This window comes from Magnolia sinica, chromosome 2 (assembly GCF_029962835.1).
Source record: "Magnolia sinica isolate HGM2019 chromosome 2, MsV1, whole genome shotgun sequence".
Classification (NCBI taxonomy): Eukaryota; Viridiplantae; Streptophyta; class Magnoliopsida; order Magnoliales; family Magnoliaceae; genus Magnolia; species Magnolia sinica.
In genome coordinates, this window is record NC_080574.1 from 69678883 (window position 1) to 69750971 (window position 72089).

Below are 72089 nucleotides of genomic sequence, written 5' to 3' on the forward strand. Positions count from 1 at the left end.
ATGGGCACCCGATTGGGCGGTACCCCTGCCAGGACCTAGCTAGAGATGGATGGTCATATCAGGGGGTTCCACTGGGCAACCGGGATTTATACGTTTTATCCATTGCCTTCTATATATTTTGATAGATTATTTTAGAGGGTGATCTTAAAACAGAGGCAGATGGAAAGCTCAAGTGGACCACACTACATAAAGCGGTGGTGATTAAACTATTATGGTTGAAAACTTCCCAAGGCCCACCGTAACTTTTACTTGCCATCCAACCCATTCATAAGGTCATGTAGACTGTATGGAGGGAAAACATAAATAAAAGCTTGATCCAAAACTTCTGTGGCCCACGGCAGGCTTTATATCTCCACTGATTCATGTGGTGTAGTCTACTTGAGCCTTCGGCCTGACTTTGTTTTTGGTTTGTGCCCTAAAATGATCTTTCAAACTAGATGGACGACGTGCATAAAATATATAGATCACGGTGGGCCCCACAAAAACCCTGTCCATCCCTAGCTACGTCCCAGTGGACCAGACCGGTCTGGTTCTCAGGACGCCACCCGATGACCACGGTGCAGCTCGCACACGAGCATTGAGTTGGAACGTGTGGCCACGGGTCCAGTTTTGCTTCTCCTCAGTCCATCCGCACTCCCTTTTCAACCGCCCCACCCCTTCAAAACCTCATATAAACCTCTCCCCCATTCTTTTCCACTGAAATCCCTAATTTCTCTCTCCCTCTCAATCTCCCTCCCCCTCTCTCTCTCTCACCAATGGCGGCGATGCTGGTACTCGTGCTCTCTTTTCCTTTCTCTCACATTTCTTGCAATCAACGGTTGTTTTTTATTTTTACCATAACGGAGTATGTTGTGGGATGATTTTAGAAATTTTGGTGATGGGTTTTGCAGCAACCTCAGATCATACTGTTGAAGGAAGGGACGGATACATCCCAAGGGAAGGCCCAGCTGGTATCCAACATCAACGCCTGCACAATCGTGGCCGATGCTGTCCGCACCACCCTCGGACCCCGCGGCATGGACAAGCTCATCCATGACGACAAGGGAAATACCACCATCTCCAACGACGGTGCTACCATCATGAAGCTCCTTGACATTGTCCACCCTGCTGCCAAGATCCTTGTTGACATCGCCAAGTCACAGGACTCTGAGGTATAAATGCCCTCTCCTCATACTTACGTTAATGCCACTGCATCATGTAAACCTGATATCAATTGGATATGTGAATTGTTGAATCTGGGCCATCCATTCTACCTCATGGTCTTCTTGCATTCCTATGATTAGTAAATTGCAAATAACAGATTAACCAATAAAATTACTTCTATTGTTTAGAACAGAAAGTGTACTAATCACTATTAGGTGAATTGTGTGATGCAACTAGATGGTTTTCAGTCAATATATGCAGGGCCCATGGTTCAGTGATTCGTTGGGCCACATTGTGGTAGCTTGAAAATATCACAGATCGGGTATTTCTTTTCAGTTGTGGATCATTGCTGTACATCTCTACTTGGCCGTCTATTTGCAGGCAACACATTGAAAGGGAAGTATTGTCCTAGTCAGGAGGTTTTCGGTGACTTGTTAATCCATGATGAGGCCTAAACAGTCAATGACACGGATCAACAAACCCTGGGCCCCATTTTGTACGAATTGTACTGATGGAAGCCTTGGGTAAAGGATCATGTTATTCCGCTTACTAGTGGCAATTCCTATTTCGAGTTGGAGCTAGCAAATCTTTTTTGTTTTTTCATCCTTTTTAAATTTTTTTTTTTCCGAGGGGTGTTGAAATTTTATTGAAGAAACAGTCTAAGACATAACATTAAGGAAGATAGAACTGATTCCTGACACAAAAGACCTTTTCTACCTGCACCTCCAGAGCACTCTTTACATGCTTGGACTAGGTCATGTGTTGACGTCCTTCAGGGTCACACCTCTAACAGTAAGTCATCTCCAAAACTGCTGGAAGTTTAAAAATGTCCAAATATCACCAATATTTTCAGTGACATCGGCTATATTTGGTGATATTATTAATCTCAGCCATATTTTGAGAAGAATCCCTTATAAAACTTTCCCTAATCAGGAAAAAATTGGAAAGTTTTTTGAAACCCAAAAAATCTCCATTTTTTCAGGATCTTATTTTTTGGATTTTTTTTCCTTGGGTGACTTCTATTACTCATGTCTATGCATGATTCTCGTGCGTTGACATGGATTTGTGGCGAAAATTAACATTTAAGTGAAAGATGGAGGAATTTGGTGAAATTCTACTTTTTCCATTTTTAGATAATGCTAGAAAATGGAAAATATGTTTTCCCCTGTTAATTAGTGTGGAAATTCTGTATATTAATGAGTGTTGGCTGATCTATTAATTGACTACAAATTTTATGTATTTATTTGATACAATTTTTTTTTTAATTTTATTTTTTATAACACATGGTTAGGCCCTTAGAAAATGGATATTTATTATGTGTGTGTGTGTGTGTGTGTGTGTGTGTGTGTGTGTGTGTGTGTGTATTTCTATATTTTGATTTCTATATATGTAAACATGCGTCATTTACCATCTCTTGAAGTTTTGCTGAAAATTCCACCGTCTTCCTAAGGTTTCCCTCAAACAACAATACTTTTTTTGAGTATTGGCAATACCAATACATGTTTCTGTATCCCCAATCATTTGTACATGTAACAATACTGATACTTTGAAAATTGGGTTAGACAGGGGGATGCTAGATATATGTGGCCAAGAAATATTAATTTCCAACATTAGGGGTGTCATATGAAGTTGGCATTTGGACGGGTTTTTGGGTAGAGCTGTACATGAGTCGAGCTTGGCCCAGCTCGACTCAGCTTGGCTAGTAGCTAACCCCAGCTCGAACTTGGCTCGGTCCTCGAGCCTGATTGGCTAGCTTGGCTTGGTTTGGTTTGGTCAGCAGCTCGGGCCAGTTCGAGCCTATGCGACATTTTCTCAAACATGTAGAGTGCATCTTCAAATTTTTACAGAATGCAAAACAATAACATCTCACAGGTATTTCATCAAACATTGGGCGGGCAACATCAAAATCATGATTTGAGTGTAGTTTTATATTGTGAGATATATATATATATATATATATATTTGTTTTTTTTTTTTTTGTTTTTTTACTGTGATTTATTTCGTATCCATTCCTTCTTCGCCACTAGCTGATCCCGTGGAGAATGTATTACCCCGAAACAGCACTTCATTGAGTCATTTCATCAAACACTTGACGAGCAACATCAATATGAACATAACCGAGTCATCGAGCCGATTCGATCCGAGTCAAGTCGAGCTCGGGCAAGCTCGAACTTGGCTCGAAATTTTTTCGAGCTAAAAAAATCAGCCCGACTCGGCTCGAACTCAGTTTTGAATCGAGTTGAATTGAGCTTTTTTGAGTCGAGTCTAGCGAGTTAACCGAACTAACTCGGTTCGTGTATAGCTCTATTTTTGGGAGAAACATGGTTGGTTGAGATTCATGAGCACCATAAACAACCGTTTGCTAACCTTAATCCAAAAGGGTTTGTATTAGAGAACTCCGTCCCACTGTCTTTTTGTAAGGAAACACTTGGGGTCTACTCTCTTGCATCTTCCTGTGTGAAAAAATCAAAGGTGGCAGTGCTCTTTATGTATCCATCCATAGACTATCAATTTTGAGGGGTGAAGTTTTCTTTTCCACGTGCTTGGATGTTGAGAAGTCCCAAATTTCCACTTGGGTCTGTTTGTATAGAATGCAAACCAGCCAGGGGAAGCATTCAATTTACATTGATAGGATGTTTGCACTTGCTTGGAATGCGGAGGATGTTGCAGCAAACAATTTGCCTTTGCACTTCCCTCGAGAATGTAGGACAACCTTTTTGTTTCTTCAAAAAGTCAAATAGATGAAAAAGAGTTTGCCCGTGATGTGTAAATGGCAGTGTTTTAAATAGCTACGCTATGTAGCATGTAGCTTATGCTACGTAGCGTCGCTTAGCCTTAAAGCTACATAGCGTCGCTTAGCCTTAATGCTATGTAGCGTCGCTTAGCCTTAACAGTACGTAGTTCATGAAAATAGCTTAAGTCACATGTAACCTACGCTACATGATAATTTACATACGCTACACGCTATGTAGCTCTCATTATGAGTTATTTTTCACTGCATTAAAATCAATTAATGTTTTTAATGGTTGTTGTATTTTTCTATTTTCAATAAAAATCAGTTAATCTTTTCAATGCTTTTAGTAAAAATGATATAAGTAACAATATTAAATCAGTTTCGTTGTCTTTTTTTTTAAATTTATACTTAATGATTACCTTTTCCCTTTAGGTTGTGTTTAGTTGCACCAAATATTATGAAATTTTGTTAAACTTCATTATCAAGGAGTCTAATTTGGCGAATATGATGAAATTGGTGCAATCAAGCGCAACCTTGATTAAAAATCTAGAAGTAGCATGTAGCTTGCGCCCCTCACTTTAGAGGGGTGAACACTACGCTACACGCTATTCACTATTTAAAACACCAGTAAATGGCAAATGTGGAGAGAAAAAAGGTTTCCCTTTGTGGCATTGCAATCCAAACAATTTCAAATGCGTAGCATTCTAAGACTTCTCTTTTGCAAAACAAATGGGTGCAAAAGAATTTGTTTCCCCTGGCGTTGATGTCAATTTACTTTCTGCTTATGTCACATACTTGCTTTGCTTTGCTGTCCCCTAGTTTGCACTCTATACAAACAGTCTCTTAATTTTTTAAAAACTTTTTAGTGGTTCAAGGCAAAGAAAATTAATAATGATTGTTTTTAATCCAAATTTGAGGATAGATCATGGATGGCCTTTGCAGAAGTTTACCAGTGCTTACATACATTTTTTTTCTTCCCCTTTGGTCAATTAAGCTGGCCTGATGTTGATCTGTACTTCTTGATTCATCAAGGAGGCCTTATGAAGGTTTAAGGAAAGGGTGTCACTGGCTACCACCACCATGAGTTGCCTATACCATAAGTGGTTAATATTTACTGGATTGTCATCATCGTCTGGGATTTTTGCACCCTTGTTGCTGGTCCAAAGCCTGGATAAAGAGGAGGTTTGCATTGGGTTGGCAGCTGGCATCAAACTTTGACCACTACCTTTTCTCATTGGCCTTCTCCAGTTAGTTGGGATAAGGCTTCGATGATGATGATGATGTTACCATCATCATTATTTCAGTGTTTCCCACAGCATATTGGGGTTTGCTTTTAAACAGTATGTTGGCATAAGACATAACTGGCTGCTCACCAAACATCTACCTTCCTCTTTTATCTAGGATCTTGGTACCGACCATAGTAAAGGTTCACATAGATACCATTCACATGTCAATATGCTCCCAGTCAATATTAGCCCCAGCTCAACTATTACATGCATGCCCCAAATGACAAGCAAGTAGGGTCATGGAGGGCTATTTGTCTGACAGACCACCAAGCAGCAAGCAGTCCACACACTGGAAAGGTCATGCTCCAGTAGTCGTCTGCTCAGAATAGCAGGGAACCACCATGCATTTAATTTCTTTTCCCAACATTATACGCATGCCAACACACTCATGCAATGCCTGATGAGCCTGAAAACCAGCATGATAGGACCAAAATCCAGTGATGTTATCGCATACCAAGACATCGACCCAGCATGTCTTGATTGGTATTTATTTGTACCGGCTGTGTAATCGGTTTGCCTAAAGACTGGGTTGAAGAGATGGGCAACTTAGCTCTTACATGCATGGTCAGAAAACTGTGTTTCTTAGACCTCCCACTAAAAATGTTGTTTTGTGCTTGTGGATGATACCCCTTTTATAAGTTCCCTTAATTCTCTATTTTTAAATTAAAAAAAAAATTATTTTGGATTTTTGCTTAAAAAGGTACTGTGTATCTTGGTAAGTCAACTCAGTGCCAGTTGTGACCAAGTAGCCCAATGTAATGGAAATGTAAAATTTACACCCTCATTGTTCCTACAATGCATCTTGACTGAGTCATAGCCCTTGAATTTTGATGGCCAGTGCATTCGCTTTATCCGCACGGGTGAACAGTTTTTTCTTTTGGAAAATATGAAGTAGCAAGTAACCATTCATTTTTATTTTCTAAGCGTAACAGTAAGTTGGGAAAGCATAATCGCTTTCATATGTCAAAAGATTTGCTTAAGAAGTCAATTTACGTTGAATATCTGTGGGACCAGGCAGTCTGGCTTTCCCAATCTCTTAGATGTTTTTGTTTGTCACTGCATTCTGAAGAGCAATATGTTAATATGTTTTGGAAGTTTGACGATTTGTTCTGTTTGTGTTCAGGTTGGTGATGGAACCACAACTGTGGTGCTCCTTGCAGGGGAGTTTTTGAAGGAGGCAAAGCCCTTTATTGAGGATGGGGTCCATCCTCAGAATCTTATCCGCAGTTACCGGACTGCATGTTATTTGGTATATATATATCTCTCTCTCATAGTTCATTCTTTTGTGTTATTAGGGATTCAATTCTGGGTTCTCTGAGTCAGGAGCCTTGTGACATCTACTGTAGGCAATTAACAAAATCAAAGAGCTCGCTGTAAGCATAGAAGGGAAAAGTCTTGAAGAAAAGAAAAGCTTACTGGCTAAATGTGCTGCTACAACACTCTCCTCGAAGCTCATTGGTGGTGAAAAGGAGTTTTTTGCATCTATGGTTGTGGAGGCTGTCATTGCAATCGGCGATGATGATAGATTAAATTTAATTGGCATAAAGAAGGTATGCCTTTTCTTCCTGAAGTGATTGTTATATACCACTGATTTCCATTTGCTATTGACTACTGATTTCCGCTTGTTTGAAAACCATGGAAAAGAAAAAAGGCTTTCAGGAAATCTAATTCTGTGCTGTTTAAGAAAATAAGAAAAAAAAGTAGCTGTCGAAATCATTTTCCATTTCCACACTCTTCCCTTAGAAAACATGGACACCAATTTCGTCTAAAAAATAAAAATAAAAATAAAAACTATGTTAAATGTTGGTTTCCATGGAAAACAACCTTGCTAAAAAAAGGTGTAAACTGGGTTGCTGATTAAAGAAAAAGTGTAAACTGGATTGATTTCCATGGTTTTCCTTATCCTTGGCATTCTACTGTGGTTTTCCATGTCCACTTTTTGACTTCTCTATATCCTTGGCATTCTACTGTGGTTTTCCCTATCCTTGGCATTCTACTGTGGTTTTCCCTATCCTTGGCATTCTACTGTGGTTTTCCATATCCACTTTTCCATGGTTTTCCATATCCAAACAGGTAGTTTATTTGTATTAAGACTAAGGGCCTGTTTGGTAGAACTTATTTTCAGTACTTATCACTGAAGTGAACCATTGTCAATGATTTTCCTTGATTCAGATTGTTTGACAAATCCCTCCAAATTAAGTGCTTAATTTGGATTTTAACTGAAAAAAAGGTTTTTTTTTTTTTTTTTTTAAAGCTTCCCTCCCTTGACTCGACACTTAACCTGGAATGCGGATGGGAAGTGATTTGCGTTAAAATCTTTTTTGACTAAAATATCCTTATAACTTATTTTAAGTCTGACAACTATGCCCTTTTTCAAGTGACTCCGGTGAAATCTTAGTACTTTTATGTGGCAAAGTTCTATGGGCCCCACCATGATGTATGTGTTATATCCACACCGTTCATTCATTTTTTTAAAAAAAGCTTCCCTCCCTTGACTTAACACGTGAAATGAGGTCGGTAAGTGATTTGCATTAAAATCTTTTGCCAATTTTGACTAGAATATCCTTAAAACTTATTCTAAGTGACAACTTTGCCCTTTTTCAAGTGACTCCAGTGAGATCTTAGTACTTTTATGTGGCAAAGTTCTATGGGCCCCACCATGATGTATGTGTTATATCCACAGCGTTCATTCATTTTACCAGATCATTTTAGGGCATGAGCCAAAAAAATGGGGCAGATACAAAGCTCAAGTGGTCCACACCATGGGAAGCAATGGGGCAATGACGCCCACCGTTGAAACCTTCCTAGGGCCCATCATGATGTTTATTTGCCATCCAACCTGTTCATGAGGTCACACAAAACTGGATGAAGGGAAAGCAAAAGTATCAGCTTGATCCAAAACTTCTATGACCCTTAAGAAGTTTTCAATGGTAGGGGTTCAATCACCACTGTTTTATGTGGTGTGGTCCACTTGAGCTTTGGACCTACCTCATTTTTTGGGCTCATGTACTAAAATGATTTGACAAAATGGATGGGCGGTGTGGATATAACGATATATCATGGTGGGGCTCACAGAACTTTGCCTTGTCAACATGGGAGCAACCTACGTGCATTTCTCTATGCTACGGAATTGGAGTCCATCAAAACCGGATCACGAAGGGGAGGAGATTACGTGATACCCTGGTAATATGTTAGTGGGTGTTGCCCTGACCGTGGGACCTACCTTGAAGCATGTGTTGTATCTATGCCGTCCATTGGTTCTTCATCTTACTTTAGGCCATGGTTCCAAAAATGAAGCAAATTCAATTCTCATGTGGACCACACCACCAGAAACAATGGTCATTGAATGCCCACCATTAAAACATAAGGCTCACCGTAATATTTATTTGTCATCCAATCTATTGATGGTGTCACACAGACCTGGATGAAGGCAAACAACAAATATCAACTTGATCCAAAACTTTTGTAGCCCATGAACAGTTTTTAATGGCGGGCATTCAATCCCTACTGTTTGGTCAACTTGAGATTTGGATCTGCTTTAGTTGGAAGCATGGCCTAAAATGAGCAGTAAAAACTGATGGATGGCGTGGAGATGCAAGCATACATCAAATTGGGCCCCACGGTCAGGGGAACTTACACTAAGGGCCTATTTTTTTTTTTTCAATTCCCTGGGTAAATGGGTAATTATTATTTACCCTTGTATTTATGCTGGGAAGACGCCTTTGACATTGACTTGATGTTGACAGTGCATTGAAACTGAGGAAAAGTGGATTTTTTCCACTAAAACATGTGGGGCCCACTATTATGTATGTGCTTGATCCTACCATCCATTTGTTTTTCCCTTTAATTTTAGACCATGAGCCCAAAAATGAGGCAGATCCAAAGCTCAGCTGGACCACGCCACATAAAACAGCAGGAAAATGAATGCTTACCATTTATTTCTTTTTTGGGGCCACGAAAGTTTTGGATCAAGCTTATTTTTGTGATTTCCCTTCATCTATGTCTGTGTGACGCTATGAACAGGTTGGATGGTAGATACTCATTCCTGTGGGCCCTACGCTTGTTTTAACTTTCAATGGTAGGTGTTAAATTCCTCTTATTTCCTGTGGTGTGGTCCACTTGAGCCTTGTATCTGCCTCGTTTTTTGGCTCATGCCATAAAATGAACACGTAGAACATGTGAAGGGAGTGGATCAAACACATGCATAATGATGGGCCCCACAAATGCTACCACTATAATTTTCGTCCGATAACAACGCCTTTGCGCCACAGTTTTCGAGGCCAAATTACATCCAAAATTATTCTTTTCCAAACAACTGTAAAAGTAATAATTGCTCACTTACAACTCATTTACAGTGGATTTTGAAAAACAAATAGGCCCTAAGGGTAACACCTAATCCGCTCCCAAGACGAACGCGGATTAGCCATGACCCCCATCCAGCCAGGTGGGTGTGACCTTGACAGTGGGCCCACCTTGATGTATGCATTATATATCCACGTCGTCCAGCCATTTTTCCGGCTTCTTTTAGTGCATGGTCCTAAAAATGAATCAGATGCAAATCTTAGGTGGATCACATCACAGGAAACAGTGGTCATTAAATGCCCACCATTAAAAACTTCCTAAGGTCCACCCTATTGTTTATTTGCCATCCAACCTGTTGATAAGGTCACACAGACCTGGATGAAGGGAACAAACAAATATCAGCTTGATCCAAAACTTTTGTGGCCCTTAAAAGGCTTTTATGGTCAATCACCACTGTTTCTTGTGGTGTGGGTCACCCATAGATATGAATATTGGTATTGTATTGGCCAATACGGTTGTATTGTATTTGTATCAGCACGAGATGATACGCAATATGGGGTCGTATCAGCCCGATATGGAAAAATTGATGTATATCAGCCTGTATCGGCCGATACGGGGTGGATCAACATCGCTGCAGGGCTGATATGGTCGATACAGGCTGATATGCCCATAAAAGTCCAATTTTGATTTTTTTTTCCTCAAAATTTTACTCATGTCTCCTCTCTCTCTCTCTCCCCTTTTCATTTAAACCACGAAAGAAACTTAAAAACTCATTTTAGGCTAGATCCTGACCTATTTTGGGATCAAAACAAATGATTTGAATGAGAATTGACAAATCGAAGCGAAGTGGACGATTATGGGAGAAATCGGATAGAAGGGTAAACCTTCGCTTCTTTTTGATATATTTCATCATCTTTTTGTTTTATTTCAATGTAATGGGCCCTAGTTCACCAATCATGTTTGATTTGTGTACAATTAGGGCCTATTTATTTTACCTTCAACAAGTCAAATTGATAGATAATATTCTCATCAAAGAATGGTTTGATACACCATCATATGTATGTCCAAAATACAAAAAAAAGGGATTGATTCTTGAATATCTTATTATTCTCTTGTTTTCCTGATATTTTCCTTAATTCTTTGGCTTAAAAAAAATTTGACCGATACGGGCTGATATGGCCCTGATACCAATACGCGATGTTGTATTGTATTATTTTCCCACCAGGTTGATATGCCAACCAATGCCGACATTCAGAACCATGGTCCACTTAGAGATTTGAATCTGCTTCATTTTTGGGCCCATGCCCTAAAATGAGCTGGCAAAAGGATGGGCGGTGTGGATATACAACACATGCATCGAGGTGGGCCCCATGATCAGGGTCGCACCCACTTGGTTGGGTCGTAGCTTGATCCATGTTCGTTGAAGGCTACTTTGGTAGCTTGCCACGATATTTAAAATGGTGGTGACTCGTGTATCATACACGTTGCGTTGCATAGATGTATGTCCGTCCAGACCATCCAAGCTGTGGGTCCCGTTGTAAATGGATCATAGCCTCAAAATCAAGGTCATCTAGAGTCTAACAATTCAATTTGTGGCTGTCAAATGGATGGCTAAAACTAAATTGGCCGGGGTATAATGTCAATGGGCTAATTTGGATGGGCAATATTATGTTTCGTCGTTTACTTTATAAAAGATAGAAATTGAGCGATAGGGGCAAATATGACAAATTGGTAATTTTCAGACACTTGTGATTTGTGTTTACCAAACAAGTCTTTGAAAAAAAGTGCTTATTTTTAGATATTAACATCTTTTTCAGACAAATTACCAAACAAAATTTCCAGTACTTAATAAATACTAAAATTCAGCACTTTTAAGCTCTCAGTACTTGATTTAATTTTCAGAGCTTATTTTTCAGTTTATCAGATGGCACCCAAGCAAGGTGTCCTGTATCCGTTATGATACGGCCGTATCGGCCGATACGTAACGGTAATGGCCGACACCGTTATGCGATACGGGTTTGAAACGGCCGTTATCTGTGACTGTAACGGCCGTTACGGACCCGTAACGGCTGTTATGGGCCTTGAAAAAAAAAAGAAAAAAACTTTCCTTTTTTCCTTTCTTTTCTTCTTCTTCTTCTCGGGCAGCTGCGGCTGCGGCTATGGCCTTCTTTTTCTTTTTCTTTTTCTTTTTCTTCTTCTTCTTCTTCTCTCTCTCTCTCTCTCTCTCTGTTCTTTCCCTCTTTCCCTCTTTTTTTCTTCTCTTCTTTCCCTCTTTTTTCTTTTCGGTTTCCCTCTCTCCCTTTAAAATTTTTTTTTTTTTTAATTTGCAGGCGTACCACACACTAGCTAGTTGCTGTAGGTACGTGTCACGCTAAGACGAGCGCTGACACTCCTCGAGCTCCGATTTGTACGAACAGTTCAAAGGAGATCAAAGTTATATGGGCTCCATAGTGATGTATTTATTATATCTATACCATTCATCTATTTTTAAATATCATTTCAGAGCATTACCCAAAAAATGAATCGTATCCAAAGATCATCTGGACCACACCAAAAATAGTAGCGGAGATAATGATTTTCACCGTTAAACAATTCGTAGGCCCACCATAACATTTATTTTCCATCCAATCTGTTCATAAGGTCAAAAAGACCTGAATGAAGAGGAAAAACAAATTTCATATTGATCCAAAAGTTCTGTGATCCCAAAAAGGGTTTCAATGGTAGACGTTCAATCCCCCACTACTTTTTGCAGTGTGGTCCACTTGATAATTAGATCTGTATTATTTTTCGTGTCAAGCCTTAAGACGATCTCATCAAATGAATGGACGGTTTAGATATAACACATACCTCATGATCAGACCCACAGGACTTACTGACGTTAATACACACAGGTACACTAGGCGGACTCTCTGGAGTTATGCAGCACGTTTTGTACACGTGCCGCGTGGCCCCACCATAACGTATATATTGCCGTCCATCCATTTTGCCATATCATATTAGGTCATGATCTAAAAAATTAGTAAGATCCAAATCTCAGGTGGACCACACTATAGGAAATAGTGGTTATAGAATGCTCACCATTAAAAATTTCTTAGGGTCCACTGTAATGTTTATTTTTCATCTAACCTGTTAATTGGGTCATATTGACGTGGATGAAGGGAAAACACACAAGTCAGCTTGATTTAAAACTTTTGTAGCCCCTAATAAATTTTTAATGGTGGACGTTTAATTATTGTTGTTTCTTATGGTGCAGTCCACGTGAGCTTTGGATGTGTCTTATTTTTGTGCTCATGCCCTAAAATTATTTGGCAAAATGGATGAACGGTGTGGATATAACACATTCATCATGGGTGGGGCCCAAAAAACTTTGACACGTGTGCTACACTTCACAATCTGAGTCCCGCCTAATTCGGGCCTTTAAAAAAAATTGTACACGAGACATATATTAACTTAAATTTACCAATTAAATTATGGACTGCAATTGCTAACTCACATTGCCAAAATCAAATTGTTTGAATAGTTTTAATTGTTAATTTGTGGACTTTTATTTTTTAAAATAAGGCCTTTTGATTTTTTTCATGATTCACTATCCAATAAATGTCCACCAATTCATAAGTGGGATAATGGCAATAAATTGCATGAATTTGAGGCTGATTTGGAGCATAGATTGGTCCTCCAAGTCAGCCGCAAATTGGCAACGCCATCTGCCTGAATTTAATTTCATTTTTTTAAAGAACTATTAGGAGAAATGATATCAAGTTGTTAAGTATATAAATTAGATATTTAAAAAATTAAATATATGAATTTTGTAGTCAAATTCAGGTTACCTGGTTCAAAAATTAATCAGACAGTCCGATACAACTTCTCACCAAAGAGTGGACCGTTACACCACCATAAACATGTTCCAATTTATAAATGAATGCACATTTGGAATGCTTAGAATATTTCGGATTTAATCTATATTTTTTCATATTTTTTTGGCAAAAAAAAAAATTGCACCGTTACGGGCCGTTACGCTCCCATATCGCCGTTACAACCCCGTATTCGTATCAGTATCGGAGGGCACCGTTAGCCCAACCGATACCGATACAGGGGATACCTTGCACCCAAGTACTCAATTGGATGAGCAGCTTGTCAAGTTATCAGAATGATTTCACTGAACTTGTTCTTGAAACAATCATCTGTCATGTCTGGTAGAGTAGGTTTGTTGTGGTGGCTGGTTTTTGGGAACTGAAAAGGTTCTACTGGGATTATTGAAATTTATGCTTTTGGTAGAAATTTCAGAAGGGCAAAAAATTTATTGTGAAAAGTGGACAGATTCATGCCAGGAACTGTTGGCACCAATCCAAGTGCTTTTGGATTTCCCAAAAGATAAGTTAGCCTGTTTGGATTGGATGAGACCAAAACGTGGAAATGGAAACCCCCCTTGGAATCTGCAAATCAGGGAGATGTAGGGGAAAAGGAAATTCATTTCCATCTCCAATGTTTTTTTTAGCAACTTGATATTCTATGGAAATGTATTTCCTTTTCCGTTCCCATTGTTGGTTATCTACCTAAACTAAGGAAAAGTGCTATAATGAATTAGGGAGCCGTAGCATTTTCCCACCAACTGAGGAAATTAATTAAATAGTTTTTTTTTTTTTTTTTTTGGGCCACTTGTTTCCTCACTTTTTGAGGATTACTTTGGAAAGGAAACACTTTTTACTGTTTCCTCTACTTTCTTTCCCACAGATTTCTGAGGTTTTCCCCCAATCCAAACAAAACCGTGATTTTGCTTCTGCCTCAACAGGAACCCATATGTCCGGCAGTTTCTCTCCTTTCAAATTATTTAGCTGCGTAAACTGAAAACCTTTGCTACAAAGAAACACCTTTTCTGGGTCTAGATGTTTCCCTTATTTATTTCTACTTGATAGAGGTCATTGATATAAATTGATGTTTTATGATTTCGCTTCTCGAACTTGCGCACTGACTACAACATTCTTTGAACTTGTGCACTGACTACAACATTCTTTCTTCCGTCAACAGCTTTTGGGCACGCCAATTTCTAGCAACTTCTTTGCTTTAAAACCTACTTTTAAGAACATGAAGAAATTTGTTGATTCAGACATGACATTCTGGGAAAACACAAAATGCGAACACTTATGTTACTTATATATTGATTTATTATATTATAGACTTAATAGTTATACATGTATAAAAAAGTCCCTTGAAATAGTTGGGATAAAGCTATGGCGATGATGTATAGAAATCTCTGTCCATGTATTCATGTCTCTCTATAGTATTCATATCTATATGTTTTTTTTTTTTTTGTGTGTGTGTGTGTGTGTGTGTGTGTGTACACATGCGTATGTGATATGTATGTCTGTATAGTGCTTACCCCAATTAATTGGGATAAGGTGTGGATGAGGATGGTATATGTGTATGTGTAGTGATTTATGTTTACATAGGCCTCTTTGCCTAACTCTAAACCCCTCAAATTGTCTACAACTGAAGCCTTCTGAAGATATAGTGGTTTTTGTCACAAGAGTGAAGTGGAGAAAAGGGCATTGTGCTGCCCAATGTCATGTAGACCTCCATCAATCAAAACTTTAGTCCTTCCAAGGTTGTGGCTGACTTTCCTTGCTGATATCCCTTTCGACCTGTCTTTTTTCAAATGCCCTTCCAAGGTCACAAACAAGCTTGAATCAATTCAAAGCAGTTCATTTGGAATAACACTGAAGCTGGTCACGAGTTTCATCTCGTGCATTGGGATGCAATTTGCATGCCAATCAAGACAGCCCTTGGCATAAGAAACACTGCTTTGCTTGTAAAATGGTGGAGGATTATAAATCACAACATACCTTTTTTGAAAACATCCTAGCAGTTAAGTATGGCATGCCAACCAATGGACGGGATGTTAATATGGCTTCTGGCAGGAAGGGTTCTGTAATTTGGAAGGCATATCTTCAGTTCATGGCTTGTTCTCGAAGCTCACCAGATTTAGGGCCAGCGAGGGGTTCAAGTCGAGATTCTGGGAGGGTTGCTGGTGGTCAGAGGTGCCTCTTTGCCTCCTGTGCGAATCTTGTATGTGATGGCGCTTCATCGAGGTGGTAAAGTTTCCCATTTTTCCGGCAGGTGGCAAGGCAAATGGTTTGGTCACCGAGATTCAGGTGTAATCCCAAAAGTAAATAGATCATCTTGTTGTCTCAATTATTGTTTAAAGTTAGAAGCAACTCTCCTTTGCATGGGTGGCACTGGTAGGAGAGTCTAGGAGCTTGAGGCTGTTGGAGATTTCTCAGTCTTGTCACTTTCCCAATCCCTGCAGGCTAAACCTGGTCTTGAATTGGGTTGGATCTTAGATCCTCAGCAGTTTGGTCAGGTGGTGCTCCAGTGAAGGTAGAGGCTTTCTGTTTGATGGTGTTTGGATAATGTTTTGATGCTGAACCACCTTAAGAATAGGGGCTTCGCGCTGCCCAATTGTTGCTCCATGTGCTGCAAAGTGTAAGAAAATGTCCCACATTTATTCCGTCATTGTCGTTTTGCTGGTTGTGTTTGACCGTCGATTCTCAGTAAGTTTAGTATTCGGTAAGTCATTTCATTTTCTGTCAGGGGCATCTTTCTAGTTGGAGGTCCAGCATGGGCCCCAATCAGTAAATTGCTATGGAATTATGTAGTTAAAGCTTCTCTATGATGCATCTGGTCAGAAGGGACCGGGAGGATTTTCAGGCTCTGAGGGAACTTAGTTAAGAGCTTTGGTCTTGTGGCCTGTAATCAATCATATGTTGGAGAAGAAAGAAGAAAAGGAAGAAGGGAATTTTAGACAAATGGTTGTTTAGAGAACTCTCTCTCCTCTCACACCTTAATGATATTTTATTAAACCTAACGAACATAAATGATAGTATCCTGAGGGAGTACCAATTGTAGGGCAAGATGTTACACAGGTCCAGCTTGCCCATAATAGCTTGAAGATGAGAAGGATGAATAGTTTTTGTGAGAAAATTTGTGAGCTGATCATTTGTTCGAACATGTGTATGAAGAAAGCCAGAAGGAAATCTTCTTGTGAACAAAATGTCAATTGACCTCTATGTGCTTTGTTCTTTCATGAAAGACCGGATTGGACAATGTGAATAGCTACCTGATTGTCTCTATACAATAGAATTGGAGTAGAAATGGATATATGCACATGCCGAGAAGAAGCTATTGGAGCCGAATGCCTCACAAGCATCATGAGCCATAGATTGATACTTTGCTTCTCAAACCATGCCCGAGGTGATTGTTTGAGACCATACAAAATCTTCTTCAACTTGCAGACTTTTCCTCTCGTGTTCAATAATCGAAAGCTAGGTGGGGACATGTAAACTTCCTTGTGAAGATCGCCATGAAGAAGGGAATTATTCATGTCAAGTTGATGAAGAGACCAGCATCTGTGAGCTGTCGCAGATGGCAGGACACGCGTTGTAGTGTAGACATGTGATTGGTGGCACTTGAGTTGATCACCCAGGGACTACCAGTAGAAGTAATGTGAAGGTCAGAATACATGTCTGCATGAGGTTGGAGGACTCAGATGCAAAATTACCTTGGAGGCTAGCCATCTTATGGAGCATAGAGTTATATTTGGTCCGAGAGATTTGAACCATATAGAGGGATTGCAGTCAGTTGTACGATCAGAAATGGAAGGTTCCCTTGTTTCAATAGACATATAATGAGGCAGCTTACCATAAAGCTTCCAATAACTCTCGACAAAATGATTCTTCTGCTTATAATGAGTACAAAAACGTACTCCTTTACTACGACCGATATCACACTCTCCTGTGACATGGCTAAACTTATTATCTCGACCCAAGGGGCCTTTGAAGATAAGTGCTGATTTTCCTATGGCGGGAAGTGGTGTTTCCATCAGCCTCTTATGCCGCTCATCTTTGAGGAGAAGGGCGTATGTGCTGTTGAGACTGGACAGGGTTTGATGCCCGAAGATATGAGCATGAATGGGTTCAAAATCATTATTGAACCCCTGCTAATAAATGGGTTCAAAATCATTATTGAACCCCTGCTAATAACTAAATTATCCTTCAATTTTTTGTTATTTGTTTTCTATGCTTTGGTATCTTTCAAACAAAAGAACTTGGCATCCTCAGAATATTTCAATTTCTACCAGAGACTACAAAGTTTTGTGTAATATGCTGCAACTGATTTATCCCCTTGGCGAAGAGAAGCTATCTCTGGATGTAGTTGGTAGAACTAGGCAATGTTATATTGATCTGAATATAACTCATGCACTGTCCCATTCTTATTTAGCAGAGGAAAGTAAACACAAGCCCTTGCTAATATCTTCACTCATAAAATTCAACAGCCATGACATCACAAATAAATTGGTTTAACTAAGGTCCCATCAATATATCCAAGTTTTTGCTTGCCTCTAATAAACATTTTCACTGCTCATGACCATTGCAGGGAATTATTTTCGGTTAGCTTAGTATTTGTTATTTGGGGACTTGGATTTTCAGAATGATGCATTTTAGAGGTCTATTCAGATATCCCAGATGTAATTTTGGGAAAAGACAGCCATCGAGGCAAAATTACCATAAAAAGGGCCTAGATGTAATAATGCAAATGGGACAGCTGTAAATGCAGCAATAGCAATGCTAGTAATGGAGTATCCAAAAAAAAAGAAAAGATTAAAGCCCAGTAATGCAGGGGCATTTTCACACCAGGCTTGAGTGAGGTGGCTTGTGAGATGTAGGGTCACACTCGGGGTTGGCGGCCTATGTGAGGCAGGCCCCACCCGTGTGAGGCGGGTGGCTTGTGTGAGGTGGACCCTATGTGATGCAGGGCCCACAAGGGGGGTTTGGCCGATGACCTAACCCATGGGATGTGGGACCTGGGCTATGAGATAAAGGGATTGATTCGCCATGCTCTATCAGTTTGAGCTATTAGAGCAAGTGATTAGTTGTCCTGTATCAAAGTGGTATCAGAGCGGGAGGTTTTGTGTTCGAGACTCCTCACTGGGGGTAATTAATGCGGGGGCACACTCGGTGTGAGCGGCCCGTGTGAGGCGGGCCTCAACCATGTGAGGCGGAACCCATGTGATGTGGGGCCCACAAGGGGGGTTTCAGCCGAGGACCTAACCCATGGGATGTGGGGCCTGGGCTATGGGATAATGAGATTGATTCACCATGTTCTATCAGTTTGAGCTTTTAGAGCAAGTGGTTAGTTGTCCTGCATCATCCATTGAGTTCAAGCATGTAAATAAGAGAAAAAAAGGAATGATGAAACTCAACAAGGGAATGAAGATCAAGTCCAGGTCTGATCATACCTTCAAGATCAACCAGGTAGACAGATGTATTCCACCCAACAACCCGTAATGAACAACCAAACAGTACGAATAAAGAGCAATATGAAAAGAAGTATAAACAGTCCAAAGTTGCTTGATAGGAAATGAACGATTGAACAAAAAACCCAAAGAAACTATTTTTTATTTTGCCGTCAAACATTAGTAATCATGGATAGATTCTACACAAGAAACCGACTAGATGGGTAAAGTTTAAGGTCCATTCTCCAAGGAATCTGACAAATCAATGGTCGAGATTGATTCCAGACAGTTTTTTTTTTTTTTTTTTTTTTTTTTTAAATTTCTTCCTGAAAATAGAAGAAAAATGAAAAAAAAAGTAGTAAAAAATGCCTTAAAAATGGAGTAAATCACAATAAATTCACATCTAGTCAAATGTGCCCCTGATCTTCTTCATCTTTGATCAGTGGAAGTGGGCCTACTTGATTTAGGCGATCATATATCTTCAAGAAGTAGATGGTTTAAAATCGATGGATATGGGAGTAATCTCTAGCTCTAATACCATGTAGTGAGATCTAAATCTCACAGAGAAACAGAGAAAAAGAAGAAGAAGAGAGGATGCTTGAATGATGAAGAAGATTCTTATATTCCACTTCATTTCTTGGGAAGGATACAACTTCTAGGGAGAGAATATTCTAACTTCAGAAAATACAGGGTAAGACGTAATTGATACATGATAAGAATGACTTAAATACAATATATTACAAGAATGGTACATTTGAGGAGTATATAAGAAAGGATGCCCAAATCTGTATACTACTTCGGAGGAGTATGCATAATGTGAACTCCTTCAACACAACCAACATTTGATAAACCTAGGCATTCAGGATATAGGTATGGATGATCTTGGCTTTTTTTTTTTTTTTTGTTGTGAAGGATAATGGAGATTTTATTAAAGGCCCACAAGCAACAGCTAGTGGGAAAAGAATACAAGAGAGGGGGAACCCCCTAAGAACAAGATGATCTTGGTTTTTTTTTTTTTTTTTTGAAGGATAATGGAGATTTTATTAAAGGCCCACAAGCAACAGCTAGTGGGAAAAGAATACAAGAGAGGGGGAAACCCCTACGAACAAAAAAAAATAAAAAATAAAAATCTACTAGGAATCAAAATTCTTCAAGAGGGAGGCCCATTCGGAAACGAAAACTGTGACGTTAGCCATCACTGCCTCAACGGAGCTAGAGCTGTTGCAAAAACAACGCCTATTTCTCTTAGCCCACATTGCCCACCAAACAACATCTAGGATGACCAAATGCCATATGGCCCCTTCCTTTCTTCCCAAACATCTCCTGTGCCAGGCCCAAAGGACATCCCCAATGTTGCTTGGTGTTGCCTATGGCGTCTTGACATGAGAGAGGAAGTGAGACCACACCTTGGATGTTAAGGGGCAGAAAATGAAGAGATCATCGACTGACTTCACAACTTGCTTACATAGGGAACACATGTTTGGGATGGTCATGGAATGTCAATTGTCAATACTTTCTTCTTACCCACCAACTACATGAACGTCGAGATTCTTTCATTTTGACAGTTTTCTTTCGATTCTTTCAACCACCTTATCCCATAGATACGTGGTAGGCTTCCCAATGAACAGCAGGAGCCCCAAATATAATGAGGGAAGGGATCTAGCCTTGCATCTGAAAATTGAAGCCAAATAGGACACCTTGTCTTTACATAGATGGATACCCAAGATCTTGCTTTTGCCCAAATTAACCTTAAAGCCTGAAACTACCTCAAAGCACACGACTATCTTTCGCAAATTGTCCATCATATATGGATTAGCATCGCAGAATATAATGGTGCCGTCAGCGATTTGGAGATGAGAAATGGGCTCTCCCAACTTGGACACCTTGAATTTGCTAATGAGATTGGTCTCTTGACCTCTTGATAACATCCGGCTGAAAGCTTCTGCAACGATAAAGAATAGAAAGGGAGATAGTGGGTGCCCTTGCCGAAGGCCCCTAAATGGCTTGAAAAAGCCTTTTTGGACAATCATTAACAAGCAACGAAAAAAATGAGGAGCCGACACGCTTGAATTCATCTTCTCCACTTGGCATTGCATCCCATCATCTCCAACAAATAATCAAGGAAGTTCCATTCGACATGGTCATGTGCCTTCTCGATATCAAGTTTGCAAGTAATCCCTGACTTTTTCTTTGAATCTGGAGTCTATGCACGCACTCATGAACTATGAGAGCATTGTCCATAATTTGACGTCCTCCCACAAAGGCCCCTTGGCTATCTGAGATGACATTAGCAATCACCTCATGAAAGCGTGAAGCAAGAATCTTAGCTAGGATCTTGTAAGGACTCCTGATGAGACCGATTGTGTGAAAGTTTTTCAGACAATCTTCTACTACTTTAGAGATAGTAGCAATGGAGTAGTTTTATGTTTTTGAGTCTTTAGCTATCGTTAGAAGAACACATGCATTGCTTCTTTAGACTTTCTAATCTCTCTAAACTGCTTCTTACTATATAATCTCTCCAAGAACTAATTGATCTCCAAAAATTAGTGTTTTAATGCCAAAAGTGTAGGTCCACCTTTATGTTGCGTAAAAAAAGACAGCATGTGCACGTGATAGTATCCAAGTAATACAAGAATTATGTTTATTGGCACGCAACGTTTAAAATATTGGCGAGATGTTGACATTATCAGTATCGCCAACCCAGCGGCGATACCGATAGTCCCTTTAGTCGTTTCTCTTACGGAAATTGATGAGATATCGCTGAAATTTTCGAAGAATTCAATATTCTAACTTTGTCAAAATTTTCGGACTATTTCACCAAGATTTCCAAAAACTTCAAAACTCAAAAGATATTTCGCAGCTTGTGTAAATACTGAAAATTCAAAAAAAAAAAGAAAGAAAGAACTAAAACGAAGGATTTAAAAAATCTCTCTACAAATCTAAGTTGTAAAGACAAATTCGGCAACTGCTTTACAAAATCAATGGATTCGAGCACAAAGTGGGGCTGAAATTGAGGATTGAAGCTTAGTTCGGTCGGAATTGGAAAATATGAAAAAAATCCCCCCAAAAATCATATTTTTCTTAGATCAAAGGAATTTTCCCCAAAAATACCCCGCAATTGTCAGATTTCCAAAACATACCTTCAGCTTTCACTGGAAGGCCGATTTTTTTTTCCCCCCTTCATATTTGTCTTTATTTTGAGATAAGAGAGAGAAATCGGGAGACATATCTTCCCTTATTTGATCGCGACTTGGATGCAGTGTTCGAAATATCAGTATCGCATTAGGTACCGCACCCTTGGGATACGGATACGCATCGATTATTGCATGGGATATATCGGTTGTATCGCGTAATGTATCGTTGTTGTTGGAAACATGGGGAAATTGGTCGAATTTTTCAGTGAAACTTCAGTGATTGTTAAAAAAGACATCAACACATTTATAAATCAAAACATTACAAAAATAAATAAGTGCACATAATATGTTTTCTTTGTATGGGGTCCTAATCTGTGTTGTCTAACTGAATTGATGCAAGTGTTTTCAAAATCTATTAATATAATTTATAAATGTAAGAAGACATGTGGAAACATAAACAATACATTCAAAAGCAAAAGAAGAATCACTAGATCATGTTATATACATGTTTGATTTTATGTTTGGACACAAGGATTGCAATCATGTTGTTCGAAAACGGTTACATTTCGGCCATAACGGCCGATATGAAACGGTAACAGCCGTGACCATTACGCGTTACGGGGTCGTAACAGCCACCCCCTCTTTTTTGTGCACGTAACGGCCGTTACGGCCCATAACGGCCGTTATGGTACTGTAGCAACTGTTACAGGCCTAAAGAAAATAGGAAAAAAAGAAAAAAAGCATACTTTTTATTTTATTTATTTATTTTACTTCTTCTTCTTCTTCTTCTTCTTCTCGGGCTGCGGCTGCCCCTCTCGTTTTCTCCTCCTCCTTCTCGGGCTGCGGTTGTGGCCCTGCTGTAGTTGCCCCTCTCGTTTTCTCCTTCTCTCTTGTTTTCCCTCTCTTTCCCTCTCGTTTTCTTCTTCTCTCTCATTTTCCCTTTCTTTCCCTCTCATTTTTTCTTTTTCCCTCTCATTTCCCTCTCTCTCTCTCGGTCTGAAAAAAAAATGAATGGGTGCGTGGCTATAAAACAGCCACAGACCTTATTTGTTTAAGTGGTCTGCGGCGCACGCTGTTTAGTGCACTTGCACTATTTTAGTGCATGCGGCCCACCTTGATTTATGTATTTTATTATATATCCATGCCACCCATCAGTTTTTCCTGATCATTTCAAGGTATGGTCCCTAAAATGAAGCAGATCTAGATCTCAAGTGGACCACATAGTAGGATTGAATGCCCACTGTGCACTTGCATTGTTTTAGTGCATGTGGCCCACCTTGCTTTATGTGTTGTATTATATATCCATGCCACCCATCAATTTTTCCTGATCATTTCAAGGCATGGTCCCTAAAATGAAGCAGATCCAGATCTCAAGTGGACCGCACAATAGGATTGAATGCCCATTGTGCACTTGCATTGTTTTAGTGCATGCGACCCACCTTGATTTATGTGTTGTATTATTTATCCATGCTGCCCATCAGTTTTTCCTGATCATTTCAAGGCATGGTCCTTAAAATGATGTAGATCCATGTCTCAAGTGGACCGCACAGTAGGATTGAATGCCCATTGTTAAAAACTTATTATGGCCCACTGTAATGTTTATTTACCATCGAAACTACTGATAAGGTTGCGTGGACCTGGATCAAGGAAAACAAAAGTTGCAACTTTAAAATAATAAATAAATAATAATAATAATAATAAAAGTTTTAATTGTGGGAATTCAATCCCTACTGTGTGGTCCTCCAAAGATTTGGATTTGCCTCATTTATGGACCATCCCCTAAAATGAGTTGGCAAAAAGGATGGACAACATGGATATACAACAAATGCATCAAGGATTCAAGGTTGGTCCTATGTTTAGGGCGTCATTCACTAGAGGTCCACCTAAGGTTTAAATCTGCCTGATTTTTTGGATCATGCTTTAAAGTGAGTTGGCAAAATAGATTGACGACACAAATATACAAATACATTAAGGTGGACCCCAGTTTCAAGGCCTCACCCACTAGTGGTCCACCTTAGATTTGAATCTACCTCATTTTTGGACCATGCCTTAAAATGATTTGATGAAACGGATGGGCGTCATTGATATAGAATACATACATCGTGGTGGGCCCTATGTACGTGGCTGTAAAAATTGTCCATGAGGCATACATTAACTCAAAATTAATAAATTAAATTATGGCACTATTGTTGCCACGTCACAATTCCAAAATTAAATTATTTAAATAATTTTCACCGTTAATTTGCAAACACTTGTTTTTCTGAACTAGGATCATTTGATATTTTTCATTCTTCACCGTTCAATAAATATACACCAATCCATTAGTGAGATAAGTGTCAATAGATTGCATGAATTTAACGTTGACTTGGGGCATCAAATGGTCCACCAAATCAGCTCTAAATCGACAACACTATTTACTTGAATATAATTTCAATTTTTTTCTTAAGATTTATTGGGAAAAATTATATTAATTTGTTAGATATATGAATTATATAATTGGACATAAAAGTCCCTAGATTGTATGTTGAAATAAAATATACACTAGTCACAAGGTATTAATACACCAATACCTACGAATATGAGATATTTTGGTATTAGATTCATTCTAATTAATTCATATTGATATTATATAGTTAGATAATTAAATATAAAAGATCTATAGCCAATACTAGGTTGTCAGGTTCATAAATTCATTAGGCGGTCCGATATAACTTCTCACCAAAGAGTGGACCGTTACACCACCATAAACATGTTCCAAATTATAAATGAATGTATATTTGAAATATTTAGAATATTCCAGATTTAATGGACATTTCTTCATAATTTTTTGACGAAAAAAATTGCACCGTTACGGGACTTGTATCGGCCGATACGGGGTGTATCCGTATAGGTAACGGTGGGCACCGTTACGCCCTCCGATACCGATACAGAATACCTTGATTGCAATCGATTTGCAAGAAAGTGGGAAATTTTTATTTATTTTTTTATAAAAATTTTCCACAACTCGGCCCATCTCTTCCAAATCACGAAATTGAAGCTCCCAATATATGATTTTCCATGTAAAACATAAAAAACCATGGATTTGTAACAATTTGATACGGATTTATAAAATGCTCACCGGATCAAACATGTGAGATATATCGAATTACTTGTGAGTTTCGTATCGCATAGGTGGGATACAAGATATATCGTGGGATATATCGGCTGATATTGTCGATAATTAAAAACTGCTTGGATGTGACCTCGGAACCGGCGATGTGGGTGGGACCTTGACCATAGGGCCCACCTTGATGCATGCATTGTATATCCACGCCGTCCATCTGTTTTACCAACTTATTTTAGAGTGTGGTCCCAAAAATGAAGAAACAAATTTTAGGTGGACCACACCACAGGAAATAGTGGTCATTGAACGCTTACCATTAAAAACTTTACAGGGTCCGCTGTAATGTTTATTGACCACCCAACTCGTTGATTAGGTCACACAGACCTGGATGAAATTAAAAAAAAACAAATATCATCTTGATAAAAAACTTTTGTAGCCCACAAAAGGTTTTTAATGTGCAGTAACCATTGTTTCCTGTTGTGTGGTCCACTTGAAATTCGTATTTGCTTCAGATTTGGGACCATGCCTAAAAATAAGTTGGCAAAACAGATGGATGGCGTGGTTATACAATGCACACATCAAGATGGGCCATATGGTCAAGGTCCCACCCACATCATTGGTTCCCATGTGGCAGCCAAGTTGCGGTAGGCAAGGACGCGGATTGGGTATTCCCTCACTAGGACCTAGCTAGAGACGGACAATCCTGTCATGGGATCTATGGGGCCCACCATGATGTATATGTTCGATCCATGTCGTCTATCCATTTTGACATATCATTTACTAAAAAGGAGGTAGATCTAAGGCTCAAGTGGACCATACTACTGGAAGTAGTGGGGATTGAAGCCTACCCTTGAAAACTTCTTGAGGGCCACAAAAGTTTTAGATCAAGCTGATATTTATTATATTTTCCCTTCATCCAGGTCTATGTGACCTTATGAACATCACGATGGATTGTGGAAAGGTTTTGAACGGTAAGAGTTCAATCCCGCACTGCTTCTTGTGTTTATTATTGGTCTTTAATTTGACCATGTATGCTTTTTTTTTTTTTTTTTCTTCCTTTTTCTTTTTATTTTGTTAATGGCACCGACCCTTTACATGTGGAATCCTAGAATACCTATGAGATCTGAGCCACTCACTAGATTGGACCCATTGTGTAGATGTCTTATGTCAAATGATAGGCTTTTCTCATCACGTAGGACAAGTATATTAATGCCCACAAATTTGATGTCTCAAGTGGACCGCACCACATGAAATAATGGCCATTAAATGCCCACCATTAAAAACTTCTTTAAAGCCACAAAAGTTTTTGATGGATGCATGGATGGGATGGGATGGGATGGATGGTTGTATGGATGGTTATAGGGATGGATGGGTTGGGATGGCTGGATGAATGGATGAAACTTATTATGTATGCATTCTTTTTGCAATTTTTTGATTCCTAAATATGCAAATATATGTATTTAGACATCTCCTGACGTTTCACTGAAAAATTCCACAAGTTTCCCCCCTTTTCTCCGTATTTTTGGTTATTGGCGATATTATTGGTGATAACAATATTTTATCTTTATTCCCGGCCAGTGAAACTTGTAGCGATATCAACAACTTGAACAATGTTGTCACGTGACATGTGGACTATGTAATTGTATATACATATATATTATGAAGTAGTGTGTTTATTTGCCTTATATTTTATAGCTAGTAAGTTGGACACATTTTAATTTTTTTTTTTTTTTTTTTTTTTTTTTTTTCTATTTACTAAAATGACTTGAAAAAAGGAAGAAAAGAAAGCAACGAGGAATGTAAGCGGACTAGGAAAGTAGTGGGATTCCAAGTTCCAACAAGTTGACTCTCTCTCTCTCTCTCTCTCTAGAGGATGCCATCTAAGTGGGAAGAAGTATGCCAATCATTGCTAATAATGAAGGCAGGCTCCAAGGCCATGGATTCAAAAGTGACATCCATTACAAGGCATTATGGGGATCCCCTGGCATCATTAAGGGTGCAAAGAATTTAGAGGCCTTCGCTAAGAGTCTGGTTTCACACTGATTTAGTCCTAGGGTCCAATGTTATCCAAATCGTACGATTCACAATTCATATCGTAAAATGGCATCGTATGGGTGTACGATTTGAATTGTGAACCCAAATTGTAAATCCTAAATAATCATATCTGAATCGTACAAATCGTAAGATAATTGTAGACTGCGTAAATGGGTAAAAAATACTTTTAAAAAAATCAATTTATTATATTTTTTGTTCAATTTTTTTCTTTTCTTTGTACCCCTTTGCTCATAAAATATGAAAAAGGCTCTCCCCTATGAAAAATGTCCCTTTTTTTTTTCCGAGAGAGAGAGAGAGAGAGAGAGAGAGAGAGAGAGACTCAAAACAAAGAAATCAAGATATCCTTTTATTCACAATGGAATTGAATGCCATTGTTCCTAACATGATTCTACACTTAAGAAAGGTACAAAACATTTTTTTCAAGGACTCTTGTATGTTTTTAAAGGTAATTTTTTTGAAAGACAACAACAGAAGACAAAGGAAAAAGACAAGAAGCCTTTACCATCACAATATGTATACCATATACATTTTCTCAATTGATAATATCATGATATATGTTACTTTTTTGGTACATGTTGATGGTAAATGGATGATTGATGAGTTTTTAATCTTTATGATTTACTTATATATTTTCATATGCCTTAAATATATATTGTAAATCAGAAAACAAGCTTATGATTTACGATACAATTTGCGATTCGATATGATTCAACCCCTCTTATGATTTGTGATATGATAACGATTTTGACAACATTGCTAGGGTCATATGCCATATGTTTTTGTGCACGGGGTCTGTTGTAAACACTGGTTGATGTTTACTTTCCAAGAAAAATGTTGACTGTGACATGCATTAATGCAACTTTTGGTTCAACATGGTTCTCAGAGCCCAATTTTACAACTATTATCATGGATTCAAGAAGGAAGCGTTCATGATGTCCCTTCACATGCAAACAAAATTATGGAAGATCAGTTTACATACAAATTTTGTCAATAACAATTTTCCTCCTTTTGCTTACATCTTTTCCAACAAAACTCTAATTGTAAGAACTTTACCATGTTGTATGAAATTGGGTGGTTGATCTTGGTTTCTTAAGCTTCCTTTTGTATTCTTCCGGTAGGGGGGCAACTCAGACGGGTTTGGTCAGGTTGAGTGTTTACCCAAGCCCAACCCAACTTCAAGAGGATTCAAGCCCAGGGCCTAACCCAATCCTAACCCAAGCTACCAAACCCAAGCTCAAACGGAGGTATTAAGACTTGACCTAATAAATTTTGGGTTGGTTTGGGTTAGATTGGGTTGGGTCAAGTTGGGTAGGGTTGGATTGAGTTGACACTTGTAACTGGTAAACTAGCACAAAATGAAATATCCGACCATCGAATAGCACTATTAAAGTAACACGTTACTAGTGAAATAACACTAGCAAGATGAAGTCTACAAGCACCACTTATAAGCTAATGAAAGTATAGAGTAGGATAAAACAACTCACTAATGGTCCAAAGTCAATGTACATGTGTACTTCCTTGATGAGTGTACTGCCCTGATTTTTTGGTACATGGCTTGTTTACATGCACAATACCTGATGAATGTCCTGGATCTTTGACAAGTGTGCCATCCTCAAGGATCCTTGATACGTGTTCTGCCCTCTAACATGAGGTCCTTCATTGGATAGTGACTCTTCCTCACTGTATGGGCTTGGTTTTGCCTCTGGACATGCCTCAAGATCCACTGATCCAGCATGTGTCTACCCAATGGGGCCTAAGGCAAGGTGGTCCCACGATTTGATCTATCTTCTCATTAGTTTGGGCTACTAGAGAATTTCATTGTCTTTTATTTTTAATTTGGACAGTTCCATTCATCAGACCACTCGTGGGCCCATGTCAGTTCATGTTATGAATGCCATTTTCCTTGCATGGACAGTTCCTTTCATTAACCCTATATGTCAGAGTCCATTGCATGGATGGGTCCAGTCATGGACTCTATTACCATGTTGGTCATGATTTACATTTATATCATGCATGTTAGTCATAATTCATATGTCAGTACTGCATATATGGTTGAGTTTGGGTTGGGTTGCCGGAGGCCTCAAACTGAGCCCAACAGCCCCAGCCCAATATGGGTCAGGTTGGAGTCAGGTTAATGATTTTCAGCCTAAGCCCAACTTAACCTCAACCCAACCTGACTAAAGTTCAGGTTGGGCCAATCCGGATTAGGGTTGACCCTGCACAAGTTGCAGCAGCACTTCCCAGGAATGTTTCAGGCCTTCTTCTGTTCCTATTAGAAGTATATAATTCAGAGCAATGAGCACCCTTCTTTTTCTTTCTGAAGGTTTTAGTCTGAGTTCTTTCCCACACCCCCTAAGTCTGGATTTTCAAAAGTGGCTATTTGTACTTATATTCGAGGAAGTGTTTCGATTTCTGATGCTGCATTGTTGCTTTTGTGTACTTTGCACACTTAAGCAACTGAGTGGAATCAAAATTTTCCAATTCAGAAGTATATGTGAAGAAGGAAGCTCATATACACGTGTCAATGTGGCACATGGGTGTGAATTTGAGCCACCTGTTATTTGCGTCTCACCATGTTGCTGCTCTGGCCGAAGATCAGGCTAGTTCACTCATCACAGGTGCTGCATTGTTAGAAACAAATGGATGGCTTAAATTACTCTCTAAGTTTTTCTCAGCTGTCTCAAGTTCCCACAGGCCCCTGATGTACCGTTGCCATCCAACAGAAACAGTTCTCTGGCGTCTGTGTCTCATAAATTGTAGCCCATCTGATCAGTGGACTGGCCTGATAGGGAAAGAGCATCTACATGTTGGGACTCACCTGATGGATGGATTGAACATGGCACTTGCAAGCCATTATTCTGCACGTGATGTCATGTAAATGAGCCACCTTCTATGCACATGTTGGGTTAGAAACCTCTTGGAAGTCAATTAGACAGAGCTGTACGTGAGCTGAGTCGAACCGAGTTTGACTCAAGTTTGGTTTGGCTTGTTTATGTGACACCCCCTGTTTGAGCTTTACATGAGCCGAGCTTCGAGCCTATCCTTATTGTGTGAGCTTGGTTTGGTCCAGATTATACGAGCTTGAGCTTGGTTTGGTTTGGTCCAAATATCCGAGCTGAGCCGAGTTGAACCGAGCCAAGTTCGAATAGGGGTCAGCTCGGTTTTTTTTTTTTTTGTTAAATAAACAATATATATATATATATATAAAATACAAAAGTAACAACACTAAAAAATAACCTAAAGTTTTGATGGATGGCTGGATAAAACACAGATATCATGGTGGGGCCTACAGAGCTTTGACACCAGCTACGTGGCAGGTGTTGAGGTCCATCCGTTTTTACATATAATTTTAGGACATGATCCAAAATTGAATCATATCCAAAGCTCAAGTGGACCAAACCCAGAAAACTGTGTGCATTCATGTATCTGTATTATTTATTATCCACGTCGTCATGTATATGTATTATCCACGCCATCCGTCCAACGTCCGTTTTTGCATATAATTTTAGGACATGATCCCAAAATTGAATCATATCCAAAGCTCAAGTGGATCACACCACAGGAAACAATGTGTATACAATCTTTGAGCTGAATTAAGCCAAATCAAACCGAGTTGAATCAAGCCGAGCCGAGCCGATACTGCCCTGGTTTGAGCTTGGTTTGTTTGTTTTTTTAATTTTTTAAATTTTTTTTTTTAAAACGAGCTTGACTCTGAGGCTTGGTTTGGTTTGAACTTTTATTTGAACCAATCCAAGCTGAGCTTTTTCAAACCAATTCGAGCTGAGAGCTTTCGAGCTGGCTTGGTTTGTGTCCAACTCTAAAATTTAGACAGCGAGACTTGATGAAACTCTTGACATGCTTTCATTAGTGCAGAAGGTAAATAAACTCATATTTCTTTCTGTAGGTTCCAGGAGGTACCATGCGCGATTCTTTCCTTGTCAATGGTGTTGCTTTTAAGAAGACATTTTCCTATGCTGGTTTTGAGCAGCAACCGAAGAAGTTTCTGAGTCCAAAGATTCTTCTCTTGAACGTCGAATTAGAGCTGAAGTCAGAGAAAGAAAATGCAGAAATTAGGTAGGTCTTGATCTGTTCTTTTGTTCTGCACACCATCTAATAAGGTGATTCTTTGTAACATAGTTGTATGGTTTCTTGTCTGCTTGCAGACTATCTGATCCTTTACAGTATCAATCAATTGTTGATGCCGAGTGGAACATCATCTATGATAAGTTGGATAAATGTGTGCAAAGTGGAGCCAAAATTGTCCTCTCTCGGCTGGCAATTGGTGATCTTGCAACACAGGTAATTTTTCTTGTTGGGAAATGTTAACAGGGCTTGTGCATCTGGACTTGCCACAAATGTGCTAATGTGTGCAGAAGGCATCAGGAGGACCAAGCATTACTATGGCCCTAAAAACTTGGCCATTCATTACTGTCCCTCAACGAGAATGTGAATAAGGTCATCCCCCAAAACTTGGCCGTTCCGTCCATCACGTGGACTACATGTGTGCATCGTGGACCATTGATCAGTTCCTTAAGTGGCATCTACATGTGTGGCCCCCTTGATAGGCGAACTAGCTACATGATTGAATGTTCTGCATCTTGCACATGTCACATGTTGACATGTGTAGGGCAAGTCCCTCCGGTAGACTCTTCCTTGACATATTCATCAATGTAAGCTGTCATCTGATTCCACCATCTGGGTTTTTGCAGTACTTTGCAGATCGGGATATTTTCTGTGCTGGTCGTGTAACAGAAGAGGACTTGCAGCGTGTTGCTAAAGCGACTGGTGGAACTGTGCAGACATCTGTCAACAACATTATTGATGAGGTTCTTATATGTCAACCTTTTTACCGTAACATTGCATTGTTGTGGTAACAATACTATTTAGTTTATTGCTAGAAAAAAAACACCTTTTGGTTTCCTTTGTCAGCAAATCTAGCATTGTAGGTGTTATTTTGACATTTTTAAAGCATTAGTAGGATGATTTTGGCAGTTGTTAGCACTAATTGGTTTCTTCTTTTTTTTCTTTCCTTTCATAAAATTCAATAAGCTCAACTGGTGATTATAGTGGGTGTGTTTTGCATGAACAAGGTTCTTGGCTCATGTGAAGTTTTTGAGGAAAAGCAAGTAGGAAATGAACGTTTCAACATATTCAGCGGATGCCCTTCCGGTCTGACAGCAACCATTGTTCTCCGTGGTGGAGCAGATCAGGTAGGCCATCAGTACGTAGTCCACTGAACTTAGCTGCTTGATAGCCAAGGTATTCAATAACAGTAACGGTGGCTGTAATGACCAGCCTTATGCCTGTTAGCCGTCTTTTTTTTTTAAAAAAAAAAAATGAAGAAAATGTTTAGGGTCCATATCGGGCCGTTACGGGCCCATAATGGGACGGCGTTACAGCTCTGTATCATGTAATGGCTCCCACTGTCACGGGTATGTAAAGGCCATTACGTATCTGTTTTTGATACCATGTTGATAGCTCTAATTTTGAGGTTATGGCTCAAGAAATTCATTTTAATATTCTCAGTTCATCGAGGAGGCGGAGCGGAGTCTGCATGATGCTATAATGATAGTCAGAAGGGCTCTTAAGAACTCGACTGTTGTTGCTGGTGGTGGTGCTATTGATGTATGCAACTTATAGCAACCTATTCATAACTTGGTAACCCCTCGTGGTTTATATTCTTGACTTGCTACTTAATCTAGTATGCTCTTGGCAGATGGAGATTAGTCGGTATTTGAGACAGCATGCCCGGACAATAGCTGGGAAATCACAATTGTTTATAAATTCATATGCCAAAGCGCTTGAGGTAGGTAGCGTAGAAATCTTTTACTTTTAATCTTCTTCTTCTTATTCTTTTTTTTTTTCTTTTTTCTTTTTTCTTGAAGTCTTGTATAGAATCTTACAAGCTACAACAAGGTTTAAAACTTTAAGTAACAGTGGATTAATTTGGACTTCAGATCTCTTGCTAAATAGCGGTTGGCAGGGCCTTCAAGCCAACAAGGTGCCATTTGTGGTTGGGCTTTGTAGAAACGGAACCCAAATTAAGAGTGCTTTATTTATGTTCACACCCCAAGTATAGGGTTGTGATGTAGTAATAATTTCGGTAAGACCGAGGTCGAATCCATAGGGACTGAACCTTGTACGTATTCTTGAAGTAACTAGAACTTCGAACTAGAAAAAGATGAAATCTAAATCTGGAATAATTGAGAAAGTAATTTTGATTAAAGTAACTAAAACTTGTGAATTCAAAGGTAACTATAACTTGTGAATTCAAAGGTGAGAAACTAGGGTGCCAAGGATCCACTTGTAGAGATCGGGGAGATCTATGCTTGATTTAAGAACACAACTGGATTTAGAGTCCCATCTTCATCCAGTTGGAGGATATAACATTAAAAATCAAATCTGAACTTCCTTTGTGTTGGAGTAACAGCAACTCAATCATGATTAACACACACTTCACAAATAACACATAAAACAATAAGGGTTGTTTTCTTGAAATTGTAGGATATTAAATTTTTTCTGTACATCTACACTACATAAAAGACTCTTTTATAGACATGATGTAGGCACCTAACACTTGAGAGATTCTTGCTAAAAGAATTAATCAGCAACTGACATGTGGCTTGACCACAAACAGTGAGAAAATAGTGGAATTTCAAACGTTCTTATGACTGTTGGGTTTGAATTATTCTCAACACGCCCCCTTAATTCAAACAACTTCAACTCCAAGCATTTCTCGTAACATGACAAATTTCTGCCAGGAAAGCGCTTTAGTGAAAGTGTCTGCAATTTGATCCTCGGTGTTGCAGTATTCCAACTTGATTTCTCTTTTCGCCACGAGTTCTCTTATGAAGTGATGATGTACTTCTATGTGTTTAGTCCTTGCATGAAATGTTGGATTTTTTTGTGATTGCAATGGTAGATTTGTTGTCGCAGTAGATTACTGTAGCTTCTTCTTGTTTTGCCTTCAAATCGGATAAGATCCTTCTAAGTCATACTGTTTGGCAAGCGGCACTTGTGGTAGCAATGTATTTAGCTTCCGAACTTGATAGTGTGGTAGTTTCTTGCTTCTTAGTCGCCCATGATATCATTCCGGATCTAAGATTAAGCGAAAATCCAGAAGTGCTTTTTCTATCATCTGCACAACCGGCCCAATCACTATCAGTATAAGTCACAAGTTTAAAATTACTCACCTTGCGATACCTTATTTCAAAGTTCAATGTGCCACGAATATATCGTAAGACTCTTTTTGCTGCTCCCATATGTTGTTTACTTGGATTTTGCATGAATCTAGATAGAAGGCTCACTGCAAACATTATATCTGGCCTTGTATGAGTGAGATAGATTAGTCCACCAATCAAGCTTCTGTAGTCTTTTCCATTAGTTTTATCTACCCCATCTTCTAACATAAGTTTATCATTTGTATTCATGGGAGTTTTTGCAGGATTACAATTAGTCATATAAAATCTTTTTAATATATCATGAGCATACTTTTCTTGAGATACAAAAATACCATTGGAATCTTGAGTAATTTGCATGCTTAAAAAATAATGTAGAAGGCTCAAGTCGGTCATTTCGAATTTATACATCATATTTTCTCTAAATTGCTTCATCAAACTTATAGAATTGCCTGTATATATCATATCATCAACATACAAGCAAACTATAAGGATTTCCATACCTTGAGTTTTCACATAAAGAATAGGTTCACTTTCACTCCTCTTAAAATTAGTGTCAAGGAAGTACTTATCGATTTTACTGTACCATGCTCTTGAGCTTGTTTGAGTCCATACAAAGCTTTCTCCAATTTCTAAACTTATTTTCCATCCCATTGAGTTTAAATCCTGCAGGCAGGCTGTTCTACATATACATTTTCTTGTAACTCACCATTTAAGAAAGCTGATTTGACATCAAATTGATAAACATGCCACCAAAGATAAAATAATTTCAATGATTTCTAATCGAGCAATAAGAGAAAAGGTTTGAAAAAAATCAGCACCTGGAATTTGAGCATAACCTTTTGCTACTAAACGAGTTTTCTGCCTTTTCAAAGATCTATCAGGATTGAATTTGGATTTATAAATCCATTTCAGTCCAATGGCTTCCTTTCCTGGGGGTAAATCAACCAATCTCTATGTTTTATTTTTTTCAATAGCATCAATTTCTTCCTTTATTGCATTATACCACTCTTTCTTTGTCACTGCATCTTCAAAACATGTGGGTTCTGAAGAAAAGAAGGCAAAATCACATGATTGATAAATATCAGTAAGACTTCTTACCCTTCTTGGAGGCGATTCACTTGATTCAATATGTGGTGAAGGTGGTGGATGAAACTCATTTGGTGGCATACACGATGTGGTTTCTTCATGATCAACAACCAAATGAGTATTTTCGACACTACTTTACCAATTCTAGGCACCATTTTCATTAAAAATAACATCTTGACTGATGTTTAAAATCTTATGTTTTGGATCATAGAGCCTATAACCTTTTATTTCATTGCTATAACCAATAAAAATATATTTTTTGCTCTTATCATCTAATTTTTGTCTTTTTTTGCGAAGGAATATGAGCATAGGCTATAGATCCAAATACTTTAAGATGGCTCACATTTAGTTTTCTCCTAAACCAAGTTTCATATGGGGTTTTTTCCTGTGACAGCCTTGGTAGGAAATCGGTTTAATAAATAAACTGACGTTGCGACAGCTTCAGCCCAAAAGGTCTTTGGTAGTTCATTTTCTTTTAGCATACACCTTGTGGTTTCAACGATTATTTGATTTTTTTTTTCCGCGACCCCATTTTGTTGTGGGGTAAAGCTTGCCGTGAGTTCTTTGTTTATACTTGCACTTTTACACATCATAAAGAATTTTTTGGATGTAAATTCACCACCCCGGTCAGTGCGCAATTTTTTAATAGAATAGCCGCTCTGTTTTTCAACAGAAGCCCGAAATTGTAGGAAAAATGAAAGAGCTTCAGACTTTTTTTAAAAGAAAATACACCCATGACATTCTAGTAAAGTCATCAACAAATAATAAAAAATATCTACATCCACCAAAAGAGGATGTACTCATAGGACCACAGATTTCAGCATGTACAAGCCTCAAAGGTTCAGTTGCCCTCCAAGATTTACCCACTTGAAAGGGAGTTCTATGATGTTTTCCATATACACATGCTTCACACAACTTTCCATCATTTGTCACCATGGGTAAACCAACAACCATTGTATTTTTATGTAGTAAATTTAGCCCACCAAAGTTTAGATGCCCATATCGTTTATGCCATAGCCTAGAGGCATCATTAGATTCAACATTAAAAGCATTGATGCTGAGATCAGAAAATTTAAGAGGGAACATTTTAGTATCAGTCATTTTAACTAAAACTATTAATTCCTTGTTTTTCTTATTAAATATCATGCATTTATTTTCATCAAAAATAGCATAAAGTCCTTTTTTCAGCAATTGTCCCAAGCTGATTAAATTTTGAGCAATGCTAGGAACATACATAACATCATGAATAAGCTTCTTACCAGATTTGGTGTCTATGGAAATAGTTCCCTTACCTCGCACTTGAACTTAATTATCATCTCCCATCCATACTTGAGACCTAATAGTCTCATCCATCTCAACAAATAATGATTTATCACCTGTCATATGGTTACCGCAACCACTATCTACATACCAAACATTTTTATCTACATACCAAACATTTTCAGTACATGCAGTAAAACATGAAAGAAACAGGCTTTCTTCATCAGTTTTTTCATCATTACATTTTTCTTCATGGAAATTTGCCCTATCTTTTGGCTTATACCAACAATCTTTTCCAGCATGCCCAATTTTTTTACAAATTGAGCAATGAGGCACATTGGAATCTTTATTTTTATACCAACAATCTCTTTCAATATGCCCTTTCTTTTTGCACATATAACATTGAATAGGGGATTCACAACTACCTCGATTGGAGTTTTTAGAGTTGTTGTAGTGGCCTTTTCCTTTCCCTTTAAAGGATTGGTTTGACAGAGCTTCACCACCATGACCCTTTTTAAATGGGTGAGTTGTAGTTATCTTCACTCCAGCTTTCCTTCAAAGTGAGTTTTGTCTGCAATGCTTGCTCAACAGAATTTTCTGTGTCTTTTTGTAACCTCTCTTCATAAGCTTGAAGAGATCCCATTAATTGAGTTAAAGGCAAAGTACTTAGATATTTAGATTCCTCTATTGCAGGAACAATGGAATCAAATTTTGAATTAAGACTTTGAAGCACCTTTTCAACAATTTTTTGTTCAGATAGGTCTTCACCAAGAGACCTAGCTTGATTTACTATTGAGGTGACTCGAGTGAAAAGTTCTTGAACCGATTCTGAATTTTTCATCAATAAGGTTTCAAATTCACGACGGAGAAATTGTAATCTTACAGTGATTACTTTACTTGACCCTTGGAATTCATTTCGAAGCAAGTCCCATGCTTCTTTAGATGTTTTAGCTCCCATTATTCTTGGGAAGATTGTGTCATCCAGAGCTTACTAGATATATGACAGGGCCTTTGCATCTTTTTTTCTATTTTCTTTCATCTCCGCTTTTTGAGTTGCGGTCACCCTTCCTTCTTGATCATTATACTCTGTAAAACCAATCTCTACTAATTCCCATAAATCGTGAGACATTAATATTGTTCTCATTTTAATAGCCCAAAATGGATAATTTTCTCCTTTGAAAATGGGAACAAAATTTTGATTAACACTTATTGTGCTACTTGTGGTTGCCATTACCTTTTACCTTACTCCAGATCGCTGCGGAACTTGGCTTTGATACCAAATTTGTTGGAGTAATAGCAACTCAATTATGATTAACACACACTTCACAAATAACACACATAAAACAATGAGGGCTGTTTTCTTGAAATTGTAGGATAGCAGAGTATATTAAATTTTTTCTATACATCTACACTACATAAAAGACTCTTTTATAGACATGTAGGCACCTAACACTTGAGAGATTCTTGCTAAAAGAATTAATTAGCAACTGACATGTGGCTTGACCACATTCAACTTAGTTACAACAAACAGTGAGAAAATAGTGGAATTTCAAACGTTCTTATGACTGTTGGGTTTGAATTATTCTCAACACTTTGATCCAGTTTTCAAGAGATGTATGAGAATTAGAATTGATTCTATCACAAAACCATGCCCATGAGACACAACAAACAACAGAATTTAACCAATCCACAACTAATCTGAAAGAGTTATGAACGTTAGGAAGGAGTACATCATCCAACCATGTCCATGAGACGATGGTGAACAACAGGGCTTCCCAACTTCACAATCATAGTACTGAAAAGGACATGCTCAGAGCTATCGCAGATCGATTGTAATTTAAGTCACCATTAAAAACTAAAAACATTCCTTATAATCAAGCTAGAATCAAAATCAGTTCAACTTAAACATGAATCAAAGGCATAAAGAAAAGTCTCTCATCACATTACAAGCTTCACCTCTTAGCCCTAACTAAGAGGTTTAGCCTGTCATAGCCATGATCAAACTAAAACTTAGGAAAACATGAAAGGAAAAGAAGGAAACTAAGAAGGAGAAGAAAACTCGTAGTGCTGTCCACTCTCGCTCTCTTTCTCGTGCTCCACCACGTCCCAAAGATGGCCTCTCTCTCTCTCTCTCTCTTTCTCTCTCCCTTTTATAAAGGCAGCAAGGATAGGTCGGTGGGCGGCTAGAAGTCCGTGGCTGGGAGCTTTTACGTAGCTCTTTACGCAGTCGCGAAACAGAAAACGCAAACTCGTTGCGTTTGGATGATGTTTGTGGGACAGTGGATGGCCTGATTGCGATTTTGACTTCATGGCTGTAGTCGTGGCCACCTTCTCTATCTTCTGGACGGTTCAGATCTTGCATTCGACCCTTCCCTTGATCGTACAATGGTCCACGGAGGCCGGACGTGCGTTGCGCACGTCCCTGTGCACGGACTTGCGCTGGAATGTTCGGTGGGCTCCACAGTAATGTTTTCAGAGAAATCCACCTTATTCATTGGATTCCTGGCGAAATTTCGGTTGGAAAGGAGTGGTTTTGGTCGAGTTTTGGTGTGGTCCACTGTATCAAATAACCCTGCCGTTCATCCTGCGTTTGACGGCGATCTGCGTGTACACGTTCATGGGACCAAAAGGTCACCATGGGTATGGTCGTCCCCACCCCCTAAACACTTTGGATGGTTCGGATCGTCCGAATGGACAATCACAATGGCCCATTACACGTCCCAGCAGGACCACGTGTAAGAGGCGAGTTTCCTCTGTCGCGCGGGAGAGAGCTCGTGTCAAAGACGTTTGACTGTCTTTGCTTGCATGGTGCACACACCCCCCTCAAGATGGGGTCCACTGTGATGTTCGTGAGAAATCCGCTCCGTCCGTTCGTTTGTCATCCCATTTAAAGGTTTGAGACCAAAATTGAAGCATATCCAGATATCAGGTGGGCCCCGGATGAGTGATTTATGAGTTGATCTGTCCGTTGGGCCACCTCTACAAGGATCCAATGGCTGAAATTTTACGTGTACGGTTACTTTATAGTCCTCAGGCCAAATATGATGTTTTGAGCCGAACGGATGGTGGGAACCCTGTGATCTTGTATTCAGGATGATTTTCAGGCCTCTTTAGTGTGAATCACTTGATTTTCTCGGATCTTTGGTGTGTGAATTCTTCGATTTCGGTCCCTTAAGATCCGTCCCTTGCCTTGGTGATTCTTGAGCATCAAATCTATGCTTTTAGCACCCTTTTCAGTCCAAGCTCTTAAATTCACCTTGCAACAAAAAGCATGATTAAAATAGAACGTTTAAGCATTATCATGTATGTAAAACCAAGTAATAACTGGGGTCTAATATGCAATATTTGACCCTCAACACAATCCCGAACCAGCATTTTGCTAGTCCCGAGCAAAGTATACGAAAAATATTTTGAGAATTACGGACATTTTCTATAAACCCGAGTGATTTTTGAAAAACAATCTAGGTACTAGAATTCTAAGATTCATGCATGTTGGGCATCACTTTCTCCTAGACTCAAGCGCTCGGTAAACTTCATGGTCAAGTTCAAAATACTAGTCCATCAATTAGAATAATTCTAAACATTGACTTCCATGGGCGTATAGTGCAACCTCGACTTATCATAATTAAAGGTCCAGTCGTCAATTTTCAGGATATCATTGGTAATAAAAAAGAGATTTCCAGAATAACCCAACCTAAACCGAAACTTGCCTTATAGTTCAGCCTTTTTTACTCTTCCAGCTTTTGATTTTTCCATCGATGGCTTTATGCTGTGTCAACCTTTTTAAAGATCTTTAACACGTAGCTGTTTTCGAACACAACTGTTTTTTTTTTTTTTTAGCCGCATATTCTCTTGTTTTTTCAATGAACATGATGGGCAAATTCCCCAGGTTGTCTCTTTCCATGCCTAGTGATTACCAAGTTAACAATTCAATATCGTACTGAAACCTTAATGTGTATGCTAGATGTGACATGTGAAATCATAACTCAATCAATGTTTAAAACTTCTAATCATGGATTAATAATTCGAACTTAACTATGAAATTTAACAGATAACTAAATCCAAGAGTCGTAAATCACCAACAATACGTATCTTATACTTCTTAAAACAAGACTATACTTCAAAATCACTCGAATTCACAAGAATTTTCAGAAAAAATTTCAAAAAATTTCACAATTTTTGCTCAAGACTGAGAAAACACTGATTTGGTAACCTAATCTCCCATCCCCAACCTAAAATCTATATTGTCCTCAATGTAAAAGATATATGCATGCAATGTATGTGAGACCAGTGTATAAAATATCGATGATATTATCGAAATATCGCCGATAATATCGGTGTCGCTGGCTATGCAACACCGAAACTTCGTTTTTTCGATTCGCTCCCAAGTATCGCTGATAATCTCACTGGATTATCGATATTTTCAAAATATCGTTGATATTTCGCTGTTCCCACCAACCAAGGGTGGGAATTGTAGCTAACAACCCCCCTTTATCGATAAAAAGGGTAGTTGTCGGCAATAAAATGTAAAAAAAAAATCCCAAAAAATACCTGTTTTTTCGCCCGGATCTAGAGGAAGACGCGAATTTACAGCCTTGAGTGCAGATTGGCAATTTCCGGTAAGATTCAACCCCAAAAATTTCCTTTTTTCCGTCGAAAAATCCTGCAACTTCTCGAAGCTGCTTGCGGGGCGAGATCTTGAGGGTTTTTTTTTTTCTTATTTGGGAAGGAGGGAGAGGGATTTTCGATTGAAATTTTGGAGAAATCGGTGGGAAGATGGGATTTTGAAATTTGAGAGGGATTTTCGAAATTTGGGGATCGGGCTAGTGAAATGCGATCGCGTACGTGATTCCGTACGCCGTTAACGTACTGTGTACATTCTGTTGGGCCCACCGAGAATGTATTTGGTCGATCCATGAGGTCCATCCGTTTTTCCATCTTATTTTAGGGGTTGAGACCAAAATTTAAGCATACCCAAAGATCGAGTGGGCCATACCATTGGAAACAGTTGGAATAATGATTTCCACCGTTAAAACCTGTTTAGGGCCCACAGTAATGTTTATTTCTCATCCAACCTGTTCATAAGATCACACAGACATGGATGAAGGGAAAACACAAATATCAGCTTGATCCAAAACTTCTGTGGCCCCCAAGAAATTTTCAACGGTAGATTTTAATTCATACTGTTTCCTATGGTGTGGTCCACTTGAGGTTTGGATATACTTTGTTTTTGGGCTCAAGACATAAAATTATCTATTAAAATGGATGGACGGAGTGGATAAAATACATAAATCATGGTGGACCCCACAGTTGAAACCTTCCTGGTTCACGTTCAACTGCTCAAGTGAGCCGTACTAAAGGAAAAATGTGGTTAGGGAAATTCCAACCGTTGAAACCTTCCTGGGTTCAACATGATGTTTAGATGCCATCCTACCATTAATAATGTCATTACTATTGAGTTGAACTGAAAACAAAAATATTGGCATGAATCAAAACTTCTGTGGCCCCACGAATATTTCAACTGTGGACGTTTAATTATCACGTTTTAGGCTCACTTGAGCTTTAGATACGGTTCGTTTTTGGCATCATGTCCTAAAATGAACTCACAAAGCAGATGAATGGGGAGGATTTTTCACAAATATCACAGCGGGCACCACCTGAGCTTGTAGCGCAGGAAGGAAATCTCAGTCTTGCGCTGTATGGGCGTGGGCGCGGATGAAAAATAAACATCACTGTTGTATTCAACAGTGGAAAGGTTTCAAGGGTGGAAATCATTATTTCCACTGTTTCCTGTGGTATGGTCCACTTGAGACTTGTATAAGCTTCAATTTTGGGCTCAACGCCTAACATGATATGGAAAAACGGATGGAAGGTGTGGATAAACCACATAAATTCACAGTGGGCCCAACTTAGAGCGTACTGAGTAACTCAGTAGCTAATCTGATTTCTGGATTGGCTACTGACAAAAGCCGTAGCCAAAGACACCCAAATCCATAGCTCAACCGGTAGATTGAGTGGAGATACCACGTTTCAACACTTGAGGCCTTGTATCGATCCCCAGTGGGGTGGCTAACCCAAATGGCTACTGATGTGACGTTACCGAGCTATGTGGACCCCACCATGATGCATGTGTTATATCTATACCATCCATTAATTTGGAGAGATTTTTATGGCATGAGAAAAAGAATGAGATAGATCTAAAGTTCAAGTGGACCCCACCATAGAAAACAGTGGGGACAGTGACATCCAGCGTTCGAAACTTCTTAGGGGCCACGGAAGTTTCTGATCAAGCTGATATTTTTATTTTCACTTCATTTATCTCAATGTTAACTTATGAATAGGTTGGATCTCAAAAATACATCACAGTGGACCCTATAAATATTTCAACGATTATGAGCCACCTCGTCACTCTGTGGGGATGAAACATGGCCAGAAATGTGTATTTTTTTTTTTTTTTTCAATTCATTTGCTTTTGCATGTTTTAATTGTTGTAAGCTTGCATTTGTATTATATAAACTCATTTGGTTACTATTTGAGTGATTTCTTACGACAACGCATGCTTTTTGGCCCCCATTAAATGGAAATTTCTAATTTAATGCATTCTTTTTGCAAATTTTTCATTCTTGAATATGTAAATTTGTGTATTTAGGCATGTCCTGAAGTTTCATTGAAAAATTCCACCAATTTCCCCATGTTTCTCCCTTTTTCCCTGCATTTCCGGTTATCGACGATATTATCGGCGATAACGATATTATATCTTTATCTTCGGCCAGCGAAACTTGTAGCGATACCGATAACTCGAACACTGCGTGAGACAACGAAATTGAAGAATAAGTGATGGAAAGATAGTACCTGAAGAAGGAATTAAGAGACTTTTTCCAAAGAGATCTCAATGTGAAAGTGGGTCAGCACAAGAGTGAAACCAGCAAAAAGCAAACTATCCTAGAGTAACTTGGAAAGCAAACTATCCTAACAGCATAAAGCCGACTATCCTAGAACGACATAAAACAAACTACCCTAGTCCTATGAAAGCAGTAAACTAATCCTAAACTAGGAAAGTAAGAGAAAAACTACTCAGTCATGCTGCAAGGTTCCTCTTCCGGCCAATATCTTGATAAATTTCTCAGTAGGTTTCTTAACAAGATCATCCAAAAGCCCTTTTTGCAATACGCTTGGATGCCCTGGAGCATGAATTTTCAGAGAAATTTATAGACCTCAGCATAAAATTGTTGTTGAATCGCTTGAGGTATATAAAGTATATATGATTCACCTGTGACAGAGAGTTTCAGAGTTAGTACCCCATGGTGAATCGGAGACTACAAGTAGATAAAATTCATGAAAATTCTCAGAAGATGATGTAGTCTCGACACATTTCGAAGTTTCGGACTCCGGTTCGATTTTCAGCTCCTCTTTTAATGATAGACATTTAGGATCTAGAGAAGGAGGGGCTTCAGAATAAGGGTTCTCTTGGTCTGTGATAACTACCGAGATATTGTCTTGCAAGACATTCACTATGTCTTTTATCATGGAATCGTTTGATTCCGCAAAGTGTGCCAAGCAATCGTCCAAAGAGTTAGGAAATTCAGTTGAGAGTGACTCATTTTCCACATTGAAGCTTGTGATGATCTGCCCAAGGATTCCATCTTCTCTGGAAGTGGATGAACGCATGCTCTCTTGCTCTTGCCCTGCACAGACAGATTGAAAATCAATAGGGGAAGCATTGATGTGAACACTCTGTTCATTGAAGTTATTCAGTAGAGGCATTAAATCGTTAAAAGTGTACAGCTCAGATGTGGCCTTAACTGGATGGTTTCAAATTCTAGAGTCATATCGAACAACTCGTCCCTCTCCCGAATCATATCATCATTCAATTCAGTGGAGTGATCCAAACATGTCTCATAAGAGTTAGAAGGGTCGGTCGTAAGGGGCTCATCCTCAACATTTAAATTGGCCATATCGGATAGGTGGAGTAGATCACTTTAGCCGACAACCTCCTGAACCTCTTGATCCTTGACCTGGGCCAAACTTGAGATCGATTCTAATGGAATTTGGGCTGCACATTCATGATCGTAATCCCAATACGCATCATCTTCCAATTCAGTGTAGTGCACACTTGGGATGGAATCGCTTTCCTCACATTCTATTCCTAGATTGGGTTGAGGTTCGAATAAACTAGCCTCTCCCTTATCATTGAAACCAAGTGTGTCATGGGAGTGAAGTGTGTCATTATCATTGTATTTGAAAGACACCCACGTCTCTTGATTATTCCTTTGGACTGTCATCGAGATCGACTCTTCGGGAAATTGAACCATATGCTCATTAACATAATCCAACTCTTCATTCCAAATTCCAAAGTTCTTCAAAAGCGAGTTGGGATCACTTTCCTCGCATTGTATTTCTGGACTGGGTTGAGGCTGGAGTAAATGAGCCTCCATTAGCTTATCGAGGCGCGCTGCAAGCGCTTCTAATGTACCTTCCTTATATTGTGTTTCTGGATTGGGTTGAGGCTGGGCCACACTAGCCTCCATTAACCTATCGAGGTGTGATTCAAGCTCTTCTAATAATTTTCTCATGTCCGAAGAAGAGTCTGTGTCACTCTGAAGTGACTTCGGATTTCAAAGGTAGGAGATCCAAGAGAATAATCATTATAACAAGTTGTTAGTTCATCTTCCCAATTTTGATGTTTCCATCGATCATAGTCATACGGATCATAGGTGGGAGAATATGATGGTTGTTGATACATATTATCACCCATACTATAATCTCTCATTGTCTTCTTCTTGTTTGATGGTTAATTATAATTCTCACTCCCATAAGTCTGATAACCCCAATACTCACGTACTGTTAGTGGGGTGTAATTGTTCTCCCGCATATGATTGCGTAAGGACTTCTTAACCAGTGGAGCAATATATTCTGGTCGGTTCTCAATGATGGTTTCAGAAAAGTTTTGAGACATAGGTTGATTTCTAACATAATCATCATACATCCCTTCACACTTTTTCGCATTCTCAAAAGCTATCTTAGCATATCGACGTTCCCACTCGTGCATATACATGGTGAAACCCTAATCCTGAACCTAATCCTAAAAAAAATCCTACAGCAAATATGGAAAGTAAGTAGAGGAAAAGTTAGAAGGAAGTTACCAAATTAGAAGTTCCTATGTTAAGATCCTGCAAAAGAAAACAAAAGAAATTAGTTTCTAAAAATAGAATTCCTAAAATAGAAAGTAAACTAGTTTCTAAAAAAGGAAAATTTCTAAAAATAAAAAAACTAGAAAGTTTCTAAAAGCAAATTAGGAAAGTTCTAAACCTAAAATTAGAAAGTACGATAGTTTTTAAAAATAAAAGAAAACCTAGAATTAGAAAGTTTCTAAGAATAAAAAAATAAAACCCTAATCATAAAAATAAAAAAATCAGAAAGAGATTACCAATTTAGAAAGTCTATATCAAGGTCCTACAAAACAGGAAAGTTAGGTTAGTTTCTAAAAATCAAACAGGAAAACCTTAAACCTAGAAAAACCCTAATCTTAACCTAATTCTAAAACCAATTAATCTCAAAAAAACGCAACCGTCAGTCCCCGACAATGGCGCCAAAAACTTGTTCACACCCCAAGTATAGGGTTGTGATGTAGTAATAATCTCAGTAAGACCGAGGTCGAATCCACGGGGGCTGAACCTTGTACTTATTCTGAAAGTAACTAGAACTTAGAGCTAGAAAAAGATGAAATCTAAATATGGAATAATTGAGAAAGCAATTTTGATTTAAGTAACTAAAACTTGTAAATTCAAAGGTGGGAAACTAGGGTGCCAAAGATTCACTTGTAGAGATCGGGGAGATCTATGCTTGATTCAAGAACACAACTGGATTTAGAGTCCCATCTTCATCCAGTTGGAGGATATAACATTAAAAATCAAATCTGAACTTTCTTTGATCCAGTTTTCAAGAGATGAGAGGTATGAGAATTAGAATTAATTGCATCACAAAACCATGCCCATGAGACAAAGCAAACAACAAAATTTAACCAATCCACAACTAATCTGAAAGAGTTATGAACGTTAGGAAGGAGTCCATCATCCAACCATGTCCATGAGACGATGGTGAACAACAGAGCTTCCCAACTTCACAATCATAATATTGAAAAGGACATGCTCAGAGCTATCGTAGATCCATTGTAATTTAAGTCACCATTAAAAACTAAAAACATTTCTTATAATTAAGCTAGAATCAAAATTAGTTCAACTTAAACATGAATCAAAGGCATAAAGAAAAGTCTCTCATCACACTACAAGCTTCACCTCTTAGCCCTAGCTAAAAGGTTTAGCCTGTCATAACCATGATCAAACTAAAACTCGGGAAAACATGAAAGGAAAAGAAGGAAACTAAGAAGAAAGAGAAGAAAACTTTTAGTGCCGTCCACTCTCGCTCTCTTTCTCTTGTGCTCCACCATGTCCCAAAGATGGCCTCTCTCTTTCTCTCTCCCTTTTGTAATGGCAGCAAGGATAGGTCGGTGGGAGGCTGGAAGTCGGTGGCTAGGAGCTTTTATGCAGCTCTTTACGCAGCCGCGAAACAGAAAACGCAAACTCATTGCGTTTGGATGGTGTTTGCGGGACAGTGGACGACCTGACCGTGATTCTGACTACATGGTTGTAGTCATGGCCACCTCCTCTCTTCTGGACGGTTCAGATCTTGCATCCGACCCTTCCCTTGATTGTACAAAGGTCCATTGAGGCCGGACGTGCGTTGCGCACGGACCTGCACTGGAATGTTCGGTGGGCCCCACAGTGATGTTTTCGGAGAAATCCACCTCGTTCATTGGATTCCTGGAGAAATTTCGGTTGGAAAGGAGTGGTTTGGTTGAGTTTTGATGCAACCCACTGTATCAAATCACCCCGCCGTTCATCCTGCGTTTGACGGCGATTTGCGTGTGTAGACGTGCATGGGACCAAAAGGTCACCATGGGTACGGTCGTCCCCACCCCCTGAACACTTTGGATGGTTCGGATTGTCCGAATGGACAATCACGATGGCCCATTACATGTCCCAGCGGGACCACGTGCGTAAGAGGCGAGTTTCCTCTCTCGCGCAGGAGAGAGCTCAGGTCAAAGACGTTTGACCGTCTTTGCTTGCATGGTGCACAGCGAGTGCACCTGTGCACTGTGCACACACCCCTCAAGGTCAGGTCCACTGTGATGTTCGTGAGAAATCCGCTCCGTCCATCCGTTTTGTCATCCCATTTAAGGGTTTGAGACCAAAATTGAAGCATATCCAGATATCAGGTGGGCCCTAGATGAGTGATTTATGAGCTGATCTGTCCGTTGGGCCACTTCTACAAGGATCCAATGGCTGAAATTTTACGTGTGCGGTTACTTTATGGTCCTCAGGCCAGATATAAAGTTTCGAGCCAAACAGATGGTAGGAACCCTGTGATCTTGCATTCAGGACGATTTTCAAGCCTCCTTAGCGTGAATTACTCGATTTTCTCAGATCTTTGGCATGTGAATTCTTCGATCTCGGTCCCCTAAGATCCGTCCCTTGCCTTGGTGATTCTTGTGCATCAAATCCATGCTTTTAGCACCCTTTTCAGTCCAAGCTCTTAAATTCACCTTGCAACAAAAACATGATTAAAATAGAATGTTTAAGCATTATCATGTACGTAAAACCAAGTAATAACTAGGGTCTAATATGCAATATTTGACCCTCAACAATTTACCTGCCTTTTCTAGCCCAAATCACAAACTGAGGTACCTACAGGAAGGTCCCAAGCATCTCTGACCACTATATGGGGCAGTGTGTTTCTGGTCAGAAAAGGAATATGTAAGCTTGCATTGTTTGCATCCTTTTCAATTCGGACTTTCAGTCCATCTTTAAAAATCTTACTGTTTCTTCTGAAAGAAGCTAAAGAAATCTTTCTCAGTTCAAATGAGCTTGCCTATACCACAAACCAAGCCAACCATAACTTTGCTACTTTAAGTTTCAGACAATATTTACAGTATTGACACTATTTTCTTAGCTTTGATGGATAATGATAGCCAACGTTGTACTATCCTTGCAGGTCATCCCACGCCAGCTCTGTGACAATGCCGGATTTGATGCGACTGATGTACTGAACAAACTCAGGCAGAAGCATGCACTCCCATCAGGTTCGAGTTTTGACTCTCCCCATTTCAAGTATGTGAATGCAAAAAAAATTTCATTTACTAATTAGCTATGCTACTCATAACAGGTGAAGGTGCACTTTATGGGGTGGATATCAACACTGGCGGGATTGCAGATTCATTTGCAAACTTTGTGTGGGAACCTTCAGTTGTAAAGGTAAAGCATGTCTCACTTATTTTCCCTTCTTTATCAGGAATTTATGTCCCTCTTGGGGCCTTTGGGTGTACTGTGTACCAGAATATCACTCCCAAGAATGGTTTTAAGACTTGGTGATTGGGACCAACTCATCCAGTCTCAAGTCAAGTCCGTGACTCACTCGAGTTGGGGGTCACTCATGTTGTCGAACCGGATGGGTCTGACTGTGTCCAAATTGACTCAAAGGAATCACATTTGGCTCCTCTGGGTCTTCACCCGTGCTCTGAAGTGAACTTACTGCACTTGGTGTTTGGGGTGTACGGAAAGTGCACTGGCAGCAAGTGAACTGGGCATTTCCCCACATTTCTGCTCCAAAGTCATAGTTGAGATGATTCCATTCTTATCTCAATCATGATTCGTCTCTTGTGCAGTGCCCTGGGAACCATGAACATCGAAGTGTACCCTTAATCTGACTGTTGACAACTTGACATTTAACTGTTGATTATAACAATACAAACCTCATATTGCAGATAAATGCTATAAATGCTGCAACTGAAGCAGCTTGTCTTATTTTAAGCGTGGATGAGACGGTGAAAAATCCTAAGGTAATTCAGTTGTTCAAACCTGCTCTTTTTTTTTTTCCTTTTAATAATAATAAAAATGAGTATTGCATTTTCTGAATTGCCTTTAGGTCTAATAGATTTGTTGCTTTTACAAAAAGCGCATGCATTGTTGTGTGCTCATGCTGTGGTTTCCCTGTTCCAGACTAATCCTTCATGTTATGGTCATTGGAGTGGTAATTTGGGAGTTGGGACTCTGTATTTGTTTCTGTATCCCTGTTTAAATGGTGGTATTTTATAAAGTTCGCTTGAAAGAAATATCTTGTTTTGTTCGATCCAGCACTTAGCAGCTGGGGCCCACCTTTTAGGGCTTCAGACCACTCACTTTAGAGCTCAGTATGGGCGTGCTGCAAAAGATCTCCATGTGTTGAACTTATCTGCATGGTTTGGTCATATGCAAATGAGGCCAATTTGTTACAACCACATGTTTTTTGATGACCCATATAGACCACATAGTTAGAATTATCAAACCAAAGTGCTGCTTTGGAATCATAAGCAATACAAAGTGGGATCTGTTAAATAGATGGTTCAAAATGATGATTATACCAATTTGTTCCTCCACTTTAACTGTCCATTTTCCATGTTATTGATTGGATGTTTAGGAACATTAGATTCACGTGATTGAACCATGGCTTGCTCCTAGTTGCGTAAATGAATGAATGGTTCAAATTGACGATAGGTCATACCTTGTCATTTAAATGCTTTGGGGATGTCGCTAAAGTTCTCGTGTGTGTGTGTGCGCGCGCGCGTGTGTGTGTGTGTTCTAATTCTTTCCTTCCTCGTCTTGCCACTCATCCATTTCAACATCCTCATTTCAGCTACACTTATCTTATGAACATGTTCTTAACTAGAAATGAATGCATTCCAGGGGACTTACGAGTAACATCAATATGTAAATAAGATGAAGGAAAGTAGACTTGGATGGTTTGCTCATGTGCAAGGGAGACTGAGAACTGTGATGGTTGGGAGGAGTGAGTGCAAGTTGAAGGTTCTTAAAGGGCAAGGGGAAAGGCCTGAAAGGATGTGAGGGAGGGAGCGAGTGAGTCTTGCCAGATGCCACCCGACGAGTTAGGGCTGATTTTTGCATCTAGGTTATCCTCATGGTGGGGCCAACCTATTGGAAGGGGGCTAGATGTCACATGCACTTGGGTGCTCTGTACCTTGTGGTCCAACCAGTTGGACTTGAGACCATGGATTGAGACATTCTTGTGTGTGTGTGTGTGTGTGTGTGTTTTGCTAGCATCTTCACCTTTACAGGGATGCTAGCAATCTCCCAAGACCTTTAAAATCAGACGAGGGATGCACAATCATAAATTGAGACAGTTCATTCAATATTACCATGGGGAGCAAGCCATGGTGCAAGAATCATGCTGATTGGATGATGCTAACCATTTGCGTGGGGCCAATTTGCTAGAACCATCAGTTGTTTATGAGCCATGGATCACATGGTTAGAATCATTAAACCAAAGTGCTACTTTGGAATCACAAGCAATACAAATTGGATCTATTAAATAGATGTTTCAAGATGATTGGACCTATCTTTGTTGTCCGCTCAATCTCTATTGTCCATTTTTCATGCTATTTGATCAGATGTTTAGGATGACCAGATTGGTATGATTTTTTGCATCTTGGATTGTGCCTAGTTGTATGAACAAACGAACGGTTCAGATCCACAATTGGGCATCCCCCATATCATTTAAAAGCTTTGTGCTCTGCCCCTTTGTATTGAGGGCTCTATTCCTTCTTAATTTCTTAATATGAGTTGGTCAAACCAAATAAAAAATAAAAAATAAATAATGGAAATGGGAACAAGTCATGCTGTCTCACCACCATTCATAGTCCCTGTAGTTAATGGAACTGATATTTACACCCTATGTTTTCTTATGCACCCCCCTGTTTACTATTACTGTACTAGAAATAACACTAAAAGCAGGGTGCGTGCACGGCAGGGTTGCAAATATTGCGTCCCTTGATCATCCTGTTAATTGAAACTCACAGCCATGAAACTCTGTTGCAATATCTGGTCCCAGTGAATGTAATGGTTTTGGGGTTCCAATTGAAAAGAGTTTTTTGTGGTTTCTATCTATATCAATGCAGTCGGAGAGTGCACAAGGAGAGGCTGCTGCAGGTGCCATGGGTCGTGGGCGTGGTGGAGCTGCTTTTCGTGGCCGTGGACGCGGCATGCGTAGGCGATGATAACCTTCCTTGGTTAGATTCCAAGAACTGTATCTGGTCCTTGCAGGCAAGTTTTTGTAGTGGGTAAACAGTTTGGTTTTCTTGGAAGATTTCTCCCGTTTTTGTATCCTGTTTGATTTACTCTTGTAATCCATGCAAATGTGTTGGATAGGCCAAATGGGCATTATTGCCCATGTAAACTAAATGCCTAGCAATTTTAGGTATCCCATGTTTTTGAAGCATGAAAAGGTGGAAATGATTGCTGGTTTTGATTAGTTCCCTCATTGCTTGATCTTGTTGATTATGCATCCACATGCTTCTTTGTAAACCCTTGAAAAACTTAGATGGTGGGGACTCAGGCAGCTTATCTTTCTTCTCTTCTTCACAATCCAGTCTGTTCATTATGGGTGCCTGCTAGCCCAGTCCATGAGTTGTGCTACACATTTACGAAGGAACCAAATTTTCAGAGCAAACAATGTGGCATATTACAAAAATGCCCTTGAAACCCTGGATAGTGGGTGGGTTTTTATGTGATCTGTGCCTGCCTCATCTGCTTACAAAATGGGCTTGATTACCCTTGGGCCGCCTGATTTGAGCATAACAATGTCGCTATTACAAATATGCCCTCGAAAACCCTGGATGGCATGGCTCTGGCTGAGCTGATGGGCTTTTATATGTGGTCTGGGCCTGTCCTGATTCATTGCTTTTGGGCTTGAAACGGCAAGCTGATGTTGGTATAGTGTGCCCTGGAGAGCCAATAATGATTGTAATAATCACATACAGATTTTGTTTTTATTTATTTATTCTTATTTTTTTTAAAAATTACAATAAATGCTTAAAAAAATGATGTGTGGGGTAAACTATCTATGATTTTATGAGTTAACAGGGAGGGATTCCTGTAGTTGTCTTAGAGGAATAGATGATTGTTGTTGTTGTTGTAACAATAGTTGTGTTTAACAGTGTGGGAACCAGCAACATGTTGAGAAGGTTAATGGTTCCTTGGCCCTACCCCACATAGTGGTAGTGTAGGTGTTCACTGAATGCAGCTTGTTGGGTTTTAAACTTGGTTGAGCACTTGCATTGGAGAACCACATCAAGTCTCTTCTCTATGAGACTGGATTAACTTTTATCATTTACCACTTTTGACTAATCCTTATATTTGAGGCTGGGTTGGGACTTAATTTGTCTTTATTGTTTTAGGTTTTGACTACTCCTGCAAGTTCTTAAGGTGGGCCAGGCCTAAAAGCTAGGTTTAGCCTTGCCTTGCCCGAAGGTGGGTCAGGCCTAAAAGCCAGAGAGCTAACCCAACCCATTAATAGCCATAGTTATATGGGTTTAATATGTACCATCACTAGAAACATCCTTATTATTTCCTCATGCGTGAAAATCTCATAAGGTACTCTTTTTTTTTTTCTTCTCTCACACACCATTTGAAGCTGCATAATGCCAAGAACAAGTGCTGCTGCCAACACAGTTTTGAGTTCCAAGAGCTTCTTAATTCTTCATTTAAAATTTTTTTTTTTTTTTAAAAAGCTTGTTAGTACACCCACTGTCAGTTCACACTTCACTGTTATCCACCCCCACTAGGGAATCGATACCAGGACCTCAGTGTTGAAAAGAGGTATCTTTCACTCAGTCTACCACTTGAGCTATGGATCTGGGTGTTCTTCATTCTTCATTCGTTGTCATTGTTTGTTGCAGGGACAAGTGTTCGTATGTTTGGCATTGGCCTAGCCCATGTCAGAGGCTATAAGGCTTGTGAGCAGGTTTCTGCTCAAGAGTCTTTTTGAGGCCCCATAACTGATTGGGCCATTCAAAAGGCTTGACAAGTTGGAACACTATTTTTAGCAATGTGACTTACCCCAAAAAGCTAAACATTTTAGTCCGATGATGTCCATTCATCATGGGTATGCTATTTCTCTTAAAAAGTCATTTGTTGCAAATGCATTTATGAATTCAAATTTCATGATCCATTTCTATTGAGTGAATATCACATCAAAAGCCTGAAAGTCAATAAAACCGTAGCACTCCCTCTACTAATATTGTATTATGTAACATTAAATGCTTATTAGGGGTAGTCTTTTGTGTGAAGTGACTTACCGGGAAGTCACGTGGTTTTTGGGGGAGGAAATTCCTCATGCACGAAACTGCCAGGAAAACTGAAAAAACTTCCCAAGGGCTAGGATTTGAAGTCACTTTCCCATAAGTCACTCACAGACTAATGTTCTGATTTTTTAATAGAGGGAAAGAAGGTGATACACAAGCAACTATCATTACTGCATCTTAAAGCTCTCTCTCTCTCTCTCTCTCTCTCTCTCTAATCGGCACCGTGCGCCTCTCTCCCTCTCTCCAATCGGCTGGGTTGTAGGGTCACGATATCTTTTTTATTCTTTTATTTGAATCGGGCCCCAATCGACAGCGAGTCCACCTTAATGTTTGCATCAATTTTGCTAGCTCGTTTTAAGACATGGACCCCCAAAATGAAACAGATCCAAATCTGAGGTGGGCGCTAGCTCATTTTAGGGCATGGACCCCAAAAATGAAGCAGATCCAAATCTCAGGTGGGCCATACCGCCTGAAACAGAGGTGTCTGACCCTGATCCACCACCATTAAAAACTTCCTAGGGCCTGCTGTAATGTTTATTTGCCATCCAAACTGTCGATAAGGTCACACGAGCTGGGATGAATGGAAAATACAAATATCAACTTGATGCAAAACTTTTGTGGCCCACAAGAAGATTTTATTGGTGGGCATTCAATAACCACTGTTTCCTGTGGGGTGGCCCACCTGAGATTTGGATCTTCTGCAATTTTGGAGCATGCCCTAAAACGAGTAGCCAAAATTGATGGACGGCGTGGATATAAAAACATCCATTAAGGTTGGCTCCATTGTCATGGCCCGACTGAATCCTAAATGATGATTTGAACCGTTCTTGATCTCTCCCTCTCTTTCCTAGTTGAATGTGGACTGTTGGGATTTGTTTTGTGGAGAATCAGACAGAGATGGATCTAGGATAGCAATCTAAGAGCACCAAACAAACAGAAGAAAACATAAAGATTTAATGTGGAAAACCCTTTTGGAAAAAAACCACGGCACAAGTGATTAAAATCTACTATGAAAACATAAATTACAAAAAGAGAAGATTTACCCGATTCGAATAACCTCGAATCTCACCCTTGCTACACCCTTTGCAAACCCTATAACCCTTTTAAAAACCATTGGAATACCTTTAGAAAGCCTTCGCATCTTTTAGAAAGGCTCTAGGAACTCTTATTTATAGTTTAAGAAACCCCACTTTCTCACCGACTTGAAATAGTCTGGAAATCATCTCAAATTTACGTAGTTCGTGTGCTGTGTGCGTAACCTTCAACAAGTCGAAGCAGATCTTTGACGAGTCGAGAATTACGGACAATTCCAATATACTTTGTTGCTGGACTTCGAGCCGAACTTTCTTGGGCTAGTTGAACTTTTTCAGATTTAAAGCATCTTTTAACAACAATCTCCACCATGTCTTCAATCTTCAAACATGAACTTTTTGTCCTCTTCTCTTATCTCTGCAGCGCATCATAGCTTTAATCAATGCTTCTCGTGCACACTCCGTCTTTCTTTTACGACATCACCAAGCCTAGAAAAGTTGCACAGAACTTGAACTTTTCTATATGAACGACCTTGGTGAGCATGTCTATTGGATTCACACTGGTGTGAATCTTTTCCAGAGTTACACCTCCTTCTTCAAGCACTTGTCGGATAAAGTGGTGACAAACATCAATGTGTTTAATACGTGAGTGATAAACAAAATTTTTAGCCAAATTGATCACGCTCTCACTATCACAATTAACCAGTACGACCTCCTGTTGGAGTTTCAACTGATTTATCATGCCTCTTAACTAAAAACTTTCCTTAAATGCTTCCGTACTACCATATATTCTGCTTTGGTCGTGGAAAGAGCCACCACAGACTGAAGCTTTGACATCCAATTAATTGCTCCACCCGCTAGTACAAATGAGTAATCTGAAGTCAAATGTCTAGAATCCACACTGCTTGCATAGTCTGAATCCACTTACCCTACCCACTTTGCTCCTGTTTTCTCAAAAGTTAAGACGTAGTCTTCTGTGCCTCGAATGTATCGAAGTAACCATCTCACTGCCTCCCAATGTTGCTTGTCGGGGTATTTGCTTAGAACACCGATTGCTCGTGAAATAACTGGTGTAATACAAACCATGGCATGTACTGCCAACCGCATTCGAATAAGGCTCCTGAGATATCTTGCTTTTCTCATCTGTTTTGGGACATTGACCTGAGGAAAGCTTGAAATGAGCCGCGTAGGGAACGCTCACCGGCTTTGCCTGGTCCATTGCATACTTGATCAATACCTACTCAAGGTATTCTGCCTGAGATAACCAAAACCTGCTCCTCTTCCAGTCTCTATGAATATCAATGCCGAGAATAATCTTTGCAGCCCCCAGATCTTTTATCTTGAATATCCCTGTGAACCGAGTCTACAGTAAATTGATTTCAGACATGTTCTGATTGGTGATTTACATGTCATTAACATACAATTCCCGGATAATGAACGTGCCATCACTTAGTGTCTTGCAATAGACACAGTGATCGTATTCACTCTTAGAAGGTTTCTGACTCACCAAGAAGGAATTAAATTTTTATACCATTGCTTAGGCAATAGGTCGTACAACGACCTCCTGAAAACCTTGTTCTCTGCCCTTTTAACTTCGAACCGCTCTGGTTGCTTCATGAATAACAACAATTTTAATTTTCCATGCAGAAGTGCAGTCTCCTCATCCATCTGTTCCAGCTCGAGATCGTATTGGGAAATCAGCGCCAATACGAATTTGATAGACACTTACTTTACTACCAGTGCGAATATCTCTGAGAAGTTGATCCCTTCTCTTTGAGCATGACCATTCGCTACCAGTGCGAAGTATTTATATTGTATTCTTTTGAAGATCCGCTTGCATCCAATCTCTTTCCGGTCCACTAGAAGCTTTACCAGCTCCCATGTGTCGATCTGGTACAACGAGTTCATCACATCATCTATAGTCACATTTCACTTCTCAACACCAGGCTTACCTAGAGCCATCTGAACAGTAAACAGTTCCCCCTCGCCTGTAACGAGAGCACATGTGATATTGGAGTCGTTCATGTACCTCGTCGATATCCTGCGATTATGTTATGTGATTCCTCTCACAGCTGGTTGATCCACCTGTTCCGTATCTCTGTTCACGCGTTTCAGTGTTCATGGCTTGCCCGCTCATGTGTTCATGCCCAACTTGCCACACACGTGCATATGTGGAATTCGTTTAGCCACTGTAGCTCCACCCATTGAAGTGCTCCCGATCAACCTATAGATGTTATCAGTCGTTGCGCTTTCATGATTACACGTGCCCCCTTAGATACTTTAAAGACGCCATCAATACCCGTGAACTTGCACCCTATAGCCTCGAGTGCACCGAGAGAAATCAGACTCTTCTTTATGTCGGGAACGTGCCTCACCTCAGTCAGGGTACGCTTTGTCCCATCAAACATCTTAATGTGCACCGTACCAACAACCACAACATTACAGGCAATGTCATTGCCCATAAACACCTGTCCACCATCGCGCTCTCTGTAGCTGGTGAACCAACTTCGATGAAGAGATATGTTAAAAGATGCCCCTATGTCTGGAATCTACTCGTCCCTATGATTATCGTATAAGTGTCTAATAGTAAACACAGACAAGGCATCACCTTCGCATCCACTCGTTCTTTTATCAGACGTGGCAGCGTTCGCCTCCCTGATAAAGCTACAAATTCTATAGACACCCCACCTAGGCTACTATCTTGAGAAAGCTAGGACAATCTGGGAACCATGATCATATCTTAAACCAAACCCTAATCTCAGTTTAAACCTAACCCAAACCCAAACTTTAGCCTTCACCTTAAACCTAGCCTAAGCCCTAAACCTAGCCTAACCCTAGCTCAAACCCTAATCCAAACCATACCCAAACCCGAAACCTTAATCCAAACCTTACCCGAACCCGAAATACTAATCCAACCCCTTAGAACTTCCCAAACCCAGCCAGAAGTCCCAAATCTAGGACCTATTCAAGCCAAGACAGCCCAGAAACACACCTAGATAAACTAAAAATCTAAAAAAAAGACCACTAGACAAACAGGCACGCCGCCCGAGTGAAGCCCGGGCTGTAGTTGGACTACCGCCAGCGGTACTATGAGTACCACCGCTCGCGGCCCGCGTGTGGACGGTTGTCCCAGCGTCTGAAAGTCAACTTTCTCCTGGATTTACCCCCCCATCTTCACTATTTACCACTTTACCAACCTCAAGAGCCAATGGGAGTATGCTACGCGATGATCCTCTCTCTCCAGCCAATCACAAGCCTCCATATTTTTAACCCTTACCTACCCCCTATTTACCATAGAGCCATTAGAGAAGGCTATAAATATCCCTCTCCTCTTCTCATTTCGACACAAGCAACAAGCCATTCTCATCTCTAAAGCTTAAGAGAGTGAGAGAGAAAGAGAGTGAGGAGGAGAGTGAAGGAAAGGGAAGGAGCTCCCAAGCCTTCAAAGTTCTGACCTTACAAGCCTCCACCTTAGCCCTTCCTCTTGACCTCTCCAACCCGTTCAACCTAGCCCGGTTTATTCATGGTTCGGTCCATGTCCTAGCCTACTCAAGAATCAAGCCAAAGATCCATTCAAGCATTTATCATGACATCTATTCCCTTCTCAACCCCCCTACTTCTCTAGATCTCTAGTGAACGTATGCTCTGTAACTTGCCATATATCGGATCCTGTCACATTAGAAATTCCTAGCAATCTAGTCCATTTTTCTTCACCTTTTGGCATAAGCATCATTACATCCGCTTTCTAGACACATTCTTTGACGTATGCTCTGTGGTTTGCCGAAATCTAGGATCCTTCCACATAAGAAATCCACATGTGCCTAGTCGTAATCTGACCATATCATTCATCCCTTGAGATTTTCGTACCACACTAAGTAGAGACCGTACATTTGTATGGGTAGAGAGGGTGCCTAACACCTTCCCTCTTTGTAACCGAGGTCCCTTACCCGGAATCCCGGATCGCAGATCAGGAGTCAATTTAAGGTAGGAGAGTCTCCGGATTTCTCCAACCTTACGTATTCCGCGGATTCTAGCCGACTGCGGGATTCTGAGATTAATTGGCTAGTGGCGACTCCAACATCCACAAATCAGCTTAATCATCCCCACCACCAAAACATACCAATACAAATCAACGTGGGCGCCGATTTCCAGTGTCTACAGAATGGTGACTCCATTGGGGACTGCTAGCTTACACTAGCTAAGACCCGACTCGAAAGAGTGTGGTACTTTAATTTCAAGAGAAATCATCATTACATTCATATAAAAACAAAAGAAAATCTTTGGCTTGCATTTTCTTGGGCACGTATTCGAACCATGACCACCCGATCCCACGCAGTCATGATCTCTCAAGCTACCCATGAAGAAGAGCCGGCAGTTCAGTCAACTCCTGAAACATCAGTACCCGCACCTACACCAACACCTGCGCTATTACCTCCAGTAGCTCCAATAGACCCACAAGCCAACACCACCATGCAAGAAGTGGTCCAAAGTCTTTGAGCAATGCAAGAGCTACTACTTCGCCTAGTGCCAAATGCCACACCAAATACATAGGCAACCCAGCCTAGTGTATAAAACAGTTCACTCCCTCATACCCCTTTCGCCTTTTCTCTCATTCCCCCAGCAAATCCCGTGCTCCCTCTCCCAGAAGAGTCAGCACCAGATCAACAGCAACCAACAAACGGGAGTAACCCTCCCGCACATCTCTACTCAGTACATCACAACAATCAGGTTACAACATAAGTTCCCCCTAACGAGAACCATAGACAAGAATTAGCGGATGCACATTAAGGGGCTAGTTTCAAGTCTAATTCACTCTCCCTGACCTTTGTCCCTTCCCAGACGCCCGAGTACCTCCAAACTTCGAGGTACCAAAATTCAAAAGGTATGACGGTAGTGGGTGCCCCACAACACACCTAAAAACATTTTGTGGGGAACTCAATGTGATAAGAGGGAACGATGGAGCCTTGATACGGCTCTTCCAGAAATCCCTTAAGGGCGATGCCTTGATTGGTACACCTCACTGGACAGCCATCAAATCAGAACCTAGGAAAAGCTCTCCCATGCATTCATTGATGGTTCTCATACAATCTGAATATGACTTCAAGAAGATCTGATCTGGCTGCCTTGAGACAAAAAAATGATGAATCATTGTCAGCATACGTGGGACGATGGCGAGCTATGGCAGCCTGAATGAGAAACCCCATCGATGACTAAGAGCAGATATCCATGATCGTACATTCAGCAAATTCCAGCATTTCAGGATATCTAATCTCGTACCCATAAGTAAATTTCTCCCAACTCATACGAGCTGGAGAACAAGTGGAAGCTGGGATCAGAGCCGGAACTATTTCCCCATGGCCACACCAGACCCCCACAATTAGAAGAAACAAAGTCGAGGGGAAACCCATTGGATACGGGAATGGAAACGACACTACTCTCGCACAGCGCATTACAGAGGTTAATAATATCGTCGCTACTACTCAGGCAATTAGTATGCTCCACAACCGGAGCCACAACAAGACAGGCAGTACCAGCCACAATCAAATAGGTAGTACCAACTACAGCAAACCTAACAGGGATATCAGGCACAGCTATCTCAACAACAATCGCAACAGCCTAGGGGGAATGCACAAGGTCCATACAATTAGGCAATGTTAGGAAGGAAGTTCACCCCTTTAGCACAAATATACAGTCAGGTTTTGACAATGCTGATGCAAAAGAAACTTTTGACGTTGCTCTAACCGCGACTTCCACCTAATCCCTTGCCGCCTGGTTATAACGAAAATCAATACTGCACATATCACTAGGCTCCTGGCCACCTAACAGACCGCTGCTTCGTTTTGAAACATGCGGTCCAAGATTTAATCAAAAGCCAGAAGATTGCGATTACCCCACAGGCCAACAATATAGCTCAGGCCAACATTCTCCAAAATCTCCTGCCATCACATCAAGCAGGACCCAGCACACCTAACACCTCTACCGTCAACCATATTGAAGGAGGGCAACCCACACACTCCTCTCCACATCATTCAATACAAGCAATCATGCTCGATACAACAAATCGAACATGGAGATACCGATAGGCGACATCACCTAGACCACAGGTATTCATGGAAACAACACCTGCCATGCAGCCTCTCGTATTCTTGGAAGCAGCACTTAACAGGTCACATCCTCAGCATCTCGTCCCCAAAGGGGCACACTCAACTCCACTCTCAGTACATCCAAAAAGGTCAAATTCTGAACTCGTCGTTCTCCTGATAGGTCTCCTTGATCTAGCCCCACTAACCTTGCAAGGGGCACCCCTGGTTCAAACATCAAATTTCCTAATGCCTCACCAACTGACACATGCCCGGAGGACCCCTCCCACACATCAAAGGAGGGAAGAGAGCTCCATTGCCAAAACTGGTCAAGACTTGATAGCATCTCAAGAGAAATCATCAAACTCATCACAAATAGTTCCAACCACAATCTCTCAGCATCAAGAACCAATGATATACCTGGAAGGAAAAACAATTCCCTCTTACAACCCGAAAGCAGTCCCATGACACTACTCAGAATGCGCTGAAGTGGGTAACAACGGGAGGTATTTCAGGAGAGATAACCAGAATCCAAAAGAAACCCGGGGAACTTTGTTAGGAACCACTTGCAAAACCAATGCTGCTTATGGCATAGCAGCCCAACTTAAAACCATTCTCGCACAAATATCCATCTGGGAACTTCTCTGTACGTCAAGATCGCATCGAGAAATCTTTGCGAAAACATTGAATGATGCCCATATCTCCCTTGATGTACCTCTCAAAATAGTGACGAGTATGATCGGACAACTCCTCGCACCACGGGCCATCACTTTTTCTGATAAGGAGCTGCCACCTGAAGGTTGCAAGCATGGACGCTCATTAAACATAGTTGCCCATCACAAGAATTTCAAAGTCCCACTCATGCTCATTGACAATGGATCCAGCCTTAATGTTTACCCTTTAAGGACTACCGAACGGTTAGGGATAGAATCATCTTCCTTCAGACCCAGTACCATGAGCGTTAGAGCTTTCGATTACTCTCGAAGACAGGTTGAGGAAGAAATCGACATTGAATTGCAAATCAGACCAGACCTAACCCTTGTCATGTTTCAAGTCATTGACATTCCTGCCTCATTTAAGCTTCTGTTGGGGCGGCCATGGCTCCATGCTGTCGGAGCCATCCCATCTACCCTCCATCAAAGGGTTAAATTCCCTTCAGGAAATCGAATCATTTCAGTATTAGCCGAGCCAGAAACCATCTTACCAGTGACGATCAATATCCCAGAAATCGACATCCCAGTGATTGACGTTCAGCATGCAGAGGGTGACATATTGTATCACAGCTTCGAATTCAAAAATGTGAATGCAATCGCCAATCCACGACCTCTTCATCTTACCAGTGACGATCAATATCCCAGAAACTGACATCCCGGTGATTGACGTTCAGCATGCAAAGGGTGACATATCGTATCACAGCTTCGAATTCGAAAATGTGAATGCAATCGCCAATCCACGACCTCTCGCTACTGAATATGTCATTCCCCCTGCTGAGCGATTAATCCTGAACTATTGTACCGAGTTTCATGAAAAAGGTTTGGTGGTAAAGCCAACACATGCCAACGTGTAGAGATGGGGACTGGGATATCAGCCAACATCAGAAGATCAAGATGAAAGGCCCAAAAAGGGTCAACCGTTTAGGTACACACCCATCAAATTCATCAAGGCTGGGACAGTTTGTGGAGATACGATGATTTCTCTTGAGGACTACCTCCAACGACTCAAACTCTTGGAACATTCCAACCGGGAGTCTGTCTGGCCACCGATAAGGTGGGATAGAATCCTCAAGGCATCAAAAGCACATCTGACGCCAGGGGCAGAACCCTCAGACCTACCACATGAGGCTAGGTGCATGAAAAAGGATCCACCCATAAAGGACCCAGAACCAGGAGTGTCCCTTACAAAAGATACAGGCAAGAACGGAGAGATACCCACTTCCACCCACAGTCAGGAGGACATATCCCCTTTACCCGCTCAACAGCACAAGGGGCAGAAATAGCCAATCCATTGGATCGATAAAGGGAAGTGGCCTGCCCTTGACTAGACAGACGTCAAGGTCCCATCACAAGATGAATCTGAAGAGCCGGAAGAGCTACAACTTTTGGGCGAAGAAATTGAATCGAATTCTGACTCTGAGTCCATCCCAGCAGACATCATGGTTATCAGGACTGGTGATCCACAATAATAAACAGGTTAGAGCAGGAGGATTAAAAGAGGGAAAGAACTACGATGGTCAACCATCCCCCTAATGATCGAATCAGTTGGCGAACCATCCATAGATGCCGGCTTAAAAAAAAAGGCCAATGTAAAAGCAGTTGGCACTCTAAATTAGGACAAGACCAATTATGGTTTGCAACACTGTCCTGTTCGTGACACCTTGGCGATACAAAAAAATCAAAAATTTTTCAAAACACAAAAACATCATATATTTCCAAAAATACAAAAAAAATCAAATATTCCTCAAAACTACAAAACATCAGAAAATTTTCAAAATATAAAAACAACAGAAAAATTTTCAAAAATCACAGTGCCAAACACTTCACACACAATGCAGGAGTTTGAGGTCGACTCATATGATTTCGATCTAGAGTTGGACTTCAAGCTCATTGGTTTGGATGAAGCCCTGGATGAGGGAAATGATGATACCGCTCGTGAATTCGAGGATTCTCTCGAAAAGTTCGAAACAAAGGCCAACGTTATAGCAGACGATTTCGAAATTGTGAACTTAGGGTCAGCGGAGCTCCCCAGAGAAGTGCACATCGGAAGATCACTCTCTCCGAAACACAAGCAGAGGATGATGGAGTTTTTAAAACCAAGGTTGTCCAACTTTGTTTTCTCTTATGAGGACATGCCAGGACTTGATGAAGATTTGGTGGTACACCATCTACCAACAAAGCCAGGCATGAAGCCTATTAAACAAAAGCTGCGGAGAATGAAGCCAGAATGGGCCCTGAAGATCTGTGATGAAGTCATCAAGCAATACAATGTGGGATTCTTGGTAGTCTCCAACTACCCAGAATGGCTCGCAAATATCGTACCAGTTCTAAAGAAGGATGGAAAAGTCAGGATGTGCATCGATTTTAGGGACCTCAACAAAGTAAATCCTAAAGATGATTTTCCTTTGCCCCACATCGACACACTGGTAGATAATACTGTTGGACACAAGATCTTCTCCTTCATGGACGGTTTCTCCGGTTACAACCAGATCAAGATCGCTATTAAAGATTGAGAGAAGACTTCCTTCATCACACCATGGGAAAATTTTTGCTATCGGGTTATGCCCTTCGGGCTGAAGAATGCAGGAGCTGCATATAAGCGAGCCATGATTGGCTTGTTTCATGACATGATAAACAAGGAAATAGAAGTCTAAGTGGACGATATGATTGTCAAGTCTCATACAATTGAAGGACACTTTGAAGATTTCAAGAAGCTTTTCGATAGGCTAGAAAGGTTCAAGCTCCGTCTCAATCCACAAAAATGTGTCTTCGGTGTAACCGGAGGCAAGCTGTTGGGCTTCATCGTCAGTGAGGATGACATCCGGGTAGACGAGACTAAGACTAAGGCAATCATCGAAATGCCACCACCCAAGACTGAAAAAGAAATTCGGGGCTTCCTCGGGCGAATCCAGTATATCAGCCGATTCATCGTACATCTCACTCCGGTCTGTAAGCCCATATTCAAGCTACTACGGAAGAATTCTCCAAAGGAATGGAATGACGATTATCAGGTGGCCTTCGACAAGATTAAAAAGTACCTGCTAAATCCTCTAGTGCTCATGCCACCAACTCCGGATAGGCCATTACTGCTATATTTCTCCGTCGCAGCAGAAGCAATCGGATGCGTTCTTGGCCAACACGACGATACAGGAAGAAAGGAGCAAGCGATCTACTATCTAAGCCGATGATTCGCAAGCTATGAAGCCAAATACTCCAGCTTAGAGCAAACGTGCCTCGTCCTAGTCTGGGCAACACAACGGCTACGACAGTATATGATCGCCCACCTAATCCTTCTGCTCACTCGCATGGACCCGTTGAAGTACTTATTCGAAAAACCAGCAATAACGGGCACGATCGCAAAGTGGCAGCTACTGCTTTCAGAATTTTTTTAACACACGCACACACACCCCCCCACACTCACGCCATAGTGGGCTTTCACCACCTATGGATACTCGAACCCTTGACCGGGTGTTGAAACTCCCGAGAGTCTATTGCTTTCAGAATTTGACATCACATATGTCACCCAGAAAGCAATCAAGGGGCAAGCACTGGCTGATCACCTAGTAGTGCACTCTCTGCCCAATTATCAACCGCTGAAGACTTTCTTCCCTGACGAGGACATCCTCCTGATTGAAGAAGAAGAAGAAAGAAAGGCAGGAGAGTGGACACTCTTCTTTGATGGAGCCGTAAACTCAAAAGGAAGTGGAGTAGGCGTCATACTCTACTCTCCCAATGACGTCCCAATCCCCATATCCAGACAATTGGCATTCCAATGCACCAACAACATAGTTGAATATGAAGCATGTATCACTATGTTGTTGGTGCATATCCACATGAGATGATTGATGATGAGTTGTGAGTCTTCAAAGACTCGTAACTTCATAAGCTATGTTGTTAGTGCATCGGAATGCTAATCGTCTGGATATGGGGATTGGGACATCATCGGGAGAGTAGAGTATATCCAGACGATTGACATTCCAATGCATCTCATGTGGTTAAGTTTATGAAAAATAACATCATTAGCCGTTATGGGGTCCCTCAGCCCATTATTACTGACAATGGAACTCCGTTTGTCAATAAAAGGATGGGCGATTTCCTCGACAAGTTCAAAATTCAAAGCCATCGGTTGAGTCCCTACCGTCCTCAAATGAATGATGAGGTCGAAGCTGCAAACAAAACTATCATCCGCATACTGGAGAAGATGGTGAAGACATATCGTGATTGGTCAGAAATGCTTCCTTACGCACTCTGGGCCTATCGGACGTCTGTACGGTTTGCTACAGGCGCAACTCCATATGAACTCGTATACGGAATGGAAGCAGTACTACCAGTTGAAATCGAAATCCCATCACTGCGAATATTGCTGGAAAATGAAGTCGAGGAAGGCAAATGGCAACAAGCAAGGTATGATCAACTTCACCTAAAAGATGAAAAGCGCATGCAGTCGCTAAGCCACTCCCAATGTTATCAAAGAATGATCGCTCAGGCCTACAATAAGAGGGTCCGGAAGAGAAGCTTCAAAGTTGACATGGTCATGAAACGCATCCTACTGCCTCACTTACCAGATCCCAGAGGAAAGTTCAAACCCTTGTGGGACGGACCGCTAATCATTCGGGAAGTACTCCCAAGAGGCGCTTTTCGACTCACCAATCTGAGAAGAGAAGATCTTCCCGAGCCCATCAACACTGACAATGTGAAAATCTATCACGGGTAACCATACCTAGCCTTGTCAATAATTGTGATCACAAAGCTGCACCCATCACTTTCCCACCAAAACCAAAAAAAAAAATGTACATATATCTGCCACCTCTCCCGTCAGAAACACTTGTCATTTCTCCCACAAAAGGAAGAGAAAACCAAGGCAAAAAAAAAAGGAAAGAAAGAAAATAAAAACAAAAAAGAAAGTAAAAAAGAAAAAGAAGAAAATCCCAAAAGGAGGATAGACCCAGAAAGGGACGAGAAGAAGTCCATCCCACATCCTCAAATAATCCAATAAAAGGCAGCTTACGATTGTACTCAAAGACAAGGACAGAAAGGTCACCAATTGGCTGGCTATGAAGGAAGTCTCTCCATCACTCCCAGCACTAAAAAAAAATATGCATGTCTAAGCTAAAAGGGGTGAGTTGAAAACCCGAAAGGGCGGCTCGAGTAAAAAATAGCAGGCATGTAGCGGACTTGGTGAAAACCTGAAAAGGCACTAAGGGTAGAAACAGCACAGCTGCCAAGGGGTAGACAAGATCAAAAACTCGGGATATAGTGAAAATCTGAAAGGACACTATGGGCAAAAATGACGGGAAGAATCGGACGTACTGAAAACCTGAAAGGGCGCTATGGGAAAAAATGACAAGAATTAAAAAATAAAAATAAAAGTATAGGTACAAAAAAAGCCGAGGCAGCAAGCACAGCAGCAAGATATGAGGAAAGATCAACTTCAGATTAGTACTCTATCAAACTCTGTTCAAATCCACGGAATGCGATCCCGGACACCCTCTCAGGGAACCAAGACCCTAAGAACACAATCTAGACTACTGTGCACAATGTGGATTAAGCCCAAGATTCTGATCCCAATCATCCAAAGCACAAATGTAAACACAAGCAAATATTGGCAAATTTGGCACAAACAAAATCTTTCATTCCTTTAAAGACTTTTTACAAGTACACTACTTTTCTTTCCCTTTTTTCTCAATAACAAAATCCTTCATGCATACAAAATAAGCAGTCGACTAAAAAAACAGGGATCACAGGTAAACTCCTATCTCTCGTACATCAATAATCTCTGCCTGAGCCTCTCTATCTCCAAGCGTAGGTAAAAGGCCTCATCCCTATCTAGGCGATATGTTGCAAGCATGCTCTCATCATACCGCCGTCCCACTGCCATTCGACGAGCCATATCCTCACATGCATGGCGAAGGACAGCGATCTCGACGATCAGGTGACCATGTGTGGCCAGGAAGAAGGACAGATCGATGAAAGGTCGCTCCTCAAATGCCTCGAATGAGTCATCAATGCATGAAGAGGATGAAGGGGCATCACCCACCATGCCCTGATCAGCAACCTCGTCTGTCAAATGCCAGCCAGGGATCTGACGATAAAGCGATTGCTCTGCCGCCCATTGCTGGTACGGTACTATCGCCATGGGAGGAGCCCAAGACTCAAGATCCAGAACTGTCGCATCCAAGGAACCCTGCCGGGAAATCCCGACTCGTCTATACAAAGCAGTCAAATCAGAAGGAATAGGGGCATGCCCAAATCCAGAAAAAGCAAAGTCCGGAATATCCTGACAGAAGTCGAACTGCTGGAGAAAGCGCACTGGATGATAAGAGCAGTACCCCCGAAGTCCCAGCAATAGCAAAGGAGTGTGAGTGGCACTGCAAATCAAAGGAGAGAGATGGAGTCAGGGAGCCTCCCAACTAATCTCCCACCCCCGCAACTGAGAAAACATACTGTGGTATAACGACTCAGTGGCCTCAGCACCAAGGGGAAGGTCATCAAGTAACAAGCACAACACATCACCATGACAAGAATCCTGCCATAGAAGCAGAGGAGTCATGAATAGGTGCTCCCACAACCATACCTGTAAGAAAGCACAAGTCAAGTAAATAACAACGCCAAGCAAGAGAAAGGAAAAGGGCGGAGAATACCTGAAGAAAAGAGCAGCAGCCCCGGAGGATACGAGTGTGTCCGAGCGAGCACTCGGTCAGCCCCAAAAAGAGCTCTGCCAACACCACAGAAATGATACTCCTGCGGTACAGAACACGGCAAAATACATCCAGTAAAATCGCCAGTGATGACTGTCGCCAGCCTGAAAAAAGCAACTTAGCCAAGACACAGAATATCAGTGCATTCAAGCACTGAAGCTGGCGATCTGACCCAGGACCTCCATGGGCAGAGGAACAATGATCATACAGGACCTCTAGCGAAAGCTCACCAGGCCTACCCTCTGTAGTAGGAAGAGTAGTAAGAAAACTGAACCAGGAGATCAGATCAGTGGGACGAACCGGCTCAGACGAGGGAACATAAGACTTTCGGGTGAGGGGAAGACCAGACAGACGCGAAAACTCCTCCAGTGATGGGCCTAGCTCCAAATCATTGAAGGAAAATAGATTCAGAGATGGAACCCAATCATACAAAGTTGCTCTCAATAGCCGCTAATCTAGGCGAACCCGGTGGAAGTGAAGAACCTCTTGGAAACCCAAGGAGCCCAGCTCAAAAATCTCAGACTCGGTCAAGCTCTCGATCCAGATATACAACCTCTCAAAATAAGTACCGCGTGGCTCTAAATGACAAGTCTGAATAGGCACGCCTTCTACAATTTAGAACCCAGGATCCACAGGCGAGTCGTCAAAAATAGGCATCCCCTCGTCCAACAGGTCAATCTCATGGTGGCGGAGGAAACTGGACTCACCCATCCAATCTCGTAGAGTATCCTGAAAATCTGAAATAGATGGGCCTGAGCTGCCAATGATCGCTACATCAGGAGCATTCTGAAATGAACAAGCCCCCTGAGAGCTGCAACGCCTAGAGTATCCCAGTAGCTGACAGGATCTGGATCCTGACAGTAGCTGACTGTCCCATCATTGCCTTGAAATTCACACTAAAGATCTGACCTAGGTCATCCACAAAAAGTCCATCACCTATCAGATCCAAGTCTCCAAACCGCTAAATGGGACCCGCCACACATCCAAGCCTGATCCATCACATCCAAACCATCCATCATCACCATACTACCATCCACACCACCCATAACCATCCCTCCATCAATCAAGCCATCAGTCGCCATCATCACGCCATCCTCACCATCCAAACCATCCATCCTCACCATGCTAACTTCCACAAACCCTAGTGGTCCATTTGATATAAGCCCATCAAATCCATCTAATCCATCTAATCCAATCTCATATCCACCATTGATGGAAGAAGAATCCAAGCCATAAATAGCATTCACCTCTTCAAAAGGGCCCATTACTCCCCCACCTACCTCCATCAATCCATCCATAAATGGATCTTCTTCACCATTTATGGGACCGCCAACCTCTCCACCATTTATGGATCCACCAAACCCATCATCATGGCTGGCCATAATGACTACAAAAAGGAAGGAAAAGCAAGAGACAAAAAAAGGACAAAGAGGAAGAGACAAGGAGAAAGAGGGAAGATGAGACAAAAGGAACAATCAGATGGCCAGGAACGGATGAGAATGTCCAAAAAGGGGCAGAAGGAATGAACAGAGAAGGGGGGGTACTCACTGGAAGAAAAGATGAACGGAGGCGGTGATCCGATTACCGCCCGCGGTACTCCAAAAACTGCCATCAGAACTAACATTCTCGCATCAATGCAGCGCTGACAGAGTAGAACGGGAAGGCAAAAATTCAGCGACGGTAGTCCGACTACCGTCGAGGCCCACTTTCGGGCCAAATTTGGGCAGGGTCCTCCACAGAAGGCCAAGACCAAGGAACATGCATCCAAGTGCTTAAATGGGGTTGCAAAAATAATTAATAAGCAATTCAAAAAAGCAACATTGTGCAACCAGAGTTTCATATAAACAAAGGGTTATACAGTTAATAAAGCATGGTTGCATGATACAATGAACTAATCGTCATCAGGAAGATAGGTATCTGTATCCTTGCGACGAAAGTGAGGCCCTAAGATCCCTCCTCCAGCAAAGCGGGCGCCACCACCTGGAGCATAACCAGGCTGTAGAATCAGACCAATGCCGTACTGCTCACACCAAGAACTATACTCTCTCTCCGAGTCAACAAAGGCACTGGCGTCAAAACCCTCTAGGGCAGCGGTCAACTCTCTCTCAGGCATTGATCGCCAATCAGATGGACAGGACGACGAACTAAGCGGAACCAATGGGCTGCCAGTCAACTGCCAAAAAAGCCTCTCTCCAAGATACCATTTTGTCACGCGAGGGTCCTCCAGTATACGACGCCACCGCGAGGCCTGAGAGGCCTCCTGAGCTCTAGGAATAAGTGCCGCATTCGATCGGAGATACGACTTGGTGTGAAACTGCAGGAAAAGAGCAAAGTCAAGGGTGGAAAGATAAACAGAAAGTAACGCATGGGCAATAGAAGGCAAGACAAATCACTCACATCATCAGAGACAAGGGCATCGATGTTCGACCTCCAGGCGAGATCAGAAAATAGGCGCGTGTGGCTGCGGTTATCCTTATACCACAACATCATACGAGGAAAGGGAGGCGAATGATCGATCAAGGTGGGCGCTAGATGAGGAAAGTGATTAAAAAAGCAGACCTGCACAAAACCATAATTAGAAAGGGTGCACCAGGCCATTCACAGAGAGAATAGTGCAGAAAGGACATCAAGAAAGTACCTCGATGACTGGATAAAAGCCAGTCAAATATCGGCTGATACAGCGGCTGACCTTGTCCAGCCCTTCATACAAATGGGCTAGGAGGGCCACATTCTAGTTGTACGGCGTGGGAAAGGTGATATCTGCCACGAGCGATAACAGACGGGAACTCACAAACTCATTCTCGTGGCAGAAAATCATCGCTCCCATGGTGTACAAAATTAAGGCTCGAGCCTTCATCACAGCCGCGGCTTCAGTCTCAGGGATGCGTCAGGAAAAGTTCAAAGATAGACAAAGCAACTTGAATCAATGGCTAGAAAAGTCAGTGGCATCTGGCACCATCCCTAACAGTCTCATCCAGTCGTCCTCGGAAGGTACTGGGAGATCATCCTCGAAAGGAACAGATCCCCCGTCATATCGGAGACCCAGTTGCATGTATATATCATAAGGAATGATGCCCCACTCCCCAAAAGGCAACTGGAAGGTATGGGTCTCAAGGTGCTATCGTTCAGCCAAAGAAGATAAGAGAGACATATTCGTCTTGCTTAGGCGAACCCGAAATAGGTGAGCAAAGGGAGTACGCTCCAACACCTTAAAGAACAATGGCTACGGATCATGGAACCAGTCAGGCCAATGCGTCTTGACCCCTCGTCGGGCTATATCGGAAAGGTGTCGGCCCTCTCGCGGCACATGACACGGATCAGTTGACTGACGAGAAGGACCAGCCTCATTTCTACCACGACGTGGCATACTGTACAAACAAGGTCCATAGGTAAGTATTCTTCTCACCATAAAAGGACAGTGGGCTCCAGTCGAGAAAGTACGAGCCCATAAGGCCCAGGCCCATTTCCAAAAAGACCCATTCCAAGGCCCATTTTCAAAAGGCCAATTTCATAAGGCCTAAGCCTATGTCAAGGCCCATTTTCCAAAAAGTCCATAAGGCCTAGGTCCATTTCCAAAAAGGCCCATTTCAAAAAGCCCATTTTCCAAAAGGCCCATTTCAAAAGGGCCATTTCCAAAGGCCCAAGCCCATGTCAAGGCCCATTTTCCAAAAGGTCCATTTTCAAAAGGCCCAAGCCCATGTCAAGGCCCATTTTTCAAAAAGCCCATAAGCCCAGGCCCATTTCCAAAAAGACCCATTCCAAGGCCCATTTTCAAAAAGCCCGTAAGGCCCAGGCCCATTTTC

The 72089-nt window shown here is 40.8% G+C and overlaps 1 protein-coding gene across 1 annotated transcript; it reads left to right on the top strand.

Annotated features, from left to right (window-relative positions):
* The first annotated feature begins 613 nt into the window (after positions 1 to 613).
* LOC131237186 (T-complex protein 1 subunit eta) lies at positions 614 to 51933 on the top strand. The gene is made up of 14 exons (XM_058234857.1): positions 614 to 770; positions 891 to 1151; positions 6287 to 6412; positions 6510 to 6713; positions 30951 to 31120; positions 31210 to 31345; positions 31756 to 31872; positions 32137 to 32256; positions 32573 to 32671; positions 32763 to 32852; positions 48625 to 48712; positions 48796 to 48884; positions 49394 to 49468; positions 51581 to 51933. Exons 1-14 carry the CDS (start codon positions 756 to 758, stop codon positions 51677 to 51679), a joined length of 1689 nt encoding a protein of 562 aa, XP_058090840.1. The 5' UTR covers positions 614 to 755; the 3' UTR covers positions 51680 to 51933.
* The last annotated feature ends 20156 nt before the right edge of the window (positions 51934 to 72089 follow it).

Coding starts and splice junctions, on each gene's coding strand:
- LOC131237186 (XM_058234857.1), top strand. Junction 32,672..32,762: donor CTGGTGGTGGTGCTATTGAT/GTATGCAACTTA, acceptor TGCTCTTGGCAG/ATGGAGATTAGTCGGTATTT. Junction 32,853..48,624: donor CATATGCCAAAGCGCTTGAG/GTAGGTAGCGTA, acceptor CTATCCTTGCAG/GTCATCCCACGCCAGCTCTG.